Source organism: Centroberyx gerrardi, chromosome 1, assembly GCF_048128805.1.
Source record: "Centroberyx gerrardi isolate f3 chromosome 1, fCenGer3.hap1.cur.20231027, whole genome shotgun sequence".
NCBI classification, from domain to species: Eukaryota; Metazoa; Chordata; class Actinopteri; order Beryciformes; family Berycidae; genus Centroberyx; species Centroberyx gerrardi.
The window spans coordinates 28,426,201-28,498,289 of NC_135997.1; the positions used below are offsets into that span (position 1 = coordinate 28,426,201).

The 72,089-nt window shown below is 43.4% G+C and overlaps 1 protein-coding gene across 6 annotated transcripts; it reads left to right on the top strand.

Annotated features, from left to right (window-relative positions):
• The first annotated feature begins 5,001 nt into the window (after window positions 1-5,001).
• Window positions 5,002-53,914, top strand: akap13a (A-kinase anchoring protein 13a). 6 transcript variants are annotated; one of them, XM_078282595.1, is made up of 29 exons: window positions 5,002-5,127; window positions 8,922-9,295; window positions 10,855-10,902; window positions 14,303-14,480; window positions 14,937-15,039; window positions 17,208-17,250; window positions 17,537-17,648; window positions 21,166-21,325; window positions 23,403-23,470; window positions 23,574-23,640; window positions 24,728-24,878; window positions 26,004-26,116; window positions 26,872-27,018; window positions 28,340-28,596; window positions 29,514-29,639; window positions 30,412-30,529; window positions 33,186-33,434; window positions 33,688-33,764; window positions 35,412-35,593; window positions 37,739-37,821; window positions 38,079-38,267; window positions 40,665-40,811; window positions 42,987-43,060; window positions 43,963-44,007; window positions 46,605-46,655; window positions 47,423-47,710; window positions 48,629-48,808; window positions 49,749-50,034; window positions 50,990-53,914. In XM_078282595.1, the coding sequence occupies exons 2-29, from the start codon at window positions 9,282-9,284 to the stop codon at window positions 51,040-51,042; spliced, it is 3,609 nt and encodes a 1,202-aa protein (XP_078138721.1). In that variant the 5' UTR covers window positions 5,002-5,127; window positions 8,922-9,281; the 3' UTR covers window positions 51,043-53,914. The 6 variants fall into 6 exon arrangements, with proteins under 6 accessions (XP_078138721.1, XP_078138725.1, XP_078138726.1 ...); XM_078282599.1 differs by having other exon boundaries at window positions 46,608-46,655; XM_078282600.1 differs by having other exon boundaries at window positions 23,403-23,458.
• The last annotated feature ends 18,175 nt before the right edge of the window (window positions 53,915-72,089 follow it).

Here is a 72,089-nt window from a genome sequence, read left to right on the forward strand (position 1 = left end):
CTCAGCCTTCAGCCTCTCTCCTCTCATGTTATATGGTAGCAACAGCAGCCATAGCAGGAAACTGGTCGCACTTCCGTTATTTTACAAGCCAGCTAGATGTTTAGAATATGACAGGACTCCAAATGATGGCTGGTTACCTGCTAAAGTGGCTGGTAACCAGCCATCATTGGTGATGTGGTGGTAAAGCAGAATAGTGAGTGGTGAAATCGGAGGGGTTGTCCGTCTTTGTGAGAGGGTCAAAGGTCAGAGTGAAAGGACTGACCCAGGTAAGTTGACCTGCAAAACCACCCGGGTCAATGTCACGGTTGAGACCTGGGTCAGACTCTGCTCCGCTGGGGGTCAACGGTCAGTGTTTAACCCGTGTTTTGGGGTTGCGCCTCCTTGGTTTTGGTGATGACAAATGCAAACGATATACTATACAGTATTAAGCGCTATATATATATATATATATATATATATATACACCGTAGAAGTTTGGTTTTTACAATAAAATGAACTTGGTAAGTTCACAGAGCAGTTTCTGGAATGGAAACACTTCTGCTTTTGATGATGTCAGGAGGTGACGGCCAGTAGAGAAGTGAGGATTAAGGGTTTGTCCTGGGGCGCGTTCAATCGCCCCAAAACGTAGCAAACAGGAAGTTTAAAAGGAAACGTGCATAGTGCATTGAACATCTTGTTGCAAAGCGTTTGTTACGGGTTGTTTTTGGCTGAGACTGTGATTCTGTGCGTCCTCCTCAAAGAATTCTCCGAGCCAATTGCGCCTCCGCGTGACAGGTGTTTGTACGTAGCCAGTGAAAATGCAGAATCACCCCAAACAGGATCTAACGTACCTCAAAAGCCGTTGCAAAACGTTCCACGCCGTCGGGAGCAAATGTTTTGCCCCGTAGCAAAACGGTGCAAGGTTTGAACATGGCCCTGGTCTAGTGATAGGAGATATTCACATGTCCAAGCCTCGGTGTAAATGGCTTCCGACATGGGATGGACCTGGTTTGGCATCCTATAATATTCCTGGCTAATGTGTCAGTGGAAGGGTTTTAAGTTAGCAGCCACAGCCACAGTTTGGCAGCGCTTGTCTGGCTGGTGGTGGTTTCCCAGTCTAACCTCTGCGCTGGCTCATGGACAAAGAAGCTGTTGTCTGGCATTCGGAGTCACATTGCTGCTTTACATTGTTATTTAACGTAGCATGATAACAGAGTTATCATGGGTCAAGCTAGTCTGCATCCCATTCAGCTCAGTTCAGTTCAGTAAGTTTTATTTATACAGGAGGAGACACGCCCGGTGCGCCCTGGGTTCAAGGCAAAAATAATAGAGTAAATGTATATGAATTAAGGAGTGAAGGTTTCAATTACAGGTGTAGTGTATTCTCTTTGAAAGGTGTGTAATTGGTTTCTCAACTTTGTAGTGTGACTGTCTGGCCCTGGGTTGTACTGTCCCGGTGGGTTGAAAACACTCTTTCTACATTTTCTATGATCGTTCTAGGGTCACAGGAATATTTTGCTGCTGTTGGGTAAAAAACTCTTCAGGAACAAAGAAAATAGCCTTCTTTTCAGCTTGACCACCATGCATTTTAGAGTAATTTGTTCCATCTGTCTGCTCCATCAGGGTGCTGTGACCTCTGGCCCTTGTATCACAAATGTATAGTAAATGTAATGTCTACCAGTGTGTGAGAGCAGTGAGACAGACTGTTCGCCATGTGAGCTGTCTAGCACTATAGGAGCTGGTTTACATTCACACAACAACCTCCACCACCCACTGATTCAGCAGGGCTTTACACCTGTGCTCTGTGCTTCTGTGTGTATGTGTGTGTGTATCTGTGTGTGTGTGTGTTTGTGAGAGAGAGAGACAGCTGTCAAAGCTCACAGTCCCATGCTAGTTTTGGTGGACAGGTGTGAGGGGGTGGAGCCTGAGCAAACACCCAGCATTCAATTCTGCTGGTGTGACAACCCCCCAACGCTCACACACACACACACAGTCGCATTTCACATTTACATTTTAGTTATTTAGCTGATGCCCTTATCCAGAGCGACTTACAATGATTCCCTGTTCCCAGTGGTCTAGTTAACCTGGGAAATCTGAGGGTCAAAGGTCAGTGTTTTAGGGTCGACTCCCAAAACCCGCCAGGTCAAGGTCAAACGCTGCTTCACTTGGGGTCAAAGGTCAGTGTTTAACCCGTGTCACTACGCGTCTGGGATGTCGTGTTGTCTGCCATGTTGAACACAGAATGGAAACTCGTCTGCCTTGGATGATGGCTTGGTGTCAATCTCCTCCTGGATCCGCATCCCATAATATTCCTGGTCATGTGTGTGAAAGGGCTATGGGTGAGCAGGACGGGGTTCAGTGCCTGGCTCAAGGACTATTTGACAGGACGCATTGCAGTCGGAGCAATCGAACCTGTGACCTCTCTGTTACAGGACACTATTTCCAGCAGGCCAGCCTTCTGCCCCATTTTAAGTGCAACAGGAATTTGACCTTGTGGTTGGTACAAATGGACAAATAGAGACTAAAACAATAATCCTGCACCAATGATATTCTGGTCACTACACCTCCCTCTGCAGCTGAATGCACACAGCTCTACAATGCTGAATGCAAATATAAACGCTTTTATTTCCAAAATGAGATCTCTGCCTTTTTAAAAAATGTGACACATACTCCGACAAAATGACTGCTGGCATGAAAGTTAAACTCTCTATTGAATATTACTGAAGTTGTTAGCTATTTCAAGCTCTTTAATTAAAAAAAATAGTAATATTTTATAGCAGTGGTTCTCAGCTGTGTGCCATCAAGGTCCAACAGTCTGCAGGTTTTCATTTCTACCAAACACTACAGTTGAAGGGGTGTTACTGTGAAATAGCTAATAACTTCAGTAATATTCAATCGTTAGTTTTACTTTCATGACAGCAGTCGTTTTGTCAGAGTAGGTGTCACATTTTTAAAATGGAGAGTGGAAGTATTCATATTTTCATTCAGCATTGTAGAGCTGTGTGTGTTCAGCTGCAGACGGAGATGTAGTGACCAGAATATCATTGGTACAGGATTATTTTGTTTGAGTCTCTATTTGTCCATAACCACTGATACAGAGGATCTTATCATCTGTGCTTTTGAAGTATTAAGCAAAAAACATCAGGAAACACTTCTTTTGCCATTTTGGAATGAAACCCCTGATATATATACTGTGTATTGTTTGTCCTGCATTGTCCCTGTACTGTGTGTGTCAGCATGTACTGTACTACTATGTTAGTTGTCAGTATGTCTCTTGTATGTCACTTATTGAACTTGAATGAACTGATTGAAGTGATTCTGACATAACGAAGCTGCAGTGCGAGGCCTATTGATCCTGCAGTCTCTCAGTCAGGCAGTCAGGACTAAATGAGTAGGACTGAGCACGCTCTGCTGGTTTGACCGCCACATGAAACAGTCTATATGTATACACAATCACATGCGTGTGTGTGAGCGGTCGGTAGTTTGCTGTCAGTTGTGTAGTTGCAGGAAGGCTGTCATTTTTGTTTTTTTCCCCCCTGGTGGTTTACTCGCTTGTTACTATTGTGGTGTGACGGCACGCTGTAATGACTGGCTCTGTCATTGGCCACTCCCACTGCAACCCCCCCCCTCCCCACCTTCTCCTCATCCCCCAACCCCCTCCTCAAACCAATCCTTGTCACACTTTTATTCAACAACACCTTAATGTACCATGACTGCAGACAATTTTAGTGATTATTATTATTATTATGGGTGACTCCAGTACGAATGGAACCCCTAACCCTAGCAATGTTAGTGCCTTGCTCTATCTATTGAGCTACACAGGATTCAGGCCCTTTATGGATGCACACACACACACATGCACACACACATACACACATCATTTCCCCTCAGTCATATGAGCGCAGGGAATGAAAAATGTTCCCCTGGGATAAAGATTAACTTCCGTTATTCCAGCAGAAATAGACATCAGAAATGATGCAAAATAACAAACTCGGTGAATGATCTCATCCAGTTGTTCTTGGCTGCTGACTAAAATAAACCCTACTGTAATGTGCCTGTGGTTGGGTACAATCTTCCTCTTTTAGTTTGGCCTGGGATAGTATCTGTACATGTCCTTACATGTACAATAGACTGCAGCACCACAGTATGCGGTGTTATATAAGAATTCATGTTTTGTGTGCAGACTGTTGGGTGGATTACATCCCATTCAATGACGGGGCTTAAACGACGCTTCTTAAACCATGGGTGCAGACCCAAAAATGGGTGCTGGTGGGTTGCTATTGTTTCCACACGAGTACCTAGTATGGTTTTATGGCTTTATGAGACTATATGTACTCAACTGTCCTTTTGCTGGACTGTACATCATTTAATAGCATTTACTGGTGTAATTTTCTTTGATATGAGATCTGAACTTCAGCTCTGACCTTAGAGCTTTTAAACACACAAAAAGTTCTTACTGCTGTTTGCCTTTGCAGGACAGGGTAGAAGGCTTTAGTCAGGACAGTTGGCCATTGATCCGCCAGGTCCTTAACCACTTTTCACACCATCTCAAATTCCCAGATAGCGTTTCACTGATGCCTAACAGGCCTGTTTCTGTTGTAGAGGAGGGATTGGAAACAGAGGAGACAGTGGTTTGTGCTGTCCACTTGTTCTGCTTGTTTAAAGAAGTAGATATAAAGGATGTGAAGCCAATGATGTGATATTTTTTCCATTTAACAGCTGAATGTTGAAAAATATGATGTAATCAGGAATTCAAATTTTTATTCAAAGTTTTCTAGTAAACATCACTCCTGCTCTCTCTGCGTTTTAGACCTGCTACGTTTCAGTATTAAAGTTATTTATTTATTTATTTTTTAAGATTTTTTTTTTTTTTGGCACTTTGCCTTTATTGGATAATTCAAAGTAGAGAGAGACAGGAAAGACTGGGAGAGAGAGGGGGATGACAAAGATCCTGACGTCCCTTTCAGTGTTAAAGTTAACATCTTCTTGTTGTGTGTTTCAGGTTCTTCTCAGTCTTCAACGTTGCCCAGTTTGACCAGCAGCACCAGTAGTCCCACCAGTCGTCCCTCCACGGCTCACAGAGACTCGGGCAGCGACACGGAGAGCTTCCTCGGTGCCGAGCCGGGAGATGACAGCGTCTTCAGAAAGGTGTGGTCAACTGCTGGTTGATTTGCTGTAGGGCTGGACGATATGGTGGAAATCAATATCATGATAATCATAAGGATTTTTCTCGATATCAATATATATCACGATATGCTTCATGTATGCAAAATCACATTAAATAATCAAATTAATGTTCATCTCATTGAACCGAATGGTAATGTTAGGTGTGATGTCAAACAAAACTGAAATTTTCAAATAATATTCCTACCATACCTCATTTTATCAGAGTTTTTAAGTAAAATTTGCTTGTCATCATCAATTTAGACAGCAGAAATGTGTGTCACGATATTAAAATATCTTCATATCATCACAATATGATTCCACTGAAAGACGATAAACAATAATATTGAATTATCGTCCAGCCCTAATTTGCCGTTTGTAGTTTGGGTTTGGCGGGGAAGCCGTCACCTACAGGTCAGAGAAAGTGGGCTTGTGACTGGAAGGTTGCCGGTTTGATTCCCAGTACCAGCTGGGAAAATCTGTGAAAAAGAAATGCACAGTAAATGAGAAATGCACTCCACTTCCACACAAACAACTTGAACAAGGCACTAAACTCATAACAGTATCAGTAGGAGACCAAGGAGTTGCTGGTTCAAATTCCTGTGTTGCCATACAAAACAATGGATAAATAAATGTAAAAAAAAATGGAAAAATGTATTCCCTTAGTTTCAGCAGGTAATCCCATATATAACAGCTCAGTTACAAATCATCTACATGGTCCAAGCACATGCTCATGCTGAACAGCGTGTTGTGTATATTTTGTGTTTGCCACTGCAACTTCTCCTATAAGGATTATATGGTATAGTATATGAAGTAGCTATTTTGTTAGTCTGTGTTTGGCTTTTTATTTATCAGTACCCTGAGGCTGAGATACCAAGCATCCACCAAGCATCTTTTTAAGCCAGTAGCTCTGCACCGCTGCTTGGGGAAGTGCAAGCCGTGGCCCCTGCTGTCACTCTGCTGCTGTTGAAAGTCTGTTTGAAGCAAGGCGCCCTTTGGTGAAAGTTGAAATACTTGTATCTCTCAGTATCTGCTGTGTTGAGCACTTGAAACATGCTCTCGGAGATGTGAACTGTCTGTCCTTTTCGTTGTCAACAACGGGAAGAAGTCAGTGTGGAGAATATCAGCTGCCTAGGAGTATATGATGCCAAGGTTTAGATCCCAGCAGTAGCACAGTATAGACCAGGGAGGGGCAACCGTGTGCCATGGAGGGCCGAGAGTCTGCAGGTTTTCATTCCAACCAAAGACTACACATTTCACTGATTGGTGAACTAGCTAATTAGATATATAATATAAAGCTGTTGGCTAGTGTAGCGGAGAAACTGCCCTGTAACTGTAAGGTCATAGGTCACATCCCAGAAACAGCCCATATGTCCATGTCAGTAGTCCATGTGTCCTGTCCATGTGCCCTTCAGCAAGACACAGACTCTTTACCTGCTCACTCATTGTAGTTAGGTTAGCTTAGGAGAAGAGCATCGGCTAAATGCTCAAAATGTAAAATGTAGTTTAGAACCCAACTGTTTCCTCTCCCTGGTGAGTCCAGTGCTGAAGTCATGGGACTGTTCCATTTGACCTCAACACACCCACACACACACACCCACACACACACACACACACACACACACACACACACAGCGTGCTCACATGCACTCTCTCCTCTGAATGTATACACACATAAACATATGCATTCTCTCTCTCTCTCCCTCTCTCTCCCTCTCTCTTTCTCTCAGAGGAAGTCATGTCTGCAATATAAAGCAGATCTTTCATTCCCAGCTCTCCAACAGAAGCGGCTCTATGCTCTGCTGTTGCACTGCAGCTGGCAGCACAATGGGCCCAGTTAAACCTCACACCTACGAATTAGCTGTAAACTGACGACTCAAGACCTCTGTATATATGTGTGTGCATGCATGAGTTGTTTTCCCACCAGACCCGGGCCAAATAGTATTTGCAAATACTATTTATTGTTTTTATAGTTTGATTCACCGGGCGGTGTTGGTCACATAGGACAATACAAGGAGAGCCAGCTAATTTTGACAGTCATAGGAATGTATGTGAAAGACAATTTAGTATAGTTCTCGGATTGACAGTTTACCTGACACCATCTAATTAATCCTATCCGTAATGCCCCACTCATCTGGTACTACACATGCAAAGAAGAAAAGGAGAATCCTTTATAAATGTTGATTCTGCCGTTTCTGACCAGGAAAATGAAAAATACCTTCTATTTCCGTTTTCAGTTGTGGATTTTTAAATGAAAATCAAATCACCATTCGTTTTTCATTTTTTAATTTCTGTTTGTGAAAAGAAAATAGAATGACCAAAAATACACGGACAGTGCTTGTGCCGTTAATGTTCTGGCATCTTTCACACATACAGTCGATATGGAACATTACTGAGCTGGGAAATATACTGGCATTTCCACACTGGCGCCTGTTCACACATGACGGCATGCCGTCACATTGATGGAACAGGCTGCGTGTGTGAAAGGGGCTAGTGTTTTGTATAGTGAAAAGTAGCAGCGTGCACAGCTCCAAATCTTGAACACTGTATCAGGTGCACGGTTGCGGCAAGGATCAAAACAAACAGAACACCGGCACTCACAGAACAATAGTCTTCTTATTTATTATGGGCAAAAACGAACACGTTTCAGCTAGAAAGGCTGATGATGGCTGAAACGCGTTCATTTTTGCCCATAATAAATAAGAAGACTATTGTTCTGTGAGTGCTAGTGTTTTATATTCAACACACAAACAGGAAGTATACAGTGTGTGTTGATACCACCATGCCATAACCATTTGCTTAACTAGATCTGCCATTTGGCTTTTAAATGGCATGAGGGCATACATTTTTAACATGGGTGGCCCCAGTGGGAATGGAACCCCTAACTCTGGCAGTGTTATTGCCTTGCACACACACACTGATTTAGCAGACACTTGAGAATCAGACTCAAATTATTTGCCAAGCACAATAAATGTAAACAATGCAAGTGGACATGGGCAACAATGCAAGTGGACAGTGCAACACATGTAATAGGCTATACACTATGCATATTACTAGACAAGAATATGTTCAGCATTGAATCACTACAAGACAGTCCAGCCCCAAAAGGCCTGAGGCCTTAAAGTCAATTTAAATGATGATTAAAACTTTAATACATTTTCCTGGGAAATGTTCATTTTCACGAGGCCGTCGTCATTTATTGGTGTGTGTTTTAATGTCAGAGTTGCTATAAAGTGGCTCTGGCTCATTATCCCTGAGCCATGCCATTTGGTCTTTATTATATCCCGTTCCTGTGGGTTAGGTAGCTCTCGCAGCGTTCTGTTCATTCATCTCCTGCTACAATGAAGGAATGCTGAATGGCTGAGTGTACAGGGTGTTCAGGGTGGGAAACTATCACCAGGCAAATGCTGGTAAAATAAGTTAAGTTACTTTACAGGTAACCAAAAACCAACCATCATTTGTCCTATTCTAAACATCTAGTTTGCTGGTAAAATGGTGAAAGTGGCTGGTGGACTTTTAGGATTTACCAGCCACTGTGGCTAATTGACAAAAAGTTAGTTTCCCTAAGATAATTAATATCCCATCATGCTTAGGGTGTGGCGTCCCTCCAGTTGAGTTCAGTCACTTGTAGAATCAATATTAAGGCACATTGGTGGCTTGTGTGTTAAGACACTTCATGTTGGTATTTCCTTTATTTTGTCAATGCCCTGTAGGAACATGGAGCCGGGCAGTCAGGCCTTTAGATAACCAGGCTATTGCTTTTCTCTGGGCGTTTGCAGGGTGATGAGCCAGTGACGGGCGGAGACAGCACCAGCGAGGTTTCCGTCTCCTGCTCCTCCACAGACGACACCGCCAGCGTCGGTCCGCCCAGCTCCAGCCCCGACGGCAGCCAGGGCCTGGGCCGCAGCTGGAGCCTGGAGGAGGGAAGCCAGACAGGGGCTACCATCCCTGCTGGACTGAGCGGTGGTGGAAGGGGAGGAGCAGCAGCAGGAGCAGGAGGAGAAGCCGAGGAGGAGGCCAAAGACAGAGTGACGGAAGTGCCGCGGCGCTCCTGTCTCCTCCGGCCCAGCGTCCGCTCCCTGTCGCCCCTCCGCCGCCACAGCTGGGGTCCTGGCAAGAACAACGGTGGAGACGCAGAGATGAACCAGAGGAGGTGAGACTGGGATGGAGGCTGAGCGGAGTAGATTAGATTAGTTTATATTAAATGTTTTTGATCCCTGTGCGGAAATTGGGTGGTTGCAGCAAACTGACCACTGACTCCTCTGGTAAAATGTGTTCATGTCTCAGAGGGATATGCAAAGAAGCAAATTCCTAATTACACTGTGCACAATATGGTAATTGAGGGGCTGTGAAATTCCTAAAAACATTATACTCATAATGGGCATACCATTCCTGCAGTCAAAACACTTGGTACTAGATGCTAGATTTGATGAAGTATAAAGATGATGATAAGATATGGAATGCAGAGGCTGTTGGTGGAAAAGCCACAGTGAGGTTCTGCAGCACACTAAGCTGTGCCTACACAATGCTCTGTCTCATCGCCCATAGGCCTTTGCAGCAACACTCAGCAGAATATCATTTATTTATTCCTTGGAGTTGATGAGTCATTTTGAGATGGGATGTTTGGGACCGTCTTGCTTTCCAGGCCTAGACATTAGCTGCTGGTGTTACTCAGTCTGGCATTAGTCAGTCAGTTTCGGTAGACATCAGTAGATATGAGTAGATTAGAGTTTGTTGACATGATATTTGGGGCGATTTTGCTTCCCAGCCCTAGACATTAGCCGCTTATGTTAGTCAGTCGGTAGATGTCAGTAGATGTCTATAGATGTCTATAGATGTCAGTAGATGTCAGCAGATGTCCATAGATGTCAGTAGATGCCAGTAGATTATAGCTTGTTGACGTTCCGTCCCTCTGGGCCTTGCTGAGTGTTTCCTTCTCCTGCTGCGAGCAGCTGTGTTGCCATTTGTCTGGCATGGGCAGGGGGCTTCGTGCATGTACACACACACACACACACACACACACACAGAGACTCATACACATAGACTCATACCCATGTACACACACTTACACACTTCTAGACACACACACTCATTCACATTCACACACACACACACACACACACACACACACACACAGTCGTCAATAGACACACACAAACACATCAACTGTATTTCTTTTTCTCTTTTCTGTATTTCAATTCCTATCGTCTCTGTTGGTTTGACTCAAACCAACATGAACTGCCTGGAGTGTGGTTGCTAGGGGTTACAAGGCATATGGAAACAGAAAAAAACTGCTTTAGACATTTATCTGATGCTCTTATCCAGAGATACTTCCAGTGAGTGCACCAGTAGAATAAGTTTCAGTTCCTAGATTACTAAGATTACAAGCAACCAAAAATACAGATGTCAAAGATCAGGGCCTTAGTGTCCTTACATCATGTGACCATGGAATCATCATGTAAGAGTGAAGTGCTAGGAAAAGAAATATAATTGAGGGCCCTCATAACCACTGGCAACCACTCACTATACCCAGATAGAAACTGCATTCTAGTGCCCATATATATCCAAACCACCAGCTGGATTAGGCTGCCATCATCAAATAGATTATCCTACCATGCATGATGCTCTTTTTGACCTGCCAATTTCCTCATATCCCACTCATCTCTCCCATCATGCACCACTTCCTGTCTCTGGTTCATCCATCACCTCCAGTTCCATCCGTAGTCCTGGTGAGGGGAAGCCGACCTTTCACAGGAGAAGGTACTAATACATTACGCCCATCATTTAATGTATTTTCAGTATTGATTAATTTGTTGCTCGGTGCAGTATAATTGGAAATTCATACAGGTGTAGCCATTGTAGGAGTCCCGCTTTTTACTGTGCGCTTGTTAATTTACTGCTACTTTGTGGCTCTGTCCCCAAGAGGAATTGTATTGAAATATTCAAGTTTTGCTGTCTTTCACCGATCGGAATGTGCAAAAAATAGTCTGGTAACTAGTTGGTTGAGAGACATGAGAGTTTTGTGTTGTAATGGTAACAATAAGCAGCTACAAAGAAAGCCCAGTCCCCCCATAGAGGGGAGCAGGATATGTTGACCTGAGGGTGAGAATGGAGATTTGTGGGCTAACAAGTTCCTTTAGTCAGAAGAGGGATTTTGAATGAATCCTGGAGGAGACAGGGAGGCAGAGCAGTGAAGCCAGGGTGGGAGTGATGTGATCCTTGAGGAGATGAAGGCCCGTGAAGAGTGTGTTACTGAAATCCAGTCTAGAGGAGATCAAGGTGTGGATCAGCTTCTGTGAGTCTGCCAGGGTTAGACTGGGACAAAGCTTTGAAATGTTCTGATATACAAGGAGGCTTTTTATGTTAATATGTGGTCATCAAAGGTTGGGTGAGGGTGAAAATCCAATGCCCAGGTGAAGGAGGACCTTTGTCTATCAAAGGCAAGATGGTTTATAGGTGAATGTTGCACCTGGTGGGCTTGCCAACTAGGATGGCATTGGATTTGTTGCAGTTGAGCTGGAGAAACATATGTGGAGACATGGCCGAGTGGGTGCATGTACAAAAAGATGGGACAGAGGACTGACCCTTGGCTCTGTAGGTGACAAGGCATGCTCTGGATCTGAAATCTCCTAGTGAAACATACTCAGTTCTACCAGAAAGGTAGGCATTGAACCAGTTCAGGGTAGAGCCAGAGGGACAGTAGTGGTGTAGAAGCACTGGAGAAGAATGACATGGTTGACAAAAACTGTACTTGGGTCAAGGGAGGGGGAACAAGCATCAGCTGCCATCAGGATGTCTTTTATGACCCTGAGTGGAGCTGTTTCAATACCAAACCCTGACCCTGACCATCTCATGAAGGTTGTTGAATTTGAGATGGTCTTGCAGCTAGGTGACTTCTGGCAGGAAGCGGATGTTGGAGATAAGCCTAGAATTGGCCGGAACTTCCGGGTCCAGGGTGGGCTTCATTAGCTGTTTCTGATAATGGCAGTCTTGAATGTAGGTGGAACACTTCCAGCTTGACTGGAATGACTGAATGAGGCTGGATGGGACTTGGCAATGTGAAGGATTTAATTTTGCATGATTTCCTCAACTTCTCAATGGGTGACTTTGGTGAAGTAATGGAGAGATCAGAGGATCCCAGGCAGATGGAGGAGCTGGAGATTACAGAGTAGATGCTATTGACCTTCTCTCTGAAAAAGTCTCAGTTGTTTCCGGTGATGAGAGAGATTGAGGCTTCAGGAGATGATTAATGGTAGAAAACAGATGTCTAGTGTTCCCAGGGTTTTTGTTGATGAGGTTGGAGTAAAACTTTTCACTTTTCCTTTGCGAGGGACTTTAAGTAGGACCTTTGATGTTCCTGGTAGATAAACTAACTGGTGGACAGTGAGGACAGAGTTTTCTCAACTCTGGAGTGAACCTATGGGAGGGAGAAGGTTACATCATGGTTCTTGATGGGCATGGAGGTCATCTCACAACATACTTATTTGGTTCTTTTGTAGTAATTTGATATAGTACTGCTCCTTGTAGGGGAATTTCCTGTTTACTAGCACTCCCCTGGGGAGGTCAGAGGTCAGGGTCAGCTCCAGAGCATGTTTTAATTCTAAACAAACAGCAGCTGATTTCATTGATTTGTTCCTTCTCTCTGGTTGAAGGTGTGCTAATTAGGGTAATCAGCGGATGTAGTGATTTGTTGGAATGGAAACTTGCTGGCTCTCGATGGCATAAGGTTGGAGACCACTGCTCCAACCGCCAGGCCACATCATACAACATTCAACAAGGGATGACTGCAGTATTAATGGGTACTACAATGGCTACTGCTGTAGTGGTTTCTAACAGTAGTAAGTGGCATAACACAGAGCAGTAGACCTGTCAGTCCGTAACATTGTCACTGTCCTCAGCCATCCCAGTAACTCCATCCTCTCCATATCCTTTCCCATCTACTCCACCATCACTCCTCCATACCTCCTTTTACATTTCCATCATCACTCCATACCTCCCTCTCCACCTCCACCATCACTCCTCCATCCCTCCCTCTCAACCTCCACAATCACTCCTCCATACCTCCCTCTCTACCTCCAACATCACTCCTCCATACCTAACTCTCCACCACCCTCCCTGTTAGTATCAGCTGGTGCCCCCCTGACGCTCCCCTCAGCCATGGCCTGGATAGTTGCCTCAGGTACTGTGTGTGTGTGTGTGTGTGTGAGAGAGAGATCTTTTTCTGCTTGCTAAAACACAATCACCCACTTTGAATAAGGCACAATGATTTACATGCTCCTTGATTTGCATTTGGTGTGTGTGTGTGTGTGTATGCCATGCCCACTCAATCAGTAGCTGTCCACAGCAGAGAGCTACAGCAGCTACCATTGTTATCCAGCCTTGAGTACAGAAGACCTTCTAGCTATACAGCACAATACTTACAATAATACTGGCAGGAGGCTTTGTCCAGGCCTTACTATGACAGATATAGTCATCTACATTCACCGCCCTGAGGATAGGTGAGTGCTGCTTTATGCTGGTCAGCGATGATCACCAAGTCATTATTCAGCTTGGTTCAGTTTAGTTTAGTGATGTTTGAATGTGCTGGACTGATGATTTGGTGGACATGCCATACAAACCCCAGGGCTGGAGAGGAGAGAGATTTACTGCTGGAGCTTTAACTATCACTGAGTGTGTCCTGAAGCCATACAGCTGCAGCCATATACCATACCTCATACTGAAATGTAGCTGTAGTTTTCCTCTTCATAATCATTGTATTGGATTTTTCAAGGCCTCTTATTTCCAGTAGTAGATCGATGTAATTGGGTTTGTAAATCACAGCAGCACAGCTCTCTATGCTGATGCTGATGTTGGAAGTCATTTACCGCTGCGTTAGCTGTAAATCTGCTCCAGAACCCAGTGATAACTCAGCTAGCTAAACACTGTGGAGGACCAGCTGTGTGTGTGTCTGTAAGCGGGTACGTGCATGCATGCATGTGTGTGTGTTTGCTGTTGTAGTAGCAGTGGGTGTGCGTGTTTCTGTATGTGTGTGTTTGCATGCATGTCGACAAGGCCAGGTGTATATGTGTGCGTGTGCGTGTGCGTGTGCGTGTGCGTGTGCGTGTTCAGTACACTCAGACTTTCACCCAGAATGACCTCTGCCACCTGTCTGTCCATACAGCTACAGCCTGGAGGGCCTGAGTGGAGGCCGGGAGGAGCTGAAAGGCCCCCGCACCCAGGGGCCCCGCATCCTGGAGCCCCCAAGGCTGCCCCGGCAGGAGAGCGAGGAGAGGGGCTCCCTGGTCTCCCTGACGGAGGAGCAGGAGGAGGTGGGGGAGCGCAGCGGATTGGACGAGCAGGTCGGTCTTGACTCTCACCATCAAGTTCGGCCATTTGATCTCTTATGTTCATTTTGTTTTTTGCAGCAGGCCTCTAGGTCTTCTCATACAAATCCTCAGTCTGATGCACGTGAGAGGAAAAAACAGATTTGTAAAGGTCGTAAAAAGACTTAGAAACGCTCAGGGGAAATTTGAGACTTGCCAGATTAGGGATTAGTAAGAATTAATAAACATAATTTTCCTCTGGCAACTCACATTGAATTTTAAGCAAACATCCTTCAAACTGTGAGCTCAAGCCAAATCATTTGTTTATTTTTCCTTTTCAACTTGTCAGTTTATTATTCGTGTGTTGGTTGATAATGTTTTGTTCTCCCTTATTTCTATCTGGGTTCATATCCTTTGTTGCATTGTCAAGCATTTTGTGACCAGCCTGTTTTTTAAAATAAATCTGACTCGGTCCGATGTCTCCTGCTCCAGAAGTCGAGGAGGTATCGGCCTCTGCGACACAGCTGTCCTCCCATGACCCTGCCCCTCACCAAGTCTGTGTCCATGCTCACCATCAGCCAGAGAGACATCGATGGTGAGTGACAAGTCCTGAAGTTGGCTGGATGAATAGATACATGGATGGATAGATAGGTAGATAGACAGGTATCTAGGTAGGTAAGTAGTACAAAAGGTAGCCAAGTTGGTAAATGGGTAAATAGGTAGGTAGGTAGGTAGGTAAAAAGGTAGGTAGATAGACAGATATACTATGTCTTGATCACTTTACTAGTTAATTCTCTTCAGCTACCAGACCTGACTGCCCCCCTGCTGTCCATGGAAAGGCGTACTTAGTCATTTCTTTAGTTTAGTGTTGACAGCATCCACTGCTTTGTTGCTGCTGTCATCACCATACAGTAGGTCTGTGTTATCAGTGGATTGTGCAGTCAGTTCGTTATGAGTGATCAGTGCCTGCTCTGGTTCTTTCTCTCCCCTCCACTCCCCCCCAGCGGTGGGACGTCTGCGACGTAAGAGGCGAATTTCCTTCTCTTTTAACCTCTCCCCCATCCTCACCAAATCTAAGTCTCAGTTTGCTTATGGCGACTCTTCGTCTAGCGATGATGATGATGATGATGATGATAACTTGAGTAAGTATGCTAGCCTTAGCGGCAGTAGAAAATAGCAGCGATGCCAGAACCAGAACAGTAGCTGTTCCCTAGTAGAGACCTCTGCTGTTAGAGCCCTGGATCTGCCTTCCCTCTGCAAGGTACTGTAACCAAAGGCCTCCAGGCCGGGTTCACACTGTGTGAATATGAAAGTTAAATACGCGTTGGCTTATCCACCTGAAAAGGATGCAGTTCACATTGTGAAGTGGGTTTGGCTAACTAAGCAATAAGCGCACCATAAGGGCAATGGTGCCCAAAAGTTCAGCTGCAGCCAACTTTTTCACAAGCAAACAACTTCTGGTGACTGTTTTTTCAAGTTGCTTGCGGTCTGAATGCATGATTAGAACGGGCTTGTAGAGGAGTTGAGATTGTAGAAAAGCATACCTCCATCCTTTACCTAGGTAGTAGGCTTTGTGCTGGTGATCCCTACTGAATCAAATGACATTGAATAAGACGTTGGCTCCTCCAGTCCCCCACTGAGTCTCAGTTAAGTTCATATACACAAATGCAAAAATAATGGAAAAAATACATACACACTGTGCAGGTGAGACAAAGAAACCCTGTCTTCCCTAAAGAGAATTGTGAGCCTGTCACCTTTAGTCAAAGACACTGAGCCATTCCTCCCTATTCTCATTCTTTTCTGTCTCCCTGACTGTGTTGCTATCAACACAGGCAGGCCAAAACTTTGTCCTCTTTATCCTGTTTTGGGTTTGTCTTTCTGATACAGAGCAGGTGAGCCATGCTTTGCATATTTGTGTGTAAGTCAGAATATTTGGTAGAAATGGTTCTTTAGAAAGAAGTGAGGTTCACTGGAATCTACGCATGACTACACTTAACTGATACCAAATAAGTACAGACTCTGTGGTGATTATTTGGAAAAGTCTGTAATGTATGTTTTGATTTGCATATATTCGCTTTTAATTCATATTCTGTGTGTTCAGACTGAAACCACAACTAGGCCAGAGTCAGGGAGAGAGCTCCAAAATGCCATCTGGAACAACAATTCATCAATAATTTTTTTTTTTAACTTTTCTCCAGGGAAGCTCTGTGCTGTTTTTCTCAGCACAACCCTGCTTTACATTCACACTGGAAGCTTCCCAGTAAAACCACAGTCTTCTACTGTTGGCCACTAAGCAGCTCCACTGGAGCACCTAAAGGTTAAACGCCTTGCTTATTGGCATCAAAGGTAGTTGTGGAGGGAGAGGAGGGCATGTCTCGTTCTCTTGCCCTGTCCAGAGTTTTGCAGCTGAGATTTGAACTGGCAGCACTCTGTTCACAAGCTTGATTCTCTAACCATTAGGCCAGTGAGGTCATTAACTTGCATTTAATGGTGGCAGGACGGCGTAGCGGTTAGTGAGCTCATCCCCCAACCAGAGGTCCCCAGGTTCAATCCCCAGTGTGGCCAAATCTGTTGTACCCTTTACCATGATACCTGGCTGACCCCGCTCCCCAACCAGAGGGAGGAAAGAAAATTTCCCCCTGCTGTGATGAATAGAGTATTAAAAAAAATCATCTGCACTAATAGACATTATGATCTTCTGGTTTTCTCCTGGTTGTCTGAATGTCTGTCCTAGTGCTCATCTCCTCTCCTGTTTCATTCCAGGTATGAGGTCATTTTCCAGCGCCTCTGGATCCCTGGCGTACAGGTCAGTCCCTCTGGATCTGCTGCTGTTCTCCAAGACATCTGAGATCTGTACACTCTAAACAAACAGGGTTCCATATAGTACCAAAAAAGCCAGTTCTTTATTCTGATTTACCAGTTTTTTTATTTTAACAAGTCAGAGGTTTCTTTGAGTTATTATGGTTCTCTGTAGAACCACTACCGTAACCAAAGACCCTCCTTTTTCTGGGTGTGTGACTGTAGGCATTGTGAATGCACGCTGTCTGACAATGTTAAAAGTGTGTGTGTGTGTGTGTGTGTGTGTCTTCCAGTATATCAGAGGAGGAGCCTGGTCCTCTGCGAAGCGACACTGAGGGAAAGAGTGTGACGAAGGTCAGCCGGACCTTCAGCTACCTCAAGAACAAGATGTATAAGAAAACCAGGGTGAGGAAACATGGAGTTGTGTGAGTTACATAAAAAGGTTCAATAAGGGATTCGAAAGGATTCGGATTCGGTTGATAAGCATTGCTATAGAAGATGAGACGCTGGATGTTGTTGATCTGTCTGTCCTTAAGCAGCTTGGTGATTTTCTATCTGTAGTGACTAAGTCAACCCACAAATTAAATATTTTGTTCAGTGATTCTTAGTTACAGCAACACTGCTACCACAGATGGAGCTTTTAAAGTCAACCTTGTTTCAGTCACTCCAGTCATGCATACACCCTGAGGACCTAAAAAGCACAAGCACACTTGTTCCTCCAGGGAAGGCTAACTGAGCCCCAGGCTGCTCTTCAGCCCCATCCTGCTTCACATTCATACACTTCCACACATTCACACTGCAGCTGCCCAATACAAGCCCAGTAATCTGTTGTCATGTCTATAACTCTGTATTTTGTGCCTTGTTGTTGCTTATTGTTGTCGTTGGTATGTTTCTCCTTGTGTTTTATTTTTACTTTGTATTTTAATGTTCTTTTGTACAGCACTTTGGTCAGCTCAAGCTGTTTTTAAATGTGCTCTAGAAATAAACTTTACTTACTTACTTACTTACAACCACAGTCTTCCACTGTTGGCCATTGAGCAGCTCCACTGGAGCAGTTAGAGGTTAAGTGCCTTGCTCAATTGGATATTTATTGAAGGAGGAGAGAGTATTTCTCATGACTTTCCATCCATATTTTCCCAAGAGATCCGGGTTGTGAACCAGCAACATTCTGGTCACAACCCTGCATCTCTAACCTCTGGTCTACTGCTGCGCTATAAACTGTTTAAAGATGCAATAGAAGTCACTTTTCTTTTTCAAACAGAGGTCAAACAGATGAGAGGTCATTTACCTTGCACCTGTCTTTTCTTGTGGGAATAGAGTAGGCCTTTCTTGCATTGTAAGTGAGTGAGTCGGATTAGAAAAGAGAACTCACAGTAGTCACAGTATGACTCTCCTAAGAAAACGTATTCAACAAAGCTGGTTATTGTTTTGTTTCCTCTGTTCCAAATTGTTTATTTTTTGACTGTTGCAGCTGCAGACATAGATATGATCACAATCCTGATTATTTTATGAGCTATAATCATAATTATTAGTTTTGATGAAAAATAATTTGCTGCACATTTTTTCATCTTATATCAACACGTTCAAGCCTCTTGTGATTTAGAAACTGCAGTAGTCAATATTGCAATTTGGAAATTGCAGTACTCAATATTTCAATTTGGATATTGCAGTAGTAAAACATTGCGATTTAGATTTCTTTGTGATTAATTGTGCAGCCCTAGCAGAAACAGACAAGGCACTGAGAGGTGGACAGGAAGTAAAGCAGGAAGACGGAGTTGACTGTGTTTTTTTAAAAAAAAAATTATCTCCTCTGTGACTTCAGTCAGCGCTTTTCTTTAAAGTGACAGGACTCTGAAGCTTAGCTCAGCACGGCCTCTGTCTGGTTCCTCCCTCCCAACAGTAGCTGAACTGACAAAACTTTAATATTAAAAACCAACCTGTTTTGGCTGCAATAGGCTTCCTGAGCGTTACAGATTGCATGCATAGCAGACAGTAAATATATTTAATGACATCCAACATGGCCACCTCAGGGCCCATAACCAATCAGACACCAGCATTAACAAAATTGCCTGGTGTCGGAGGCACCATAGGATTCCAACCCCTTAAGGACCTAAAAGCCCATCTCACAGTCAGGAGAATTATAGCATATTAACACATCAGGAAATCTTGAAAATTAAATGTTTCATTCATTCCATCTGGGTAAAGACTTTTCAAATGAAAGATCCAAAAGGCCTCTCTTAGTTCATCCTCTCTTCGTTGTTTTATTCCTTTGGTTCCTCCCTGTCAGACAACCCTGAATGTATATAGATAGAGACACATACAGTTTCTACACAGTATGTAAAGTCTGAAAGGGGGATCTAGTTTGGTCGTTTCATCATAGCGTCTGTACCAAACTTCAGGGTCATTGCAGAAATAGCACTTCTTGCAGAGAGCCAGTCACTTCCTCATTGCAGCTTCCCTGGTGGAGCTTCGGTGCCGGTAGCTTCGTCCACTCAGCCGCTCAGCCACGGCCCGGGATGTTATACAGGAGATTCTTAGAGAGCCATGGCTTCTCGCTGAAGCGGAAATGTTGGCTGGAGGTAGGCTGATTAAGTGTTTGGTTTCTTAGTCAAATTTGAGTGAACGATATCGTGTTGAAAGAGAGAAATGTCCCCATGGCTTTAGTGCACTGTGGTGAGGTCATTGCCTGTTATGTCTCATTGCATTGCCTGTTTGTTTTAATCTCTGGTTTCGATTGTCAAAGGTGATTACTTCCCCTGTGCTTCTGCTATACAATGACTTGTGATATTTGCATAAAAAAAGAGACTTTTGCTGAGAATCTTCTTGGTTTCTCATGCTTTTCCACTTCCTCTCCACTAAGTTGAACTGGTTGTTCAGAATATCGTTGAGAAAGAGGAATGCTGTTGAGTTGTGGTGAGGCAAACGTTATTCGGCTTCCAGTCTGTAGACATTTGACATTGTGTTTTACCATTGGTTAGACGGCTATTGTTGCAGGAAGTGCGAATGAATGCTAAGTGTTGTAATGGCTGTAAATGTAAATGGCTCGCTGTGGTTGAGTCAACCTCGTGGTATCTTGAAGCTGTTGAATTAAATGAGCACTAATACAGTAACGTCTGAGCTTTGCGGTCCTCTCAAACCAAGAGGCCCTGGGCTGCCCATTAAAACAAGCTGGAAACTCCATTTTGCCATTTCCTCTGGGTTTGGGTGGAGTCTCTGTGATGTAAATCCAAAAGAATAAGAGCTCTGTTCTTCTCTGCATCACTTTACTGGATTGTGATTCAGCGTAGAGAGATGACCAACAGCTAAACAGGACTTCCTCCGCTGGTGCCTTTTTAGAGAGACCGCCCTGCAAAGGAAAGGTCAAAGATTGGATTCCCAGCCAATGTGTGTCCATCAGTAGTCAAGTGTGCTGTCAAAGTGTCCTTGCACAAGACACTGAAGCCCTTTCTTCCCTTTCTCTGAATAAGAGCTTCAGCTAAATGACTCAAATGTACAAAAGAAATACCATTGTCCGTTATTTAGTGGAAAAATCCCACTGTCTTTTGGCTCAGACAAACCAGCAAAGACCGTCTGAAACGAGAATACATCCGATGTTAAAAAAGATCAATTTGTCTCTTAATGAGACAATTTGTTGCCAACATAAATGAGATCGCTTAATAAGCTAAGCTCCCCTGCTGTGTAGTGCAGCATCAGAGTTTTAGTGTTGCTCTGCTGGATTCAGAGTGGAAATTAACACCAGCAGCCGGCCAAATGCTGAGATATGTTGTCAGTGGCTGTTAAGTTAGTCTACTCTACAGGTAACTAAGCAACATTTGGAGTCCTATTCTGTTCTTAACATCTAGCTGGCTGGTAAAATAGTAAAGTTTCCTGTCCTGGCATGGTCGGGTTGTGTTCTTAAGATGTGTTACTTCCACCTGTGCAGGAAAAGGACCGAGAGAAAAGGGAGAAAGACAGGGAGAGCAAGGAGAAGGACAAGAGGACGGTGAACGGTCATCTCTTCACGTCGGTCGGCTCGGCCCAGGCAGCCCGCTGCTCCCAGTGCAACAAGGCTTTCAACACCAAGGAAGCCTTCCACTGCACACGTAAGTCCACACATCCTCTTTCTGTCTTTCTTTCTCTCTTTCTCTCTGATGCTTGTGGAAAGCGCTTATCAGGGCTCCTGTTGCTGTAAGATTGCCGTAATTTAAAAACCCGCAAGCAAGCAGCACCGTGAAAAAAGGAGAAAAAGAAGCCAGAGCTGTGAAGAAAGGTATCGGGCATTAGAGATGCTGTATCGAACAATCTCATATCAACTTAATCATTTGTTATAGGTCACAATCACACAGATAACTGCCAGAATGGAGGAAATAAAGTGTTTAGCAGGGTATTGGTCCACCCGGAGCCAGCAGAACAGCTTCAGTGTGCTTTGGCATTGATTCTACAAGTGTCTGAACTCTATTGGAGGGACGCCACACTCTAAGCATGATGGGATGTTAACTGATTAATTATCTTAGGGACCAGACCTGTGTAGAAACACCTGCTTTCAATACTTTATATCCCTCATTTGCTTAAGTGTTTTCTTTACTTTGGCAGGTAGTTGTAAATGCCTGCAGTGCAAATTTGAATGTAAACCACACATACTTTGTTGAACCAGCTTCATGTTCTGTATGAAGTGAAACTGAGTAAAAATTGCTGCTCAGTAATGTAACCCAGTCAGGCGTCCCACTACAGACAACAGCAAAACAGTTCTGTGTTGTTTTCCACTGAACCAGCAGCAGCCCTAAAGAGGATGTAGTTTATTGCACAAGCCTTGGCGCCACCCCAAAAAAAATTTAAAAAAGCAGAAACCAGCTCTGCGATGGATCACAGCGCTCCTCGCTGCCTCCTCTCAATGGTCACAATCTGCCGCGGCCTCAGACTGGCAAAACAGCTCTTGTTGTGCGCACAGTCAATCTGGTTTGGATTGTCGGAGCCACAGACAGTTCTGAGGGTGTATTCAGGGGGTTTGTGCTAGCAGATGTTTGGCTGATGTCCATTCAACAGACAAATACAGTGATCCTTTGTCTGAGATTAGCTGGAGTTAGTGGGACGTTGACATCAAGCAGTAAAAATCCCAATAAAACCAATTAAGAGCGGAAAACCATTGTAGGAATTTAAGATGGTTACGCTGTGGAACTCATTCTCAAGCCATGTATCACATAACATAGAGTGCCATACCATACACTAGGATGGATGCTTTTATCCAAAGCTCCTTACAGTAACATGAGTACATACACTTTTAACATGGGTGGCCCCAGTTGGAATTGAACCCCTAACCCTGACAGTGCCTTGCTCTACCTGCTGACATGACATGTAAATATAATCCCAAGAGCAGAATGTCAACAACATGTTTGAATGTCTGATAGTTGTAGATTTTCAGTTTTGCATCATGTCTGTGTATTACATTTCTGTTCTTTGGGAAACATGCATACTGTACCTGACACATAGATAGTGGTAATCTAGCTTTTGTCTTTTAACTCTGAAACATGAACATGTCATAAGGTTTATGGAGCATTGCTGTCAAGCTACAATTTCACATGACCAGAGAGGGCTGTTCCTCTCACTGGTGCTTCCTGGTCGACTGCTGATAGCACCGGTTTCTCATTGCTTTAGTTTTTTACATGGTGCAGTATATGTACGGTACACAAGAAGAGTATCTTTTCAAAGTCAGAAATCCACCAAAAATTGTGACACTGCTCTTACAAAGTGACAGATAGCACAAAATGAAAACAAAGTATGGTCATTTTTGAAGGATAGAAGGGAACTTGAGTCCTTGGTTGACTACATGAGATCAGATTACTGAGTAGACCTTCCGTATTTTAGAAATATTGAATGATGTCCTTTGTTCCAAAATAGTGTTTTGGAAATGAAGTTCAGGAAATTGAAATTTTCCCATGCAATTTAATGTTTGTGTGTGTGTGTATGCATGTGTGTGTCTCGCTCTCAATCTTTTTTTTCATTAGCAGTATTACCCCTCGGTTGCATCACATGCTCTGCTCCAGTCTGGCTTTCATTAGTGGGCTGGTGGAGTTTCCTGGCCAGCTCTGGAAACCAGTCAGTATTTCTAGCCCCCCCACCACCCACACCCCCACACCCCCACAGTTTTCACTGAGCTTTCTTGTTGCTTGTTTTTTTTTCCAGACTGTAATGCTTTCGTCCATAAGGGCTGCAGGGACAGCCTGCCTGTTTGTGCCAAGGTGAAGATGAAGGTAAGAGCTTCCTCAAAGTGCTCCAGTACTGATACTGTGGCCCTGTTGCTGATATTGACTTGTACTGTTCGTTCATGCTTTTATTCTGTCTTTCTCTGTCTAGTTCCCCAAACAGCAGTTTGCAGTACCAGACTCAAGCTCTGTTCCCGCGGTCACAATGAGGAATAAATGTGAGTGTGAAACTAAAACTACATTTCTTACATAATCTTCATGACCACCAGTTTCCATCCCAGCCTAGGTACTCTAGTTTATTACACTAATGTGTTTTACTGGGACATTATTCAGTTAATCCTCCTTTGTGTATAAATGTACGGCTAACTGCCAAAATAAAGGAAATGCTTAGATATAAAATATATTTAAAGTGGGGGCTTCCATGCAGGTTTGATCCCTAAAATGATCAATCAATTACCATAATTAGCATCCCATCATGCTTAGGGTGTGGCATCCCTCCAATAGAGTACAGTCACTTGAAGAAGCAGTGCCAAGGTACAGTGAAAATGTGGCAGACCAACACCCTATTAAGACACTTTATGTTAGTGTTTTCTTTATTTTGGCAGTTAACTGCCCCAAAATTAGGTAAAAGGCTAGTTTCCGCTCCTGCACTCCAAAAACAAGGGGTTTCTCAGGGGTTGTTCTGCGATCCAAAGGGAGCCAATAAACCTTTGGGTTCCTCACTTGAAAAAATATCACAGTCCCATCAGGTCCCATCAAGGTTCATAAACCCTTAGAGGAGATTAGATTATAGGAAACTTTATTGATCCCTATGGGGAAATTTGGTCATTGCAGCAGCAAATAGTAGTAGGATACAGCAAAGAAAACCAGAATAGAAATAAGAATAGGGCAAATGGGGGTTATATAAACATGTGTAACTGGCAATTCCAACACTCAGACAATGAAAATGTGCAAAAACATATGGATTCCAGCATTTATGTACAGGTTGTGAAATATAGCTGTAGTAGTATTGGTAGCAGAACGTACTGAGACAAAAAGGAAATGTAAGATTTATGAATTATGCAAAAGTTGAAGAATTAAATAATAAAAATAAAAAAAATATTTAAAAATTCCAAAATATCTATATGCACTATATTACAATGAGAGGAATTTGACATTATGAGAAAAGATAATATGTGAACGATTACAGCACATACACAGGGTCTGCATGAAGGGGAAATCCTCAAGGGGAGATCCCTCAAAGGCCTTCTCCTTGTCAGAGTGCAGGCTGCTGCTAACTATCTGTCTGTCTGTCTCCTGGTCCAGCCTCCGGGACGAGGGAGCGCCCCTGGTCGGCCATCTTGTCCCCCGACGACCACTCCTCCCTGGTGATGCCGTCATCACGGAGACACACCAGCATCATGACCTTCCACGGCAATAACCTGTCCAAGAGCCTCTCCATCAGCAACATCGCTGGGTGAGCTGGTGTGGGTGTGTGTGTGTGTGTGTGTGTGTGTGTGTGTCTATGTGGTGGTATGGTGAGTCTTGGGAAACCATATTCATTTTTGAATTAAATAAAATATTTATGTTGGTATTTGCATGTTTTATTGCGGCTGTTTTTTTAATTCATATGTGACTATTTTTTGTCTTACTGGTTTTGCTAACACTTTATATGACTATAACATCATCTAAAATAAAGTTTCCATTGTCTTCTTTAAGTAAAATGATTGTTGGTGAGAGCTTAAAACATGAAAACAAGAAATGAAAATACCACCAAATACATTTCGTCAGGTTTTATTTGTAAGAACCAATGCATTTTGAATAGCTTATTAATGCTGTGTTTGTGGATGTGACTTTGGAAACAACTGAGGCTGAATATAATGGGGGTATTATAATACATTATAACTCTTGTCAGACAACATCTGATAAATAACTAGTCATAAATATTCATAAGATGCTCGTACTTACAGTATAATTCATACAAGTGCGCTAGCGCTTTTTAGGCACTGGGGAGGGTGGGGGGTGGTATGCATGATTGAAGTGAATTAAACTAGGTTGCACAGTGTTGTTGTAACTAAGAGAATCATTGAACAAAATATTTAATTCATGGGTTGACTTGGCCACTACATTTAGAAAAACACCAAGCCTCTTCCTGGTGTCTGGATGTACAGCACATGGGCCTTGAGCTGGTTGATGCTTGTTTGACTTCTACTGTACTTCCTAGTGTACAAGCACACACTGGATTCCCCTTATGCAAGGCTCTACCTAAACAGTGCATACTGTAATTCCCCTAAGCACTATGTGCTGCAAAAAGCGCAAACAAACGAGCACTGCTCTTACAGAGGTGCTCCTCCTGAGCAGCTAATGAATATCTACATATAATGACATTATGCATCAGTAAGCATTATACACGGTTATAGGGCATTATGGGCGAATTATAATTCCTCATAATGTGTGACTGAGTGTAATTATAATGCACTATAGATATGGTAGTCCTTTTTAGTGTCTTTTGAGTTTGTTTGAAAATGCTAGACAATGCTAGATACTATCAGGACAAAGCTATTATTATTATTGTTATTATTGTTTTTATCTCTCCATCCAGTCCGGTGTTCGACGACATGCCCATTAAAGGCCTGCGGTACCTCTCCCAGTCCACTGACTCCCTCAACAGAACCAACCAGGTCACCGAGTCCATGGAGTCTCTCACTGATGAAGGTCAGCACAGACACACACACATACCTACCAGTGTCATCACTGCCTCGGACAGCTGCAGAACAGCTGTGATCTGAGACTCCATTTCCTAGACTGGAAAATAGAGAGGTGACTGGTGTTTTAATGGGATCAGCCCTCCACCGTCACGCCAACTCAGACACACAGGGTCAAATCTAGTGTGTTCAACCAGGATTAAAGGCTGAAACTCAGAGCCGTTATTTTGCAACGGCTTTAATGTCAGTGGAGTGGGCATGTACAGCTAACTGACAAAATGAGATGGAAACGCCAACATAAAGTGTGTTAATAGAGCGTTTGTTCACCAGGAGCCACCAGCACAGCTTCAGTGTGCCTTGGCATTGATCCTTCAAGTGTCTGAACTGTATTGGAGGGATGCCATACCCTATGCATGATAGATTGTTAACTGATTATTCATCATAGGGACCAGATTTGTATGGAAGCATCTGCTTTCAATCTACCTTGTATTTATTAAAGTGTTGCCTTTTTTGGCAGTTAACTTCAGTGTTGGGCTCGTTACCCAAAAAAGTAATATCTTCCTCATCACTATTTACTAAAGATATTCATTATTTGACACAAAATATTCATTTAATGATTTTATTACAAGCTACCATAACTTACAAGCTGTCGTCAAAAATAGTTCAGCAAAACTGCAACCACAGCAACCTAAACAAATCTGATGAGACTGTTAAAATGTAACTGTGAGCTGCAAAGTGTGAGTGCAGGCTGTGTTGTCGGTGCAGGGACAGAGATGATGGACGGCCAGCTGATGGGGGAGTTTGAGGCGGAGGTGAAGGAGCTGGAGGCGGACTCCTGGAGCTTCAGCGTGGACCAGCAGTACCTGCAGCACCTGGAAAAAGAGCTGGTGAAGAGGCAAGATGTCATCTACGGTACGTCTGACCGCCACACTCTACACTCTCTATAATGATTACCTGGGGCCGGATTCACAAAAGACCTCTGAAGTTAGATCTTATGAAGTTACCGAAGGAGGTTCTTAATAATACTCAATAGTTAAGTGCAGTTCCCAATATTTTCTTGAGATTGGTCTCATCTCTTGCAAAATTCTCTTGGTTTCTTACTTACTAACATCTCAAATGGGGCCTACTTAGCAACCACGATAGAAACAATCATAATCCATTCTGTGCATTGATTTTCCTCCCTAGCTGCAACCCATAGTACTTCCATCTAGAAACCAATTTTGAACAATTATTAAGAGTGGGTACATTTATGGTTTACTTAAATACGTAACTTAAAGTATAGGAAAACGCCCAGGCATTGGTTATTGCCTTTTGGCTAAAGTCCTATTAAAGGGAAATTCCTCCTTCAGATACTCTTACCCTGTTATATATTATCAGTCTGTGATGTTCAATGCGTTCCAGGAGTTATTTTGTGATGAAGTGTTGTAATTTATTTTTTTGCGGCACCCACTTTCCCTCAAACTGCCTCGTCTCCTTCTACTTCGTTAGTGATTTCCTACATTTCTCAGAATGCACGCACATTTCGACAACTGCCAGACAGCAGGCCTGAATTTGTTCCGTTCAGCTGTGGGTTATACATGTAGGTGGAAAGAGCGATAGTGGCTGTAAGAGCAAGCTTTTCCACTCGAGAAAAAGTCGCACCTCTTACTCAAAATGCAACATGTTTTGTGGCTGCATTGCATTTTTCTACTGAATGTTTTTCTGCTAAATAGATGCAAAAAAATGCACTTCAGAAAGTTAAGTTTTGTTAATCTGGCCTCAGCTCAGTAAAACACTGGCGCTAACCCCGCTGGCCTCACTGTGGTCCTGTAGCTGTGAGCTGAGCGAGGCACTATGTATGTGTCAAAACGTATGTCCACATGGCACTGTAAAGCTCTTTGGATAAAAGCCTCCACCAAATGTCATATGTTATGCAATGTTCCCTCTAAGCCAGTGGAGTGCTGTTTCATGGAAGAGTATGCAGGTTTTCATTCCAACCTAATAGTACACCAGCAGATTTCACTGAATAGTTCCTCCCTATCTGTTTGAAAGTGTGAAATTGTAGAATTGGGTTGGAATGCAAGCCTGGCTTAAATAGAACATTATATTTAGGGGTTGACTCCCACTATGGCCACCTATGCTCACAATGTATAGCCACATGGCACTGTGAAGCACTTTGGATAAAAGCCTCCACCAAATATCATATATGTGAGTCATTCTCTGACTAAGTGTCACTCCCCGGTCTGTCCTGCAGAGCTGATGCAGACGGAGATGCATCACATCCGGACGTTGCGCATCATGTCGGAGGTATACAGCAAAGGCCTGCAGAAGGAGGTGCAGCTGGAGGTGCAGACGGTGGACAAGCTGTTCCCTGCTCTGGATGAGCTCCTGGAGCTCCACACCCAGCACCTCCTGCGCCTCCTGGAGAGGAAGAAGGAGAGCCAGCAGGAGGGAGGAGGCATGGAGGGAGCCTTCATCATCAACAGGATAGGAGACATCCTGGTCAGCCAGGTCAGCGCAAGGGAGGGCTGCTGGGATGAAGCTAGGGGTTCTCAATCCCAAAAATTAGTCAGTGCTGCCTCGTGGCCACCTGTTCTAGGCTTAAATACACTAAGTGGTGAACTAAAGTGATGAATTTAATTTTCCCTTTTCAGGCTATTTTACTTGATTGATTACTGTAGGAAGCACAGAGGCTGCAAATATTCACTATATCACAAGAAAAAGGCATTTGTCAAAAAGATGAAAAACACAAGTTTATGTTTTCATCCTAAATGTGTGCATTAGAAATATATTCCATAAATCATCTTGTGAACCACCCAAAACCATTTCCCAGTTTGACAAGCACTGGAACAGGGAACAGGCTCCTCGGCTGTGGGGAAAATAATGTCAGCGCTTTGAATCCTAACAGCTTTAGAAAGTACACTTAATGGAGCTGCTACATACAAGCTCCTGTAACTTATAGACACGTTGTTTAGGGAGGCAGCCTAGCTGTTGAAAGGTTTCCGGTTTGAACCCAGGTGCTAACAGCACCCAGCAGCCTGCTACCAAATTGCCCCAGAGTACAAGCACCTATCCTTCATGTCAGTGTGTTCCTGCTCCAAGGACAGGTGGTGGAGACTAGCTAACAGAAGCTAAAAATACAGGGATACAACATGATGGAGCATCTCAAAGAGTTTCTGCTGGATAAAAAGAATTATCAGATGATGGCTATTGACAGACTTACAGATTTACAGATATCCGCAGTTTACAGATCTACTGGAAAGAGCTTACAATACATGCACAGTGTGAAGAAGTGCATCATTGGCTATTCACGTTATCAGACTTCCAGATGGCTACTATTATTATTGCTGTGTTTGTTTTGTTTTCTTTTTGGCTATGCTGTACTGGCGCCTGGTTTGTTTATTCATGCCTGTCAAATCCCGGTCCAGTTCTCAGGGTCCAATGCTGAGAGCATGAAGAGGGTGTACGGCAGGTTCTGCAGCCGCCACAACGAAGCCGTCAACTTCTACAAGGAGCTCCTGGCCAAAGACAAACGCTTCAAGGCTTTCATCAAGGTGAGACCTTCATCCCAGCTCAGGATCATATAGCGGTGTCCTTTTGTAGAAGTCCTCCTTCATGCATTGATCTTGTATCTATACTGCATTAGTACTGTATACAGCGGTAAACATATAACCATAAACCCGCTGGTGCTGAAGATACAGTTATTCTTTCTTCAAGATTTAGTAGTAGAACCATATATAGCGATTATAACACCGAGTAGTTACTAGAGAATTATTGTACCCTCTGATGGCTCAAAAGAGCAAAACATGATTTTCTTTCTTTTCTCCAAAACAGTTCTTGAGGCTAAAGTACAATACTGCTTCAGCAAGCGTGCAGTAAAAAATGGGACTTCTACAATGGCTACATGTGTAGATGCATGGAGCAGTAATGAATCATAATACATCATGCAGAAAGTCGTATCATTTTGATTTTCCAGACAACAATGTTTTATATTATATAGAATTTTATGGAAATGCCATTCTCTAATGGTTACTCTGCCAACTCTTGTGTTAACAAGGGAGCTGGTTAGCGATGTTTCTTGTTTTTCCTCCTCTTTTATATTCTTTTGTATGTACACTACTTGAGAGAAGACTTTTCAGTCAGTACATGTGTTGGAACATGTATAAAAGCCATAATACCCAAGAGGAGGTTCTTTACTCTGATTATGGAGGTTTCAGTGCTGCCAGCATTGCATCACTGTCATAACCATAATCACGATAAATAACACTCTGGAGCATTATCCCTAGATTGTTGTACAGCAAATGACTCTTGGGTTTCATCTTCCAGAAAAAGATGAGCAGCAGCATCGTGCGGCGGCTCGGTATCCCAGAATGCATCTTGCTGGTGACCCAGAGGATAACGAAGTACCCGGTGCTGATTCAGAGAATGCTGCAGCACACTAAAGGTTAGCTGCATGTTGGCTTCCTCTCAGCAGTCATTCATGCTTTTACTGTGTGTACACAGTGCCATGAACTGAAGAAACTAGAGACTGGAATTCTATTTCAAAGTTCCCACTGGGACAATCTTAACCACCTGAAAAATTCCAGAGCAGGGCAACAAGGCAACTAAGTTTATTGCGGTTTGTATGGACAGTCTGTGTATGTGAAATAGTTGATGCTTTAACTAAATGCCATTACAACATTGAACATGTAGCATCATAGTACAGCGTCTCTAATTGAACCTGCTGGGGAATGGAGGCGGTTCGGAATAAGGGTTAGATAACTAAAATACATTAGAATACTATGCAGTCATTCAAAACCTGTATTTAGATGCATCACATGAAGTCCGTTTCCCATCTCTTTTATTCTATTAATTCGTTTTTTTACTTTGTGGTTTCTGCTGGTGAAGTTTGAATCGATCTGTATCTGTGCTTTTCCCGCTGCCATCACCCAAGCATACAAATACACAACAAGCCACTTTCCTCATTTATTCATTACAGAACACAATAATTTGTCCTTCATTACAGGACGATGTAAGAGACAGTTGTTAACTCCAGTCAAAAGGACAGTACAAAGGAACTGTCAACGTTCATTTTCAGTCATTTAGTCTCATATTCACTCATACATTTTATTTTTTTATTATTTTTTTTTACTTAAAATATCTGCTAAAAAAAGTCCAATAATTGCACTTTGTCCAATATCTCATGAAGTTATAACGTCTTACTTTTCTTTACAATCTAACTTCCTTAGCGGGCGATACTTAGAAGTAATGCAGATCATTCCACTTGTCTTACGAAAATGTCACTTGTTTTGGGAAATTTCCTGAGAAAGTTGAGTTACTCAGATCTTTTCACATGTTCTGAGAAAAATGAGATTTCATAAGACATGAAATTAATTACAGGCCCATATGTCAAGATGGGTGTTTTTAGTGCATGGGATAATAGATCAAGCACACCTTGATTAGCTGAAATATTTCACACCATATTTGTATCTGATTTAAAGCAGCTTTCGTCAGCTGGCCTCCCACTGTGTACATTCACTCTAATCCTTCCCCAAAGCCTGTTTATAGTTCTATGTGGGATGGGGGAGCTGTGAGTTAATCCCCAAGGTGCTTTAAGAACACTCTCTCCTGCCAACTGTGATATATACCGAGTGGAAAAAACACACTGTACTCGCACAGTTAGAGAGACTATTTTGATGCTGGAGCACAACAACCACAGGACAAAAATATTCCACACTGGGGAAAAATGTTCCACACTGAGTTAAAAACTGGGTGTACAATATACAAGACATGCATATCACAGTCGCTTTGACTCTCAGGCTTTCCTCAGTGAGCAGGCCAGCAGACCTGTAGACCACTGGCGGTATTAGTCTTTCACTACTTCTCTAAATTCTAATTCCTATCATAAAGAATCCCACTTCAATTCCCTGTGTTGGCAAGCATCTGCCCTGCTGAAGTGTCCTTGAGCAAGACACTGGCTCATTATCAAATCCAAGAACTTCAAGTCGGTACTTGTGACCTTGTAGAGAAAGTTCTTCCCAAGTTGTCTTGGAGAGAACGATCTTCTCATGAAAGCAACCACAGAGAAGCTTCCTTACAGTTTGAGATGGGCTGTGTGCTTCTCGTCGTGCGTGCGATCAACTGGCTCTGTTTAGACTGTAGCGCTGCTCAGACGTGATGTGTCATTCTCACAATGAATCTTGGGACATCCCATTTGTTCCTGTTGGTCAAATCACCATCAGCTGGGAAGTAAACCTCATTGGTTTGGAATCGTGCTTCGGTGATTTAGATATTACATAAAATGCATCATGGAGGACACAAGAATGCACAAGAGTTTTAGAGCCACCGTAATCTTGCCGAGTACATGATAAACTCTCTCCCCTTCCTCATCAACTACTGTCGATATGCTCTTGAGCAAGTCACTGAACCCCCAACTGCTCCAGCAGAGCTCCCAGTGTGAGTATTGGAACTGTATGAATGTGAAGCAGGGTAAGGCTGAAAAAGAACATGGCTTGCATTCAACCTTCCCTGGATAAATGGATACATAAAGGTTAAAAAATCATTGCATTGAGCCTTAAAATCATATTTTATTTTCTTAAAACAAGTGAAACAATCTGACAATGGACTGAGATAATTTTCCCACTGGCCGTTCTGTTTTCAACATACAAAATCTTGAGAAACAAGTTGAGCTGCATTGGAAACAAGTGAAATGATCTCAGACCGCTGGCAGAATTGTTTCTTTCACTTTTCATAAGAGAAAATAAAATCTTGTGACTCAACACTTGATTAAATGATTTGGTGAGGTGTGCTTCAGTTCAACTGTGACTGGCTTTTGCACATATAAATACTCTTTCGCCCTGCTTCACATTCACACACTCCCGCCTGCTACACTATGTGTTTGTGTAGCTTGCATCTGTCAGACTTTTATTTTAGTCACGAATCTGCCGTTTTTCTATCCAGACAGACTTAACAATGCATAATCAGACATGGAGTTCAGTTTTTTGCTCAAGGAAACTTTGCTGTTGCTGCGATGGAACCTTGCGGTTACAGGACAGTTTCTCTAAATGTTGGACTGCTACGCTGCTGCCTTCCTAACCTCTGTCCTCCCACGATGCGCGCAGAGGGCGAGGAGGACTACGAGGACCTGACGGACGCCGTGCGGCTCGTCAAGGAGGTGATCGCGGCGGTGGACGGCAAGGTGAACGAGCACGAGAAGAAGCGTCGCCTGAAGGAATTCCACGTCCGCACGGACAGCAAGTCCATCATGATGATGAAGAGCGGCCAGATGTTCGCCAGGGAGGATCTGCTGAGGAGGAGGCTGATCCACGACGGAGCGCTGCAGCTGAAGAACAGCCAGGGAAGACTGAAGGGTGAGGAGACGCTTACTGACTGGTTTACTGACTGACTGACTGACTGACTGACTGACTGTAGAATGAAGACTGAATGAAAGATACTGCCATGACACAAACTGACCAACTGACTGACTGACTGACTGGCGGACTGACAGACACACTTCTCTCTCTGTAAAAATGTAGACTGCAGAAATGTGGACATGTGTTCATGTGTTTAAACTTCTCCTCTTTCCATCCCCAACTTCTTCTTCTCTCTCTTTTGGTCCTCCAGACGTCCACGCTCTGCTCCTATCAGACGTCTTCGTCTTCCTCCAAGAGAAAGACCAGAAATATGTCTTCGCCTTGCTGGTATGACGCTGCTTTCATCTCTCTCTCTTTCTTTCTCCCTCTCTCTTTCCCCTATCTCTCTCTCTCTCTCCTTCCCTCTACTGGTTAAATATTGGCATTGCCATCGCTGCCCTTTCAAGAGGCCTTCCTTACCCCTCCTTCCTTACCTCCTCCTGTCCTTCCTTCCTTCCTCCCCTCGTTCCTTCCCTCCATCCCTCCCTCCCTCCATTCCCAGTAATAAAGGTCCTATTGAGCGCTGCCAGAGAGGTTGTTATCGCATTTTCCTATCCCACTGTTGTTGTTGCTGTTAGCATTAGCTGGCCTGCTAGCTCTCCCATTGTGTAACATTGTCCGCTGCTAGTTAGCAGCACCTAATAAAGCCCAACTAGGCCTCAGGCATCCGGCCCAGCCGTTGCACGTTATATAGCTTTTGAGCTGGTTTTTCCATGTTTACAACAATTACGGTTTCATGGCACATTGTCCACACACACACACACACGCACAGTATGGGGAATGGAAACAGTGGCGTAATAATCACGTCCATCATGGAAAAAGGCTTGGCATGTCTCAGTTGAGGCTGTTGACACCGAACAGAGGAATAGCGTGCGGTTTTGAATGGATGACAGCCATGTGAACTGCTTCGGGTTTCGGGTTTACGTGTTTATTTTACATTTTAGGCACTGATGATTTCCTCTGACGCAAGACTGTCTCATCCAATGGAGAGTTATATTGAGTGTAACCGTAGAATAAGCTTCGCTTTCTACGTAGATCACCAACATTACAAGCAACCGGTAGTAAGGAGGTGAAGGGTCAAAGGTCACAGCACCCAGATGGAACACATTTTCCTGTGACCCTAGAATGATCATGGATGATAGAGGACTGCTAAGGGAAAGAAGTAAGCGGTAAGGAGAGAGGTAGAATGTTTTATTTTAAACCTCAGACAAGGGAAGATGTGAGAGCAGATGTGATTATATTTTCAGCGTTTAGCTGCTAAGTGGATAGAGCAGAAATGAAGCTGCGGTTTTCTGATGTTACACTACTGAAATGTGATTTATCTGTAGAGCAGCTTGCAGCCTTGAGGACGCCAGGGCTGCCGAGGCTTTAACAGTCAGCTGACTCCCATGTGGATGATAACATTAACCAGAACCTAATGGTCATTTCTCTCTTTCCGTCTGTCTGCCTTTCCTCACCATCCACGCTCCCTTTTTATCCTCCTCCTCTCCCTTTCTCTCTTCTCTCCTCCATCCCTCCATCCCATCCTCCCTCCCTCACGCCCCTCCCCTTCCACACCATCTTTCCCTCCTTCCCCTAACTTCTTGCTCCTCCCATATTTTTCTTTTCTATTTTGACCTCCCTTCTATCCTCCTCTACTCTTTTTTTCTCTCCTCCCTTCATTCCCCTCCCTTCCTCTTCCCTTCCTCCCCCATCCATCCATTCTCCTCCACTCCTCGCTCCTCCCGTAATTTTCCTTTTTGCCCTCCCTTGTCCTCCCTTTCTGTTCTCCTTTTTGCCCTCCCTCCTCCTCCCTTTCTCTTCTCCCTCATCCCCCTTCCTCACCATCTATCTCTCCCCTCTCCTCCTTGACCCTCCCATAATCATCCTTTTCCCTCGTCTCCTCCATCAATCCCCCTCCTTCCTTCCTTCCCTCCCTCCCTCGTCTCCCTGCAGGACCAGCGCTCCACGGTCATCTCCCTGCAGAAGCTGATCGTCAGGGAGGTGGCCAACGAGGAGCGCGGCCTCTTCCTCATCACGGCGGGCATCGAGAAGCCGGAGATGATGGAGGTGCTGGCCAGCTCCAAGGACGAGCGCAACACCTGGATGCAGCTCATCCAGGACGCCATGCAATCCATGTAAGTCGGGCTGCAGAAACAAAACTCCTTATTGCGATTTTATTTTATTTTGTTTTATTTATTTTTTTTTATTATTCATGTAGTTGTGTCATGTATTTATTTGTGTGTTTATATATCTGTCTGTTTATTTATTTTTGTTGCCATGGTGATATAGATTTTGTTAGATGGGGATGCAGCTTTTTCTGAATTTCTTTTTCAGATCTTAAAAAAAAAAACACAGTTTGTGGGAGGGGGCGGGGATACTTATCAGAGGTTTTAAAAAAAGATACTAATGCTTAGAGTTTTCTCACTTTAAATAAAATCAAATAGTTTCTCTGACATGGAGCTTATATTGTTGTCAGAGGAATTCTCTACAGCACCGGAAAACAGCATTTAGGAAGTAGTCTAAAAACTCTCGCTTTCAAAAAAAAACAAAAACTTGCAGCACCTGTAATAGTCAGGATTGCAATTTTGTTAATGAGCAGCTCTGCATGTAAGTCCATCTCCCTCCCCTGAACTGGAACCCTTCACCTCCATGGCGAAGCATGCTTCCCCTTCAGAGTGCTTTACATCCAGGGCTGGCATCTGAGGGTTCACCTCCATTTCCCCCATAACCCAGGAGTTAGACCCAGCCCAGTTCTTTACATGGTAATGTACGGTAAGCTGTGATGGAGGACTGTGCTGTCAGGAGGATTAGCACTACTCTACCTGGGGATGGGATGTACTCAGGGACGGTCTAATGCTGGATTGGCTTCAAGGGCAGCTCACTATAAGCGGAGGATTATTCTACTGCAGCCCAGCAGGGAGGACAGTGATTTGGTACTCTCTTCTCTCTCTCTCTCTCTCTCTCTCTCTCTCTCTCTCTCTCTCTCTCTCTCTCTCTCTCTCTCTCTCTCTCTCTGACTTCTGTCAAAATACACGATGGAGCTCAAGCTGTTCGCAGGCGTGGAAAACATAGACAAACTGTTTCTCTACCGCTGCTTTGGCTGTCTACTTCATCAAAGCCAAACTCTCACCACTTACATTAGATATATATACCTGTGTAACTATGGGTAGAGCAAGGCACTAACACTGCCAGGGTTAGGGGTTCACTTCCCACTGGGGCCACCCATGTTAAAAATGTACGCTCTGATGCTGCTGCACCACTCATACTTCAAGAAATGAAGTATGTAACCAAGACTCACATTCAGTGCGTTACCATGCAATTCCAAGGCAATTCCCTGATTATTCAAGTGGTCATGTAAACAACATAGTGCGATTTGCTTAATTGGATAAAGGCTGTAATCGCATTATGAGAAACCCGACTAACACAGCTAGGTTTTTGCCCAATCTTTCCAATTATTCGGCGCATGTATACCCTTAGTATACCCTTAGTCTGCTTTCTTTTGGTTTTTTACATCTGCGGATAAAGAACAACGTCCCCGGAAGCAGTAAACATGACAACCGGCAAGACTCACTTTTGGACTGATGAGGAATATGATAATGATAAGGAGAGTGTTCATTTAAGTGTTTTGCAGCCATAAGTAGTGCAAAGTAATGAGACACAGAAACCTGACCATATGGAAATAAGCTACGTGCGTGTGAGCTACAGTATGTTCAAAATCCAAAACAAGCGGCAGGAAGTTTTTTACGTCACTTCCTTAAGGAGAGAAATCCAAGTATGACTGAATCATGTTAAACCGGGGTTTTCCCTGTTATCGCATTACAAGAGTGCATGTTAACACGTCAATTCAATTATTGCCATAACCTGATTATTCCCTGTTACCGGGTTATTAGTGTGCATGTAAACGCGCTCTTTGCCTGTCTGGCTTTGCATGTTAAAATGTGTGACTTGGTCATTTCTCTCTTGTTTTAAATTGAATAGTTTGTGCTCTTTTGTTGCTCTGTAAAGTACTTTGTAATAGGTGCTTCATCAATAAAGTCCTGATGTGGCTTTATCTTCTTAGCATCATGCCATACACACTATTCTATCAGCCACAATTTCCTCTTCATAGAGCTTTACAATACCATGATGGCCTCCATTGTAGTATGGGTGGACTGAGTGGGAATTGAACCCCTAACCCAACAGTGTTGGTGCCTTGCTCTGCCCATTGAGCTACACAAGGCCACACTAGGCTGCTGGTTGGTTGTAGATGTGGTAAATGATGATTTTTGTTTGTTGGACAGAGAGAAGGATGAGGATGAAGGGATTCCCAGCGAGACGGAGGATGACAAGAGACAACTGGAGACTAAAGCCAAGGAGATGAGAGGTAAGAGGGACATGTTGAATCTGTGTGTGTGTGTGTGTGTGTGTGTGTGTGTGTGTGTGTGGGAGAGCAAGAGAGAGAAGGGATACGTTTGCTGCAAATATCACACAATGTTTTCTGTTTATGCCTTCAGTATTCATATACAGTGTTTGGGATTTCTCTTCCTTCCTTCCTTATTTCCTTCCTTCTCTCCTGTCTTCCTGCCCTCCTGTCTGCTTTCCTTCTTGTCTCTCTTTCTTCCTGTTTGTCTCTCTGCTCAGACCTGTTGAGGCAGAAGGATGCAGAGATCATGTCCCTGCTGGAGGAGAAGGTCAGGCTGTTCAGGGGGATGTGGGAGGGTCTGAGCCCAGCCGAGGAGGCCTGTCGGCCAGTCGAGCCGTTCTTCAGGTCAGCCTGCAGCCTGGAGCCACCCAGGGGGGCGGCCATCATGAAGGATGCCCTGCAGGAAGGTGAGAGAGAGAGCTCATGATTTAATTCCACTGTATGTAGATGCTTTGTTAATCTGATATTCATAACAATAAAGCAGAATGAATTGAGTGAGAGAGAAAGAGAGACAGAGAGAAAGAAAGACGTACCTTAGCTTGGTTTCCATCCAAGTATTTTATTGCTAGTTATTATGTATGGAACTACTATGTAGAAAAGCTGAATAGAAACTGAAATTTCCCGAATATCACACTTTTTTACGCTTGCGAATGAAAGCATGAAATATGACCAGCATTAGCTGATGCTGAAGAACAATAACAGTTCACCCAATACTAATCGATACTAATCAATTCTTGAAAGACTCTCCATTGTGTTTTTTTGATGTTCAGGAAGCCTGTTTATTCACTTCAACCCATCTGATGGAAACGCACCTATTCGCATTTTATTTTTGAGACATTTTAAAAGTTTGCATGGCATTTGCTTGACAGTTGGTTGGAGACAGAGCATCAGAGAGACAGATTGAGGGAGAGAGTGTGTGTGATAGGGATTAAAGAAAGAGAGAAAGAATAGGAGAGAGATTGAGAGACACTGAGGGAGACAGAGAGAGAGAGAGAGTGTGTTTTAGGATTTATTCAACTGTTATTTAGATGCTTTGGCAGCACTAACATTCAGAAAAATAGAGACTGAACTGGGACTTGAATAGAGAGAGAGAGAGGGAGAGAGACGGAGGGAGAGAGAGAGCACCGCAGCACTCAGTTGGCTTTGAATCCAGACAGAGTTCCCACACAGGTCTGGAAATTTCTGGAAAATTCTGGGAAATGAATTTGAGCTGTAGAAATGTCTGTGTAACAAGTTATTTAAGCTATTCAGTGACTTGAAAAACTCACACATTCAATCACACTGCAAAAACAAAACATGCACACACACACGCACGCACACACACACACACACACACACACACACACACACACACACACACATATCCATCTTAACAAGTCATTTAATTGAATATTTCGTTGCAAAACCTTATGTTACTTAAAAAACTAGTGTAAAAAAAGATAATTTCACTTCCAGTGCAACTCAACTTGTTTTAAGAATTTTCTTTGGTGATCTCATCGTGAAAGATGTGGAGTGATCTGCCTCACTCAAATAGAAGAAGAAGAGTCAATTCATAGTTAAATGACTTTTTAAGATGATTCTTTGCAGTGTGATCATTTCCTGGTCTGCAAATATATGTGGAGAAAAAAAAATGTTCAGACCTAATACACGTGACGCATTTTATATAGTTGTAGACCCAATGCCATTTCATCTTATGAAATAAGTTATGTCATGTCATGTAGAATAATGTTCAGCTATAGAGTAAGTAAATAAAGGTCTGGAGAAACATTAAATTTATAATGGAGAATCTGTTGGAACCCTGATTAACTGTGAATAGTAACTGCCATTCATTCTGTAATGAAGGGACATGAATTCTTAATGATTTCTCGATGGTCCAGATGTACGAAGAACTATTTTGTGTTCGGGGTTATTTTGGTATTTGCATTTTGAATAAAACATATTCACTGAATTTATTTAAACTGAAATTAATTGACCTCGACGTTGGCCCACATGCCTGGATGAACTGGGTTGGTGGAAGCTAACATAATTACTGAAGAGGTCGTAGCTGTGAGGGGGTGAGTGAGCAGCACGGGTCAGGAAGACTGAGAAACTACCACACAGATACAGCTATTGCACGCTAAGTCTTATTCTTTACTGCAGGCTTTCTGATCTGCTGCTGCACTTTAGCTCCATCCCTAAGAGGAATAGTTTGGCAAAATCCAGTTTCACAGTACAATAAAATTACAGTTTGGTTACACTGTGTAAAATTCAAGAAATGATTGTCTGCAGGATAAATGCACTAAGGAGAACTTGGCCTCAGCTGTAGAAACTAGCAGGAAACAGATGTGTGAGGTGCTTCAGCTACATTATTGTGTATTTTTCACCTCTTCCTTCCAGTGCCCGGAGCAGTAAAGGTCCTTATTTGATATGTGATGTGGCTGCGGTAATGTCATTTCTCCTGCTGAGGTTATTGTGTTGTACTGTGAGTTGACGTGTCCACCAGCGCTGGCTTCTTTATCTCCTTCCTTTCATTGGAAAGGTCACTACTGCATGTTCCATCTATCTATCTATTTGTCTATCTAGAGTTTAGGGTGTTTTTAGAGATTGCAAATATTTCAACTTTTAGTAAAAGAACTCTGTGGTTGAAATAGGCTTTTAATAGTCGCTTAGCAACAAGAGCCAGGATCAGGTTGTAAGCAGAGGTGCCTGGTAGGACCCATGGGTGCAGGGCTGAACTGTAACACAGTTAGCCTGGATAATTCACTTATTGACCTGCACGCTGCTGTTTGCCTTTGTGTGTGTGTGTGTGTGTGTGTGTGTGACAGTGGAGACGTTACAGACGCTGGTGAACGGCAGCCTGGGCGGGGCGATGGCCAGCGTCCAGGAGGGAGGAGGCGCGGGGCCGGTGTGTTTGCCCCGTCGGGCCGAGACCTTCGGAGGCTTCGACAGCCACCAGATGAGCAGCAGTAAGAGTAAGTCCGCTGCTGCGGCTGCTTATTATTATTTTTCCATGGAAAGAATGTGCAGGCCGGCCTAGTGGCTAGGCCAGGTCACAGCTCTGAACCCCGCACCGGCTACTGTGTGCCCATCAACAGCCAAACTCACTCATCTTCCCTGTTGAAGTGTCCTTAAGCAAGACACTGAACCCCTGCCTGCTCACTCACTGTAAGTGTGGATAAGAGCATCAGCTAAATGACTAAAGTGTAAGTGTTAAGTGCGCTGTGGTAGTTTCCTGACAGCGCTGTGAGCTTAGCACGGCTTGAGAAGTACAACTATTTCAACTTCTACTAAAACAGTGCTGCGCCTCAAACAAATCTTCAATCATCTCATACCAACCGCAGGAGCCACGCCTAGCGCTTCCCACAATGCCTCTGTTTAGCGCCGCTAGATAAAACAGAGGAGACTGGTGGAGACCGGGGCTTAGACAGTCGAGCTGAAGCCTCCTGTGGGAAATGTGGCCTGGGGCAACACTTCTGAACCGGTGGCTTACGAGCTGAGAGTGGGACTGTACTGACGCCGCCTCAGATGCACCAGAGGGCCATGAGAGGTCCAGACTTCTACATCAGTAGCAGCACTGAAGAAGTGCCTGGCTAACTGATATGAAAAATGGCACTATGCTAGAGAGTTTTTCCCAGTACAGTTTAGTGCCGTTCATGTGCCATCGTACACCAAATGTCTGCAGGTTTTCATTCCAAACAATCACTACAGCAGCTCATTTCACTGATTAGTCCCTCCTCTCTGGTTGAAGTTGTGCCGATCAGTGAAATGAGCTGCTGAAGTGTTTGGTTGGATTGAAAACCTGCAGACTTTAGCCTCCAAGGACCATGGTTGAGAACACTGATTTAGCTGAAGCGCTTATCCAGGCTCTGCTCACAGACACATGGCTCTTGATAGACACAAAATTGGCTCCTGTGGGGATCAAACCTGCAACCTTCTGGTTATGAGATGGACTCCTGAGCCGCTAGGCTGCCCTGCCGCCCCAAACAACATCACCTTGAATCTGTCTACTGATCTATCCACCTTTGAATTGCTTTCCCAACACTCCTAGTTCTCCTAGAGTTTACCACCATCAGCTTGCCTAAAATTCACACTCACAGACATAAATCTTTGTAAAAACATGATTATTTACACACAAATTAAGTTTTTTCTTACATTCTACCAGAAAGTCATGCTCCTGATGATTTTAGGTTTTCATGTATTCTGTTCACATGACTGTACTGTTTGCTGTTGGCCTGCCAGAACAAGGGGATTCAGTGTGTTATTATTCCATCTTCAGTGATTTGACTGATATGTTCACTGCACATAATGCACTTTGGAATGAAATGGTCCTAAACCTGTCAAAAGAAACTTCCCATCCTTAATTTGTGATTGTGTGCAGGCTTCCTACCACTTACTATACTGCCATCAATTTAGCCCCAGTCACCTAAATAAGACTGAGCCTGGAAATAAAATCTAATAAAATACCCAAGAAGTAACTGCTGCAGCATTTCATTAATCTGAACAACCTCAATGCCCAAGGGGATTGGATTAGGTTCTACTGTACTGTGAATTGGTAATTATGAAAAATATATCTGGAGTAAATACAGTATGTTCACAATGTGAAGTCTGTGTTGTTGTGATGTTTGCTATATAGGTAGGAATAGTTCATTGGTTTAGCCAGTTCCCTGCTCCATGGTTTACCCCTATTATCACTATATAATTTGTCTTGTACAACTATTCTGGTTGGTTGTAGTTGGTTGTATTTCCAGTATAATTCAAACTGTAACCATCTATTTCTCTGTCAGCCATATTCCTCTGTTTGTCAAAATTTCACTGTCTCCATCTTGGCCAGCATTGGTCTTCACTCTTACACTGATAATAGGGATGTTTTGGAGGGTAAACACATCTAAACCCCATTTGCTAGATAGAGTTTACCACCTTTTTTTTTTAAATTTGTGGTCTTTTATTACTTTGCAAGAGATTATAGATTGCACATTTTTATCTTAATTTAAAGGCAAGGTTTTCAGCACACGTGAATGCATGATATGAGCAGAAACATCTATATTTTGTAGCCCTATTCTCATATCTGTGGTAAGCCCCTTCTTGTAGGAGCGTGGATTCTCTGCCGTCTTGCTCATCTATTCTCCTGCGTTCTTCCTTCATGTCAGATGGAGACAAAGACGAGAGCGAGGACACGGCGGGAGATCTGCGCAGGACGGAGTCTGACAGCGTTTTAAAGAAGGTCAGCATCTCAACAGCCAATTATTCTCAACTGTGAAGCCGCTACGCCCCCACGCCTCCTCGAGGACCCGGGGCCATGTGTGGGGGTGCATTCGTCCTCCAACATAAACAATACCATTAAGATGAATTTAGCCGCTTCTCTCCCTCCAGCGAATTAGCCCCTTGATTCTTCCTGCCAGGTCCCGTTGCTAATGGCGACCATCGGTTGTGTAAGAATCCAATAGCGGATGAAAATAAATGGGCCGCCGTTAGGTGCTGCTACTGTGGCTCTGCACTGGGCGGTAGCCATTGTAGTCTTCCTTCATGCATTTATCCTGCATTAGTGCAGCAGACGGTCCTTTATTGAATGTTTCAGTAGAACCAAACTAGCATATTGCGAACCATAACCATCTAGGCCATTCTGTGTATCTTCTAACAGCTGAAACAAAAGCAGCACTTGGTTTTTCTTAACAATTCCTCTTAGGGATATGGAGCCAAAATGCAGCAGTAGTTGAGCAGTAAAAAGAGGGAGCGTGTGACAGTGTGTAGAAGCCAGTGTAGAAACTCACAGTACACATATCCTGTATGTGAGTGCACGTGTACCTTGTGTGTGCACGGAAACACATTTGTACAGTATATCTGATTTGCGAACGTGTGCACATTCACACACACTCATACAGTACATGCATATCCACATGCATGCAATCATACCCAGACACAGTTAGAATTGCACATCACACACACACATATATATAGTTCTAATCACACACACACAGATATGCACGCACACACATGCACAGTAATGAACACATGCACATGCTGTACACAGTATGTCATGTACACACACACAGAGACACAATGATGCACACACGCTGTTCTCGGCTGTGGTCACAATTAGAGCGTGTGTGTTTCTGTTCTGTGCAGGGAGGAAACGCCAACCTGCTGCTGCTGCTGAAGAGGAACAGTGAGGTAAGACTTCCTCAGCCAATCAGAGCCACTGTTTACCAGGATACTGTCAAAACTCTGTGTCAAAATGTGTCTGTAACTCTGGAGTCAACCAGCCTGCCTGGCAGATTCACTAAGCTGAACTTGGACATATGATAATAATAATTTCTATAGCACTATTCAAATCACAGCACAAAGTGCTTTACAAAGGAGTAAAAACAAAATGGATGAAAATGACAGCCTACGCAAGGTAAGAAATGTGAAGTAAACCTTAGAAGGAAGTCACAAACAATCAATTAAAGGCCATACTTGAAAGCAAGTCTATATAAATGAGTTTTAAGAAATGATTTGAAAAGATGATACACATTTGAGATTAGATGTGATTAGCTTCAACTTTAACGATCCGTCTGGGGAAATTAGGTCATTGCAGCAAGTGGAATAGGATATAGCAAACAAATCCAACAAAAAACATTGATATTTTTATATATTTCTATATAACATTGACATTTACTATAAACATGCGGCTGACAGTTTCAGCACTAGAAAATGTTCAGTAGAAATATATGAAATGAAAGTACAGGTAAGGTCTAGGTAACGTATGGAGTAGAGTATTAAGAGGGCATGCAACATAGCAGCAGTAAACTTACTGAGATGGAAAATTCTGTATTAATTATTCTGGAATGTAGTCACAAAATCACACAATTAATAGCCAACAAAATCCACTTAGAGCTAAAAAAACATACATAAACAACTACCAGCTTCAGAAACATTTTAACCTAATGACTAGTCCACATGACCAGAGATCAGTCAATCAATTTGATTGTAATCAATCAATGAATTTGAAATTGTAATCATAATGGTACAGTATTTCAACTTTTGTCTGTGGAAATTCAAATTATTTGACATTACACGTCTGTGTTTAAAGGTGCAACATGGAGCATTTCTGAACATCAGTTGGTCGCCTTTATCACACCCCGGAGGTTTTGTTGGGGTTAGTGTTTCTCAAAATGAAGACCACATTTCTCATGAAGCCCTGTTGCTTCCTGCCACAGAGAGGATGTGACTACTTTCACTTACTGACGAGGATAATTGTGTTGGAAGTGATTTTTCTATCAGCCTTTTACTTCTTCCACCATCTGCCATTGCCAGAAATTATTTAACTCTGTTGGTGCTGAAAGAACAGCGCCCTCTTCCTGTTTTGTGCCATAAAGCGATCTCCATTGTGCTGGAAAGCAGTGTAGATGATTTGTCGATGTTAAAATGCTACATGGTACACTTTTAAACTTGCTAAACACATTTAAACAAAAGTGAATTCAACAAACTGGACTGTAAATGGTTGACCAGAAAGATTTCAGCCGTCTTTCTGTCAGCCAGGCAAAAGTAGTAGACAGGAGCGCCTGAAGGTTAAGCGGCAAAATTCAGTGAGTCGAGTCGAAGACCAAATTATGTTAGCCAAACTTCATCACTGAGCTGAGTACAAAACAGTACTACTGTAGGCCTACATGAGGATCATTTCAGTTTTATACACCACAACTATTGGTTACAACAGTGATTTAAGCTTGAAAAGACCAAATACTGTTTTAATACTCTTTATAAGCTTGCTGTTACCTCTATGTATCAGGTATACATGCAATTATTTACATATAACATTTTCCCATTCCAAATGCCTCCTTGCTCTAAGTAATATATTACAAATGTCACTCCACTATTGACATGGTCAGAGAGACAAGAGAAGATTGGGTAACATGTTCCTTTACTGTGGACTTTTTCAACATGTCAAGTAACTTGACGCAATACTTTCCAAGTCAAACAAACACTTGATAACTCCAGCTCCATAGCTGCTGTCACCACTGCCCTTCCCTAAGCTCCAAGCCAGGTCTCTATCTCAGCATTCCACTTATAGCACAGGGATAGTTACAGCAGATGCTGTAGAGTAGAAAATACAAGCTGTGGCTTTCAGTACATAATGATTTTTCATTGGTAATAATACCAAAAGATCACCTGCCAGAGAGGCTGGTAGAATCCGGGTGTTCATTTCCCCCAATCCGTCATACTGACTATTATGGATTCTCTAATTTATACTTGATGCTACAATACTATCTGCAGCCATTACATAAATGCCATTTTGTGCCCTTCCCACTAAGTATTATGTAGACCATTTTGTGTCTTAGTAAACATTTGGTGACAGCTGAAAGCACCCTGGCCTCTAAACATGCTGTTGTCTTTGTGTTTCTCATAGTCTTTGTATGGAGACGTCGTGTCACTGCAAGCTGCAATCTGGCAGTTTATTGTTGCCTTGCTTATTGGCAGACGTGCATATGGAGAACATGACTTAAGCCTTCTAAATTGTTTGGGTCCGCTGGTAAATTAGGGTTACATCAAATCCACCATGTAGCACTTAATTATACAAAAATGTCAGCTTTTAAAATTAATCACTACTGCCTCCCACTGCCTATTTTAACAGAGGAAGATGAAGGGATGTCAAGCGAACCAATAAGCAAGGCGACATCAAACTGCCAGGTTTCGACATGCAGTTTGACAGGATATTCTCTCCCATATAAAAATAGGAGCAGCACGTTAGAGGTTTTAAAAGATGCTCAGCGGTGTGTCTTGTTCTACAGCAGGTCCTCCACAGCGTCTCCAATCTCCACCTCCTGCTCAGCACTCTGCAGGTAAGGAGGCTTCGCCCTGAGGAGATACGCTACAGCATATCCTATTAGGCTACGTTCACACTACAGGCCTTCATGCTCAATTCTGAGTTGCTGCTCATATCTGATGTTATTTGGATGATTGTTCATATCTATTCTGGGCTGCAACCCATATTGGATACCTATATAAACTGACAGCGATGTCGAAAAGAGTTACAATAACAAAAGACGTCAGATCTCTTTTTGTACCGATGCTTCTCCCCCTTGTTTCAAACACTTTTTGGTTTCGGCGTCTTCCCGTTTTGACTCAATGTAGGAATCTTCCCAAATACCAATCAAGTACTTCACTTTCTTTCCATTGTTGGGTTTTGTTGGCCTTCATGCTCATGCTGACTCAGCCATGACAGTTGTCTCAAGTAAATTACATAAGATTTATTTATTGTCATGACAACGCTGGCAAATTCTGATTTGAGCTTTCAAATGTGGGTTGCATGCCTTTAGATCCGATTGTGTACCACATATCCACGTGGTCCAGATCAGAATTGGAAAAAATGCGACTGTGAAGCTTTTTGCTGTTCACACTGATGAGAAAACCTCAGATCTGTGTCACATGTGAGGGGAGAAAAAATCTGAATTGGGACCCTTTCAGCTGCAGTGTGAACGTAGCCATAAAGACATAGAAAAAAGAAGAATGTCTGGAACAGCTGACACAATACCATATAATACCAGCATGCAATCTGTCTGCCTGATCTAATCTATGTGCTCTGTGGCTCTGGTTCCGTCTGTCCCAGGCGGTGGTGGTTCAGCAGGACAGCTTCATCGAGGACCAGCGGCAGGCCCTGACCGAGCGCCCCCCCTCCTCCTCCTCCTCCTCCTGCACCTCTCTGTCGCGGCCGTCCTCGCGGCCCAGCTCTCTGATCGAGCAGGAGAAGCAGCGCAGCCTGGAGAAGCAGCGGCAGGAGCTGGCCTCCCTGCAGAGGCAGCAGTCGGCCCACGCAGAGGAGAGGAGGCGCAGGGAGAGGGACTGGGAGCAGAGGGAGCAGCAGCTGACCGACAGGGAGGTGCTGCTGCATGTGCAGGTAACCGTGCGTCCGCTTCCGCCGGTTCACTTTATCACTGATACGGTTTTATGCAGCAGTAATGCCTCGTGCCTGTGTTGGGGTCGGGCAAATGGACAAATACATGGGCGGTAGGCGGTGGGAATTCCCTTGCCAATTCTTTACCTTGACATTTGGTCATTTAAAATGAAGACACCCAGGGTTTCCCACAGTGCTTTATAGTGAGGGCAGGTCACCTTGACAAAAGAACTGACTGTAAAACCCAAACTGCAAAAATGTGCTAGGCTGCTGAGACATTTCAATGGTGTTAGATAGGGTTAGGGTTTGTTTAAAGCTAGCATGCTAAGCTGGCTGACAGCAGGGCTTCAAAATAATGAACACATCTCGCACATCTCAGGTTTCAGCACTAACTAGCGAACTGACAAACTAAATAACTAGATGTCCAGGGTTAGAGTTAGCACTCCTAAACCCTGGCCAGTGGAGACAAGGCAGCATCAGTTAATTATTGGTATTTATGTATATGGTATGGTGCAGTTTGATGATGATGGAGGATGATGCAGTGAGAGTTTACAAAGTGCTTTACAGAAAGGCGTGAAAACATGAATAGTAGAATGTGTAAGGAGGGGAAAAAAATGGGAAACATATTCAAAAGAAAATTTAAGAATAAAATTATAATTATTATAATTAGAATAAAAAGCATAAATAAGTAAATAAATAAATAAACAAAAAAGAAACAATACAGGTCATAAGTGGGCAAAATCATGCATGCTTTTCAGTTATTGCATCTAGAATGAGATATCATGTATCCCCCCCCCCCCCCCCAACTAATGTACCTGATGGAAATACTCTGCAAGAGCTGATTGTTGGATCAAGCATTTTTTTTTTAGTTAAATTTAAACTGTCAAATCAATCAACTAATCAACCGGCCAATCACTGCAGGAGGAGGAGATGTCGAGCAGGCGCAAAGACCTGGATGAGGAGAAGCAGGAGCTGCAGAGTAAGAAGGAGGAGTACCAGAGAGACCTGGAGAGACTGAGAGACGCCCAGAGGAAGATGGAGAGAGACAGGGTGGCGGTGCAGCGGCAGCTGGACAAGATGGAGGACCTCTGTCTGGCTGAGGTGAGGAGGGACGCCTTCATCATCATCGTAATAACGATAATATGATTTCCTCTATTGCTCCCTGTGGGGGAATTCTCTTTTCTCTTGGCCTCCTCCACAGTGAGGTCAGAGGTCAAGCTCAGCAGGAGCTGGAGCTGGTAGGGATTCAGTGTCTGGCTCAGGAACACTTCAGCAGGGTGGCTGCTTGCTGACGTGGGCTTTAAACCCGGAATCAAAAAAACTCTCTGTCATGTATCGACTAACAAACAGGAGCAGTGTTATATAGCGATTCAAGCTGTAGAGTGACTGTATGTTTGCGGAATGAATATCAAGGCTTTCGTGCCAGTTCAACTACATGCAACATCTCTTTTTGGTAATATGTTTTGTGACATTTTAGAAATTGTAAGGATATTTTTGTATATTGTTTTCTGTAAATGTGTGAATTTTGGATTTATTTTTTTATTTTTATTTTTTTGCTTTTTCCAATATATAAGCATAGAGGAAATGCAATAAAAAAAATGTAAAAACACCAAAAACAGAACACATAGACACCCCCCACCCACTTTCATCTCCCCACCCCAAATGCACTAACAAACAAAATGCCAGATTACAAATGAAGTATGTAGCATGGATGACTGTTAATTGTCTGTAGTTGTGGCATATTTTTTACACGGCTTTTCTTGGGGAGCGGGCTTTATTCACGCATACACACAACACTCCCCAGCTATTGTCAGAGATCTGGCCTCCATTTGAGATCCAGTCTTTACTGGTATTGGTCGTATTGGTATTGGTAGTTTAACGGTATGTACACATATGTATGTACAGTATGTCTAGGTGAATAGACGTGCATTGTAAGATAACTAAGGACCTTTGAAATATATTCACTTTACACATGTAGATAACAGATGCCCTATTACATCTGTCTAACCCTTCTCTCCCACCCACCCCTCCTCCCTCCCAGAGGACGCCCTCCAGTACGTCGGACGATTCCCAGTTCCCCGGGAGCTCCCGGTCTCTGGAGCTGGACGCGCCGGAGCTCTCCTCCTCGCTGGCCAGGCTGCAGACCCAGCAGGCCAAGCCCAAGAAGAGCCTGAACCCCTTCACCTCGTCCTCCGTCAACCCCGGCCTGAAGGCCGGCGACGCTCCCAACCAGATCCCCAACTCTCTGCTGCAGCTGGCCAAGAACAAGGGCAAAGACAGGAAGGAGAAGAAGAAGAAGGGCAAAGGGGGGAGCACAAAGACAGCAGGTACAGAACGGCTAAATGGATGGAGTGAAGGAGGGAGGAAGTGATTGGTAGAGGATGAAGAGATGGATGGGTAGAAGGATGAATAGGCCAAGTGATCTCAAATTGTCCTCAGAAAGAACATTTAAACCCATGTTTGAGCCCAAAATTTCAACCCGTGTTGAATATTATGAAGCCCTACTGCGTTTCCAGTTGCAGTGCATGCTGGGTAGACTAACCCACTGTAGGTAAAGGATCATATATGACCTGACCTGGACAGAGTTTATGATGAGGAATATGAAATAGTATTGTATAATAATATATACTGTGTATATACATATATATAGTGTTTCTGGTTTAGTCCTGTTTTTGGAAAGGGAGCAGTAACTCTCTCTGCATTTACAAATCCACTCTTTCAGCAACATGTCAGACACATAAATATGATACATACGAATATGCAATACATGCATGAATATGAAAGCATGAATACATACTTAAATATCAAAGCATGGCTATGATATTAGCAGCCTGACCAAGGAGGTTACATGCACATTTAGGTGCCCAATGTTTAATCTCTGGGTTAAATGTCTTTTTCCTGTGATACAGTGAATATTAACAGTCTATAACGTTTTTAGAATAATTAATCAAACCTCTCTCCTCTCCTCTCCTCTCCTCCCCCCTCCTCTCCTCTCCTCTCCTCTCCTCTCCTCTCCTCTCCCCTCCTCTCCTCTCCCCTCCTCTCCTCTCCTCCTCTCCTCCCCCCTCCTCTCCTCTCCTCCCCCCTCCTCTCCTCTCCTCTCCTCTCCTCTCCTCCTCTCCTCCCCCCTCCTCTCCTCTCCTCTCCTCTCCTCTCCTCTCCCCTCCTCTCCTCTCCTCCTCTCCTCCCCCCTCCTCTCCTCTCCTCCCCCCTCCTCTCCTCTCCTCTCCTCTCCTCTCCTCCTCTCCTCCCCCCTCCTCTCCTCTCCTCTCCTCTCCTCAGACCCCCAGCACCTCCCGGAGCCTCCTCTAGATGGGGAGATCTTCTTCTGCTGAGAGGAGCGGCGTCTCCTCTTCCTCATCATTGCACCACACCGTCCTGACAACCAGACTATTACATTACTTTTACTTTCTGGAAAGCAACACGGTATGGCGGTGCATTTTTGGGCGTTGTGTCATGTTTCAACCGGAAATACGTTGAATTATGAGCAAGATGCCATCGAAATGCCGTTTCCATGTGACTTTTACGCTGCGGTTCACATATCACACACACAACACACACACACACACACACACATCCAAATGCCACTAGGAAACGGACATGAATGCCAACAGGCTCCATATGTGATGATCAGTCTGGAAACTCCTGACTGAGCTACAACATTGACACTTGATAGAAGACTGAAGACACACAGAGGAATATTTGACTCGACAGAGGTGAAACCAGACTCAACCATCTCTCCTAGCAACAGTCTTTGATTCAATAAGTAGGTGTTTCATTCCAAAATGCTACTGTGTGTATCCACTTTGAGAAAAAATTGTTGCCTGATGTTCATGTCTCAATATTTGCACAGCACATGTGATTACACCCACTAAATTTGCCTCCTGTTTTGTAAGCAAGATGGAATTGTTACATGATAACTTCAGTAATCTTCTATAATCACTTTTACTTTTCATGCCAGCAGTCATGTTGCTTGGCTGGGTTTTTAATTTATTCAAATTATGGATATCTCATTTTGGAGTGAAACTCTTCAGATGTGTATGTGTGTTTTCCAGACCCAACAGTAATGAAGGGATTGAGACATCTCTTCCTGTGTCTAATGGTTCCATTCAGACTCCGCTCGGTGTGTTTTAGAGCTGTGGATGGATATTAGTTTGATCCTGGCTTTATCTGCCTCTCAATAGGCTTTTATGCGCTCCTCATCTTTCATCTGAGGGGTGACGAGCGGGGCTTCCTTCGTGTTTTTAATTGCATCTCACCCTGCAGGTAGCATACTAATGGCTTGTGTCTGTTAAGAGGAGTTCAACTTCCTCATTCAACCTCCCTCTTTCATTTGTGATAATGGACTCGGTAGATGCACGCCGCCGATGGTTTTAACGAACAGAGGCCGTTCATTTAGAGGCAAAGCAGCTGGTTAGAGCGAACGGGAAAGGAAATTAAGAAATTAACTAAAACTACAATGGAAGAGACGATCTGTTTTCTGTTCAGGCATTTAAAGAACAGCTTGCTCTGCGGCGATTACCCGATCATTTCAAACCAATCAACAACGTTCATTAATCAACGTTGTTAAGCGCTTCGGTCATTATATTCGGGTGCTTTTTAGTTATCAATATCAAATATCAATCAGGTGGCTCTTTATATTCTGTGGAGTGACTTTTCAAATGAGAACCTTGACGCTCATGAAAAGCAACAACGACCCAAAGCGAGATTGTTCCTAATGTGTTGATTCACATAAAAAGATACTGTGGTTTCTTTTCCTAACGATTATTAGTCTTTAAAAAAGGAGGCCGGTAGCTTGTACGTAATCAATGTAGGGTGATATATCCAGATTTTTGGGTTTATATTTTAGCCTAAAAATTTTAGTCCATTGTTTTTTTGGCCAGATTTACTACCTGCTGGACAGGTAGGGATTCAAATCAGAGCAAGTTTAAAATAAAAAAGCCTCTTTTTTGCTCGGTTACACAAAGCCAACAGTGAATTGCAGAGCGGCGTCACTGAACCGCTCCCTCTCACTGCCTCTTTTATCCTCCCTTGTGTTTGTCTGACCCCCTCTAAGTGCTGTTTGTTAACTCGTCGTCTATGTTGAGAATTTCACTTCATGTCTTGGCTGGTTTGTTATAGTGTGTCTTCTAAGAGGCTTACAGGGCCAGCCAATTAGTTGCTTCATGTCTTTTGTTTATGGCTTTGGTGTAATCCTGTCAAAGACACAGAGGGGAGAGGGGCTTTTTTCTTTTTCTCTTTTGTGGTGTGTTCTGACCACTAGGGGGCACTGCACCTATGACTAAATCACTTCCCTCACACAACAACAACAACCTGAAACTCTAGAAACTATTTTGTTTTTTTTCCCTTTTTTTCCTCAGTTCCTGCTGTGAGGAATTGACATATTTTCCTCAGCAGGTCATTGCCATAGAGAGATAATGTGATGAGCGTGGGCTCTCGCGCTGACATTTTCCCTATGGCATTTGTAATTGGCTGCAGAAACAAATAAGTTGTCAAGAGATTGTAATTGGTTATTCAGTGACACCAGTCGGCAACAGCTTTAATATGAGAAAGGCCTAAGATTTGAGGGGAGCGACCGGGCAGACGCACACACAAACCTCTCTCTGCAAGGGACAATCAGCAGGTGCAAGTCAAGAAAATGACCCCCCACCCCCCTTCTCCCCAATGATGATAGCCTGTACATGAGATAAGCGTATCCACCAGGTAAAATAAAACCTTGCGTAGCCTTAAATCTATCGAAAAGATGTGCTAGAGTAGAACCCGGCGTCTTCTCAGGAGAGAGAGAATAGCTTTTATACCTCTGCTTTGAAACGAAGGAATTGTTTGTACTATTAAAAAAAATGGTACAGAATTGTTTTCCATACTGAGCAATGTAAAAAAAAAAAGGGCAAAAACAAATATGTAAATATGATTTATGTATAAAAACAAAATCAAATGTAAAAACTTTAATTATTTGTTTGATTTGTGATTTATCGCAACATTTTGTAAGAATGCTTTATTTATGTTTTATTCTCACCCTCTCGGTGATATACAACGTAAAGACATATTTCTCTCATAATAAAAAAAATGATTATGGACATTTTGGGAGTCGTTGGCTTGGTCCCTGCTGTTACAGTTCGTGTCATGTTTCCTGTGTGATCCCTGCACTGTGATTGGTGCAATTTTGCCTTTGGTTCCTCACCTTTTTCTCTTCTTCTTTGAATGCTTTAGCACAATAAAAACATTCATTCTTAACATCAAAACCACTTTTTTTTGTCATTTTCGAGGGAAATATCACTAAATGATGCTGTTGGTTTAGTTTCCCGTTTCCTCTGGCGGTGGCGGTGATGGAAGTGTTGTTGCTGTGTCGGTGCACCACTGCTGAAAGAAGCCAGTGGAAACACTGTCAATTATGTTGCAGGAATGACAGCGGTGCAGGCGTACAGCAGCATTCATACTTCATGATAAATAAAGAACCTGCTGCTTTAATCCCCCCATGCTCTCTACACTGCAGACAGTCAGCCAGGCAGTTGTTCTGCCTCTGGAAACATTTCCTCTTTCTTTGTCTTTAACATGTTTAGGAGTACTGTATGATCTAGTCTAGTCGTCATCATCATCATCATCATCATCATCATCACCATCATCATCATCTGTCTAACCCTAACTCATTGTCTGAGCCATAGGATCAGTCTCCAGCAACGTATTTCCCACGTCAGCTCAATGCAATTCAGGTCAATTAAAAGCTTTATGGTCCTATAAGAAATATTTGGTTTGCAAAAAAAAAGCATTATAATAAAAACGTAATAAAAAGCGCAATTAAAAACACATAACAAATCAACAAGCCATACAGTCAGACATCAGTTGATCAGAGCAGGTGGGGAGGCAGCAACTCGATGTAGTGCAGTAAAAAAATCCCCTCATCAAAAACTGTAAACGTTTTATCTCCTTCCAGATCATTCCTGCCGAACCGCGGTTGTGTCGTTTTAAATTGGCGGCCGGTTTTGTCGTGGGGGTGAGGTGGGGGTGGGGGTGGGGGGGGGTGCAACGGCAGAAAGCCGGGCGCCCTCATCCTCATCCGCTTCTGGTTGTCATGGCGACGGGGAATGCTGAGGCACATGGGACAGTCGGCTGTTTCAAAGCAGCGTTATGAGAGGAGAGAAGAGCAAGAGACGGAGAGAAACGGAAAGGAGAGGGCGGATCATGACTATGTAGTTTTTCCAAATGCAAAACTACAGTATAGTCCAGGAGGGAAAACAAAGGCACTCAACTTAAAGCATCAACACTTTCCAATAGATGGATCTTCCATAGTCTGAACAACTGCTTCAAACTCACTAAGAGGCAGAAGTCTCTCTGCAGATAATTCCATCCAGAGAGGTCAGAGGTCACAGTGGGTTTCTTATCTTTTTCTGTCTGAACCGCACAGACACTCGGCAGAAATGACTCTAACTGGCAGAGCTGGAGCAGCTATTTTGAAAGTCTAGTTTCACAAGCTACCGGTTATTTCACATCGGAAGAAGTTGAACCACAGCAAGGCTACCCTTGAGAGAAATAGAGTTTTGTTAAGTTACTTAGAAAAGTTCATAATATAATACAAAATCAGTGCAAAAATACCACTGATTGGGATATTTATTCGTATCTGTTTCCAATGGCCACACTCCGACAGCTGCTGAGTCCGCACCAAATAACCCTATCTGTTTTCATTACAGGAAGAAGTGCAAGCAATGTTTACTTTCTGATGGATTTAATGTCCATCACTGATCTAGGATGCCACCGAGCAGACTGTCGTACTGGGATCCATATTTCTGAGGCATAATAATGGTCAACTAGTAGGGAAGCTTTCCCAGTCTGGCCACGCTGCTGTCCAAACAACAGCAGAGGGGGGAGGCCGACTCTGACACTGGTTCCCAGTAGGAGAGAGAGAGGAGAATGGGAGGAGAGAAGGGAAGAGAGAGAGACAGTTGACAGTGAATGAACTCCACAAGGCGGCAAGCGGTTTGTAAGGTTGTAAATCAGTGCCAGTCGACAGCAGGAACAAGCTTTTTTCACCTTCCTCATCAAATCATCTGTTTAAAACATTTTATTGCTTCCATAATCCATATCCAGATGTTACATACAGTAGCCATTGTAGAAGTTCCCCTTGATGCATCTATCCTGTATTAGTGCAGGATACAATTCTTTCTGTAAAGTTATATAGAACCATATTAGTATATTAGTATATTTATAGAACAACATTTCAGGGCTCTTACCCAGCTTAGTTACCAGACCTTTGCTAGTACAGAGCATCCAACGGCTGAAAAAAGAGCTCAGCTGGGTTTTTACAAAGCACTCCTCTTGGGGATGGAGCCATGAATGCAGTAAAAAGGGACTGGAAGGGCCCCTATCATAGGATCCCCCCCCCCCCCCCCTCTATTTGTATACAAATATGATCAATAGTGTTTAATGAAAATAGTTACAATTTGATTTTGTTTGAGTGGTTACATATTAAATTGTTGCATTTTCAAAAATTCACCCTATTTTTCGTTCCAGTTTCAGACTGACTGACATCACAGCTGGACATCACAGCTGGATAATCAGGGGACCAGTATTGTGACTGTTGTGAGGAGTGAGTCTTCAATTCATTCAATTTAACTCAAATTCAATTCAACTTTTACCTAAAGTACATGTATTTGCCAAACATCATGATGAACATTATTATTATCCTGAGCCATAGTATATGTCTGATTGACATAAAAAAAAAATCAATTTTCAAGGGAGACCTGGAGAAAGCAGCATCATGACCAACATAAAAGTTGCAGACAAACAACATACAACACAGTCACATAAGAAGCAAGTGCAAAGTCAACATTTGCTACATAAGCTCCCAAAAGACAGTAGCCCAACAGCGCAGTGGGTTACAGGATAATTTATGGACATAAAAAAAAAATTGTTCTTAATCTCTGTGGTAGATGCCATTTTCACATAATATAACGAAGACACCAGTAATTAATCAGTAAAATAGCCAGAAAGGGGTCAAAGGTCACTACTCTGCACGTTTCTACCTGCTGAGAACCAGAAAGTCTTTGGTTTGAATCCCTGGATCCGCTGTGAAAAATCTGAATGGGGAAAGTAAGTGAAATTACTCATTCATTCCAGAGACAGGTGGACTGGCGACTGCCCACAGGTGTGAGTGTGAGTGATCGTCTGTCTCTCCGTGTTCGCCCTGTGATGGATTGGCGACCTGCCCATGGGTGTCTCCCTGCCTCCCCCCCAATGCATGCTGGGATACACTCCAGCCTCCCGTGACCCTGAATAGGAATAAGAGGGTAAAGACAATGACTGAATAGATGAATACATGAATGAATAAAAGTCGCTGAGTAGCGCTCTCGCTTTGCATTTTCAGGAGTCGCGAGACGGAAAGTTCAAGAACCGAGAACAGAAGTTCAGGATCGGCAGCCAAGCCCTTCCAACTGTTCTACACAGCTGCAACGAGCCGGAGTGCACATTCTCCCGGCGCATATTTACAGAATGCTGAGCAGATATTATTCCAGTCGTGCTGGAGGTGTGGAGGAAAGCGTGGCTGTGTACAGTGGCTCTACTGCGGCTGCGGCTGCGGCGGGGACGGAGGGCGGGGCCGGACGCTGCCAGGTCCTCCATCTTGCTCAGAGACGTGAGGATGATTTAGGAGGCCTGTCTTCGCCCGGGGTGTCGAGAGAGGGAGCGGGGCCGAGCAATCCTATTACTCCTCAATGACCCTGCCTTAATACACACACGCAACATGCACGCACACACACATACTCCCCGCTGCTAGAAGGCTCACGCAGTCTTCGGTAAGCCATAACTCCACCCTTAAAAAAACACTCTGCGCTTTATTCAAAAGCCACGTGGGACTGCTAGAATGTGGGGACCCCATGTAATTAAAGAATAACCTTGTGAAACTCATTCACACGGGATGATGACATGCGCTGAAATCGCTGGTGCCCCAGACACATCAGGTCAAGACTTTAGCCTCAAAGAACACGCACGCCGCTTGATACCAGGCGTTTGGCTTAAACATGATGTGAAAAAGTATATTTTCATGAGGTCAAAACTTTTAAATTTGTCACGTCCTGAATTAGCAAGGCATAATTTGAATTTTGCACAGAAATTGCATTCAGAAGTTTCCTTTATAGATTCCACTACTGCTTCCATTTCTCAGGACAGGAGGAAATTGTGTCTAGAAGAAGAAGACGAAGAAATTGCACACCAAAAATAAATTCAGGCTGAAATGACCTAAAGTTTGATTAATATTATCAGTGGAGCTCTGTCTTCACCAAAATACGGAAGGTAATTTGCGCTGGAGTTTTTACTTTACAAATTACAGTCATGGCAGAAAAAAATAGTTTTTCCGCAGTTATTACAAATCCCTTCACATCTCCAGGTAATATTAGTCTTGTGCAAACAGGGCCTCAGTCTCTCTTCACCAGCTCCTGGTAAATGCACGTATTGATTATGAAGTCCTTCTAACTTACAAGTCATTACATGGCCTTGTGCCCCAACAAATCACAGATTCACTTAAGCACACTGTGTAATGGAGAAGTACTTGCCCAGTAATGTTGGGTACTTTGGTTTGTATACTTTGTCATAGCGTAACACACTGGTTAATACACTCCATTCACCTCCATTCACTCTGAGGCACCAGCTGCTCCAGTGGCCAATAGTGGAAGACTGTGGTCGTACTGGGCAGATCCCAGTGTGAACGTGAAGCAGGATGGAGCTCAGTTACATTTCTCTGGATTAATAACAATTAAAGTTCAGTTCAGTTGATATCACAAACTCATATGACACAGTCTACCCATAATGCAACAGTTAGAGGTGGTAAACTGGAGCACTCATGAGGCTCGCCCCCGCCCCCCACCCAGACATTTAGCATATAAACACACACACACACACACACACACACTCTCTCTCTCTCACATTGACGCACATATAAACATAAAAACGCATGCACACACACACGCACTTTGTCTAGAGATCTCTCGTTTGCCGGTTGCCAGGGTAACGGTCAGTCTGTCTCATTTAAAGCAGCTCTTGACAACCTCAGCGCTGCTTATTGAGCTGTGATCAACATGTGCGCCGCCGTCACCTCAGCTCCCCCAGGGCTTCATCAGACAGAGGAGCCAGGGATGAACTCAGGCAGCGAAGCCTCCATCGCTCTTTCACCGTCTTTTTCAGTTTACCGAGACACAGGTAATAATATAGGCTATATGTGCTTTTACCTTTATTTATCTAGGGAAAACCGACTCAGCACCATGCCCTGTCCCCTCCCTGCTGTACATTCACACCTATGAGCCCAGTACAGCCGCAGTCTTCTACTGTTGGCCACTGAGCAGCTCCACTGGAGCAGTGGAAGGTTCTGGGCCTTGTTCAAGGGAAACTCGGCTGTAGTTGTCGGGGGAGGAGAAAGTGATTTGAATTCACTTTATCCACATTTTCCTAGCTGTTATGGGATTCAACTACTACTACTACAACTACTATTACTAGTAATAATAATGAGAAACAAGTGGCCATCAGTGGTGTGCTAGCCCATGGCCCAAACACACACAGATGCCTGAGATATGGCAATTTGCAAAATTGCCAATTTGTCCTCACAGCAACATTAGAGAGCACAACTTACAGTAATGTGCTCTGACACACTTTGGAACCCCATCGCAAATATGTCTGTTTGATTGCTCTCACATAAGCACATCTTCGCTATCAACTTAATTTGTGTCTTGGCCAAATGGTTCTGTGTATTAAAAGTCTAGAACAGCCAATATGCTGTGTGTAAAATTTTAGTCAAGATTGAGTGGAGATTGAGTCAACTTTGCAGGAGTAGCAAAAAGTGTTATGGCAAGGTTGGCCTGGTGGTGGCACTATGGACCTTATTCACACGGCGGCCATTTTGAACACTTGGGGTAGGAGACTTTTCCCGGAAGATTGGCATATAGTATATAAAAGTAGCATTACTTAAACACATAAGTGAGGACAAAATACAGATAAACAGTTTATCTGTATTTTGTCCTCCATATTAGCTAGCAATCTTGAGAATAACAACCACAACGACTTTTTGAATTTGGAAGGTAAGTTAGTTAGCTTTCTAGCTAGTTAGTAAGCTATCTAGCTACCTATAGGCTAGGCTCTGGTAGCTACTGGACTAATAGCCTACATTAAAATGTTACATATCCCTCCATATCCAAATATGCTTTTCAGTGGAGAATCTGTGAAATGATAAATGTTTGTATGATCTATCTTGGTTCACAACAGTAGCACAGAGCTGGACTTGCTCTTCCAGGTGTTTCCCACCCTGAGTGTTCAAAATGGCTGCCATGTGAATAAGGTCAATGGACTAAATGACCAAATGTGGTCTTACAGATAAATGTTTGGAGCCCAAGTTTGGTAGCTCAGTGGTTCTCAACCCGGTCCTCAAGGACCCCATGTCCTGAAAACTTCTGTTCCATCTTTACTCCTGCACACCTGATCCTATTAAGGTCCACACACCTTCATGCCTGCTCTGTTCAAGTAGATCTGTCTCTACTGCTCAACCAATCAGCATTAATCGATTTAGGTGTGCAAGATTCAAGATTGCAACAGCTTCATTTTTATGTCTATCTGAAGTCATCACTGTGTTGAAGTAACGCTCGTTTTAGATATTTGCCAATCTTCCAAGTAGTGTTTCCCACCATGAGTGTTCAAAATGGCCGATGCGAATAAGGTCAATGATAAGACACACATAAGCTGCGTTTCATTAGTCATTTAACAAGCCCTCCCTCACTTCCCCTCGGCACTTGGTAATACATAGTAGCACCATACGTAACGCGAGTGGCCACTTGCAGAGCAGGGGGGCAGGGTCCGAGGGGGAGCAGGATTTGAAACGGAACGCACTTGCCCTTAAGCAGGCCTAATAATTAATAATAAGAATAAATAATTAAAATGACACAGAACAATGAGTAATGAAATATTGCAGATGAGTTCATTTCATAAATATGTCTAAATCCTCTAAATATTGTTTGTTTACTTGCGTTTATATTTATCAGTGGGGGAGTAGTGGGGGAGATTTGAAACCTATCCACCAACTTTGGTTGCTCTAGGACTTAGGGTCTTTGAAGTAGCCTACAGTTCATTTTAAGGCAGTAAAAACAAGAAAAAATCCCAGCAAAAACAATAGGGTTCTGCGGTGAACCCCTAATAATAATCATTTCATAGAGCTTTACTTCAAAAAGTTACAATGCGCTGTAAAGTAAAAGGAACAAAACATATCAAAATATATCAACAGATGATTAGCTATGAGACCATATCTAATAATAATAAGTTACTATAAAGCTCATCAGTTAAGTGCATGTTATATGTTATATATTATGTTATATATGCAAGTTATACAAATGAGTGTCCCTCACTTGTGTCCCTGAGGACGATTTGCTAATTATATTTCCTCTGGCAGGTTGTTCTAAAGTTTTATGTCCGCTGAGCGCAAATTCTAGATGACCTTTTGTCTTGAATCTTGACTTTGGATAGGATGTGTAGGATAAATGGCCCCTTTTCTGTAATAGCCTCTATAGTGCAAACAAAAACTTTGTGTACACATACCATCCATTTAGTATTGTGTACACAAACAGCGTCTGGGTTGGTTCCTCATGCGTCTAACCGAGTCTGACCGAGCTGCAGAACCCTCCACCCCTTTGTGTTGATCTGATCCCGCCGACTGGCAAGATGAAGGAAATGTCAGCCAGCCTCTCAAAGGGCAGCGGTGAGCTCTCTTCCTTAGATCTTCATTATATACTCAACCATTTCCAATCTTTTTTTTTTTCCTTTTTAATATCAGGAGGAGATAATAGCTGTGTAGCTGTGGGGCGCTGAAAACATTTTCAACCTGAAATCCTGTTATGAGTTATAACGAGTCTCCTTCCGAAATGAGATAGTCAGTGTTGGAGGAAAAAATGACACCAAAGAATTATTAGTGTCACAAAATTAAAGCTAATCCTGGGACTTTTTAAAGGACGTTTTGATGGATAAATACAGCGGCTAACTAACGGTTCAATATAACAGCTGAGAGAAGACGAGAGAGAGACATTCACATTTATGTAGCAACATCCTTTTGTTCTGACACTAATGGGAGTATTTGGTGTGGAGAAAATGATCAAAATTGTCTCTATTTTTCCAAATCAATTTTTACAATTGAGAAATCGCAGGCATTTAAACACCAAATAGAAATTCTACTTTTAAATCTGGGCTTCTAGTGCTACATGCAAGACTGGATCCTCCAGTTTTTAGGAGACAAAGGAACCCAGACTTATTACAACATATTACTGCTCTTGTCATGCAGGGACCTATAACATATGGACCTATGACCCATTATGGTTCTGCACCTGTAGATTGAGGAGCAAGAGTGTACAAAACCATACAAGACAAAGTGTCCTATTAAGGCAACAATAAGCTTCTACAGTAAGTCATGAGACACCTTTTAACTGAACTAATGCTGCATTTTGGCTCCATCCAAAAGATTAATTGTTTGGAAAAACCAAGGCTTGCTGTCTTTTCACCCATTACAGGAATGGTCTAACTAGCTGGTTAAGAGGCACTAGAATTCATGTCACAGCATACTAATCTGACTCTTCTGTATATTCAATGAAGTATTGTCTGCAGTACCGATGCAGGATTGATGCCGTTTAAATGCAAGAAGGAGGACTGTTGCCATGGTTACCACTGTATTACAATGTATACAATATTAATGCAGGATTGATGCAGGATTAATGCATGAAGGAGGACTTCTTCAATGAATACCACTGCAGTTGCATTTGAGATATTTAGTAAATACACCTCTTCAGCGCTAGTAATGTACAATGAGTGCGTCAGGAGGATAAGCTTCCCAGATCACTAACAATATAAGCAACCAATAGTAAACGGTCAAGGGTCAGAGGTCACAGAATCTACACAATACATGTAAAAAAATATTATTCTAACGCTTCAATGATCATGGATGATGCTTGTTTTTGATTCCCTCAAATGATGTGAGACGCTCTCCATGCGCTCTCAGTGCGGCGGTTATGAAACAATGATGACGTCTATATGGAAGTCTCTTTCTTTGACTGCCAGGACAAACCGGTTCCATGTGCTAACAAATGCACGACTTAGCCTTCCCACAGCTATGTGTCCCTTCAATAATTAGTGTGATATCTTATACATTCGCCACCCAATCCAACAGTCCAGCCAGCACTCGCAGCTCCCAGTGCCAGAGCAGGACTTGGAAGTTGGCTCATTTTGCCATTAAATGGAGCTAACAAGGTCCGCTGGGATCAAGCCGGCACAGCAATTGATGTCAGTTTAGAATAGTTAAGGCGTGCTGATTATGTTCGCAGGAGCGTCCCAGCGGCCCCGGCGCTCTTGTTTTTCCACGCCGCAGCTGATAGGAGCAGAACTGGACTCCACGAACCCCTGAGCTTTCTTCCCGACTCTTAAAAGAAAATGGCTTTTAATGGACTTGTGTCCTCAAATCGTTACCACTTTACTCCATCTACTAATAGATTCTCTTTGAAGTGTGCTGCTTATTCTACAAGGAGATGTTCCACTAGCCCGAGTTATTGTCTTGGCAATCAGTATGCGTGCTGAGCGTTTGATTTGGCCAATTGATTTAAGGAGTCATTAGCCTCTAGTCGGGACCGATGTCACTGTAATATATGAATATGGAAACATCTCACAAAAAGGAATGTAAACACTCAAAGTTCCCTGTCTGTTTCTGTGTCTGTCTTGCTCTTTCTTCTTTTCCCTCCTCTCTCTCCCTGAGCTTGTTGCATGTGAGAAATTTGCATGAGATTACGCTTACCTCAGTTTGATCTAGGAGTGTTCCTTGAAGCCAGAGTCCTCTGGGCAAACGCAGGCATGAACTTGCATTTCTCAGAAACTTCCCTGAGCTCATTGCCAGGGAAATGGGTCAGCAGGGTTTAATTGAGTTCAGTAACTGTGGAGGGGAGTGGGGGAGGTACAGTTTAAAATAAAATAAAAGAAAAAAAAGAAAACACTTTGGAACTTCTTGCCTTCCTGTCCACCACGGTTAAATATTCGAGTGATCCTGGCCCGGAGTTAACATTCATCTCTGTAGGGAGAACAGAGTGGCACTGGTCTAGAGATTAGAGGAGTCAAGTTGTGACTGGAAGATCGCTGGTTTGAATCCTGGACAGACTGGGGAAAAAAAACAATTTTGAGCAGGGAGAGTGAATGAGTCACGCTCTCCCTTCCCTCAACAACTGTCACTGTGGGGCTCCTGAGCAAGGCACTCAACCCACCAGTTGTCCAGCAGAGCTTCTAGGTGGCCAACAGTAGAAGACTGTGGTTGTACTGGGCAGCTGCCAGTGTGAACGCGTGGAAGTGTGTGAATGTGAAGCGGGGCGAGGCTGAGTATCAGCGTGGAGCTCAGCCGACTCTCCCTGGGTAATATAGGTTGTAGAAAAGAACCTGACAACTGTACTGCTGGCAGTGGCTTATCTCTCTCTCTCTCTCTGTCGCCTCTCTTCCTATATGCACACCATCTGTCTTTGCACTGAGTCTGGCTGAACTGTGACACTCATTCTGAGTAAACTTGTGTGTGCTTCTGCTCCCACTCGGCAGGTCACACTGCTGCTGTAACAGATGCCTTTGTCAGGCTCCTATACATTATACTGTAGCAACTCTGTATATTTTAAACCCATACAACACGCTATTGTCTCGTGTAAAATATTAATATTCATTGCTGCTCGTTATTGCCACCGAGACCCATTAAACTTCAATTACATATCAGTCGAATCCCCACGGGGGCCTGCGAGGGTGTTTTTTTAACAAAAAGAAAATCACTTCCTATTTAGATTGCATTGAGAAAAATCTTTGTTTTGTCGCCGGGTGAAGTTAATTGCCGGGTTGTAAAGGAAATGGCGACAGATTACTGCGGAGACCTTCTGTTCCCCTGCAGACTGCTGGGAAGTTGGACGGCGTCCACGTGAACCTGCTGACTGGAACGAGCATACAGAGGGGAGGCAGCACTCCTCTTCCAGCCAAGGAGGAGGTGAAGGAGAACAAGAGTCATCTGTTAGCTCCTGGTAGTGTTGCTGGTTTCACAGGAACAAGTGGTTAGTGAACAACTCCAGCCATTAAACAACAGCAATAAAAATCACGACATCCACAGCAAGGAAACCCCCTCTATCTCCTGCTCCTTAGCTCTTATTCTATTCCTTTTACTGCACTTATTATTGTAAGCAAGTCATTCTGGATAAGAGCGTCAGATAAATGACTAAATTGATTATGACAATAACGATATAATGGTATAGTGGTATAGTGATTTAGTGATATAGTGATATAGTGGTTTAGTGATATTGGTTTAGTGATATAGTGAGATAGTGGTTTAGTAATATAGTGATATGGTGATATAGTGGTGTAGTGATATGATATACTGTAGCTATATAGCGATATACTGGCATAGTGACATACAGTAGTGTTATAGTTGTATAGTAGTATACTGAGTCTGTGGCATTTCCTCCACATTAATCAATAAAGAACATGCCAAGGAAAACCACACAGCTGTCAATCATCGCTCAATGTTAGCAGTGATGGGAGCTTTCTGAGACAGTGATCCCTACCACAGGAGCTGCCATACTGTCAACACACTTTCTTTCTTTCTTTCTTTTGCTCTGGACTAATATAGTATACTGTATATATATCAGCTTGCACAGTTTCTGATCTGCACATAGAATATTTCTGTTTATTTCTATGTAAAATCCTGGACTCATTTCCATCACGGACCTTGTTGTTCCCTCCGCTCTAGCAAGGTGAGAGACAGCGAGAAACATAAGACAACTTACCAGTAATTAAACCATCACATGGTTATTTATACTCACGCAGTATCTCCCCGCTAGAAACATCATTTACAAATAATGAAATAGCCATCAGCAGAGAACAGATGGTTGACACGAGCCAGCAAGTGGATGCTTTCCAGCAATCTCTCTTCAGCTCTACCTTTAATGATCAGTGGATTCTGTAGATTTTTAAAGGCAAGTCAACACTTATTCCCTCCAGGACGACCGTATATTTGGATCACAGGAGATGTAGCCTGCAGAAAAGACAGCACTGCGGTAACGCTGGAGCGTATGTTCATGTTGTCTGTTCTTCATTTTACGTCAGGCATTCAGCCGACGCTCTTAACCAGACCAACACACAATTAGTGAGCGGGTAGCGGCTCAGTGTCTTGCTCAAGGACAGAACACATGGCTTTTGAAGGTCACATGTTGTGGGAATCGAAACCGAGACCTTTGTGTTACGCATTAGTGTCTCAGACCATTAGGCCACCCTGCTGTCTAAGATAACACTGTTTGTTTGTTTGTTTGATAATCAAAAACAATGCACAGCCAGTCATGCATTGATTAGAATCATAAACACGTAAAGTTTCCAAAACTTATTTCCAATGTGGTCCTCTTTTAAAAGGCAAGAAGGCTAAGAAAACATGTCACTGGCTGGCCGAGAGTCGCAGTTCATACCATAAGAAAACACATCAGATAAATAATTATATAAAAAACAGACACAACATACCGATATAATTCGACTGTGTAAAATTAAGAAATCATTGTCTTATGTAGTAATAACAAATGCATGAAGGGGAACTTCTAGATTGGCTGCCTCTGTACACCGGCGCTCATCCTAGTTACAGTAGATCCTGTGCATTGGTGAAAAGCTAGAGAGGCAGTCATTGTGATGCAAAGCCTGAACACTTGGGAGTTGTTTGAAAGAGGAGCAGACTCCTCGCCTGGGGATGTTGGCCTGGGCCTGTTGTGTTTGTGGAGATAGACTCGAGCATGAATACAGGGGGACATATGCTTTACCCAGATCAACCATATGCCACATACTACTGCTGCCGCTCCCCGACAAACTGCACCGCTCGAGCACAACGAGGACAACAGGGTCTGTGGAGAAGCTGAAGCCGTGCCCTCTGAGATGAGTATTAGCCCGGACAGGAGCTATGAGCCCGGGAGGCAGCAGTTAACCGGTAATCACTAAAGCACAATATTCTGGAGCTTGTCAAGTCAGATCTAATGTTGCTGTTCTTTGATCCGGTTAAAAAATACAGGTAGACAGATAGATAGATAGATGGAGAGACGGATAAACAGATTAGAATAGATAGATGCAGTCTTTTGGAAAATTGGAAAACACTTTTATTATATGAAAGATGAAACTCCTGCATACAATTCAGCCTGTGTATTGTAAACGTCGGAACCTTTGAGGTGCAGACATGCGTGCACTCTCAGCCTATTTATAAGGCCGCTCCTGGCAGTCTACATTATGTTTTACATGGCAGGCTGAATATTTTCCATCTCACTGGTGGGCATTCACATCCCAGTATCATGTAAAGCTGTTTTCTATCAAATGCAACCCTGAAATTGAGTATGCATGAGCACTGCATGGACTGCCAAACACTTGGCAGAAAATCCTTTTCATATTCTGAAGTGATGCCATTCTCCGAGTTTCCCATGGCTGTGTGCACAAATGGCCTCCCCTTGGCTTTTTGCTGTTGGATGAAGTGCCAAGGGTACATGCTCTCTCACGGTGCCGTGGGCGTACCGGCCAGTAGGGGGCACTGTGACTATGTGGCTGCGCCGCGCCTGTTGATTTCCCCCTGCAGCGGCTGAGTGGAGAGGCCTCGGCAACATCATATCTGTCTTCTCTCAGGAGCTTTCACGGCTGGGAGAAAATCACTGTGTTTGCTGATGATAATACAATTAATTAAAGAGCCAATCATTTTAGCCCGGCACGTCTAAATTTGAATGGAACTTGTGACATATTGCCGCGTGTCGTACAGCCTGACGCCGGGCTGCGTCTCCACTCATCATCAACAGACTTATTTTGTTTTTCGGTGACTGACCACCGCAATGCAAATCATGTTTTCTTATTAATGTTGATATTCAAGGTGCTGCATAACAAGGCAGGAGGAGAAACAAACAAAGGCACAAACAAACCCGGCCCTCCCCTCTCTTCTCTCTCTGCGAGCTACTTTTTAAATTGAATTCTTTGGGTGTATTGGTGAGGCTTAATGTGTGTGTGTGTGTGTGCGTGCGCTGTAGCTGGGGGGCAGCTCCGTAGATGAGATCCTGTTCCTCTGCCTGATAAAGGCCTCCGCTGCGGTTAATGTTGCAGCGGAGTTAGGAAGTGGCCGCCCGGGGAGGAAGACAGGCAGACAGACGGGGAGGAAGACAGATAAGCAGGCAGACAGACAGGCAGAGTTAGTTAGAGGCCCACCAGGATTCTGACCAGCGTCCTGGGCTTCACCAGCAGGCTGAGGGGATGAAGGAAGACAGGTTGGTCCCACATCTCCAGTCATTCTCCCTCTACTGTACTCTATGTGTTCCTGTGCAAGATGGATAGCATGACAATGCTGGGGTAGAGGGAGGCTGGTTTAGGCATGTACAGGCATCACAGAGTGTGTGTGCGTGTGTGTGTGTGTGTGTGCGTGAGTGTTGGCTGGGTGTTTGCGAGTGATGAAGGCATCGGCGTGAGATCCAGTGAGTGAACATTAACACATGGGTTTCTTGTGGAGCAGCATCGCTTCTCTGATGTTAGGAGAGATAGAGAGAGAGACAGACAGAGAGAGAGAGAGAGAGAGAGAGAGAGAAGAGGAGGGGTAATGCCGACAGCAGGAGATGCTGCTTGGTGGTTTTATTTTTTTTTTGCCCTCCAGCTAGTGGAAAGGGGGGGAAAAAAATATGTAAAGCTACTCTTGTGCACCCTGCACACCTTGGTGTGTGTGTCTGTGTGTGTGTGTGTGTGTGTGTGTGTGTGTGTGTGTGCGCGTGAGTGTGTGTGTGTTTGCCTTTACTATATCCAGGGGGGATCCTATATACTCTCCACTGAAGCAAAGTGCAGGCTGTGCATAAACCACATCCTCAGTCAAATCTCCAGACGGAGGGCACTGCAGCGTAAAACTGTATAATGTATCTCTGTTTGTGAGCGATTATCTACAAGCTAAAAATACACGGCGTTGTTCTCTCTATTTACTCTGAAAAATTACCATTTGCTCCAAAAACACCATGCACAGATGAATTTGAACGCATCGAATACGTAGCAGCTGTAGACAGATTAGCGGAGGAGCGTGGCTTCTTTGCCGGTACATATACTGCTCCAGCTACTTCCTGATGTTTGGGTAGCGACTGCGGTTCGTCAATCAGGGATCACGGCGCTTGTTGCCCTAGCAACTCCGCCGACAGCTCATTTGTACCGAGTCTGGTGAGAGGCGTTTCTGAGAGGCACCTTCCATCAGCTGTGAATATTGACGGCTTGAACAAAAATAGGTTTTGAGAGAGAACATGCTGTTGCACAAATGCTGTCTGGTCTCGGACATCAACTGGAGTCGGGCTGATGATGCAGAAAGTCCACCTGTAACCTGGTTTGGACGGGCTGCGTGGTGCTGCACCATGCTCAGCCATGGATGCTTACACTTACACTGGAGTCATTTATCTGGCTCGCTTATCCAGAGAGGTCATCAGTAGAATAAGCTTCAATTCCTACATCACCAACATTAAAAGCAATCAATAATAAGGAGGTGAAGGGTCAGAGGTCACAGCACCCAGACAATATTTCTGTAGCCATAGAATGAATATGAAAATGAGAAGTGGTTGATTAAAGATTTTTCTGACCAGTGGCTGATTTGACAGTAGTGTTAGGGGATAATTTTAGCTCTGGTTCCACATCCGTCCCAGTTCTGATCCCAATTCTAGTTCTAGCACAGGCTGCGCTGCAATTTTATTTTTTATTTTTTTTAAATTGTTTTGATACTTTATCATAATAAAAACATTAGATTTTAGCATTGCAATTACATTTACTTTTGTTTTAGAGTGAAATTAGGCAACATTACACAGTTATTTTAATTTCCTATTTCCTCTGGCAGAGGTGGTAATTTGCTTGCTGTGTTGGCACACCACTGCTGAATGGATCCAGAGGAAACACTGTGAAATGTGCTGGTGATTAGTGTGGTAGAAGGGGCTAATGGGTAGATTTCAATTCCCAGGCCCAATGTGTGTATCACTGTGTCCAAACTAATAAATATATGCATAACCAAAGTATGCTAGTAATACAGAGTATGTAATCAGGAGTAAGTATTTGGTCATGTGTAAGGATCACATGTAGGTGTGAGTTTGCTGAACTTCTGCTACACTTTGGCTGCATCCTCAAAAGGAATTGTTCGGAAAAAAATGAGTTTTGCTCTGTTTTCAGCTATATAAATGTAGAGAGAATGGTCGGGTAACTAGATGGTTGCGCCACACTAGGGTATATTAATTAGATTCTACTGTGCAAGACTCAAGGAAGTTGTCTGCCATACTAATGCAGGATAGATGCAGAATGAAAGCACAGAAGGGGACTACAATGGCCACTGCTGTATAATGAGATAGACTGTGAGAGAAATATCCTGTGCTGTTCAGATATTGAGGAAAACATCCATGCTACAATTTTTACCATTGAAAAAAGCTAAGCCGTAAACACGACCTTGTACAGTGGCACAGCATGTTGGCGTGTAACATGTCTTTTCATTCAGCTTCAGAGAGAAGTGTCCTGCAACAGTGACAGATAGCTGAGCTAATTTCAACGGAGCCTAAAATACCTACAGCGCTCTGGTTTAGCCGTAGCCGTCGGCTCATAGGCCAGCAAGCAGGCAAACGCCCTCCACACCTCTCTTTCCACACAGCCAAGATACAAGTACAGCCAGAGAGGTTTTAAAATTGCACAGTACTATCCATTATAATGGCTACAACTTCATGCATTTATCCTGCATTAGTACTTCTTCCATTCTTCTTCTTATTGGTGTTTTACAGAGGCTGGCATTAGTACTGCGGACAAATTTTGTAAGTAAATCAGAACAGTACATTGCATGGTTTGCTTATATTTTGTAATTTATGCTATATGAAGTAGGAATGTCTATATCGGATGTGATGTTGACATTACCTCCCTATGATATGATTGGTTTTTTACTTACATTTACTTTACATTTACTTACATTCCTGAATCAGTTATATGTTGCTTTCCAACCAGTGCAACTAGGAGGATCAGCCTCAGACCCAAGCAGACTTGAGGTGACTAGATGATGTAGAATAGGGGTTTTCAACTCATTCTGACCCAGGGACCCCCACCCAAACTAAGAGGCAACCTGGGGACCGGGAAAAAAGTTGTTGTTTTTTTTACCTGGTAGTGTGATTTCTGGGTGTGGTGAGCTGCACACAGTCTGTCGACTCTTGATAATATAGTGGTGGAAAGGCAATATCATATAATATTCTTTTCTGGAACCTGCTGCAGCCCTGCCCTGTATTTATTCTTCAGGTATGCCAGTGTGGAGAATCCACTCTCACAGAGATACGTAGTTGTAAAAGGCAATAGACAGTTTATAGCCTTTGCTGTAAACCTTTGCTGTAAGCTCTGGAAACTGCTTGACAAGAACTTCACAAGGGGCCGAGTCTCACATCTGAGCCTCTGAACAGAGTCTGTGCACAGCTCAATCAGCTGATCCTCGTCTGTGACAGTTAGGCTTGACCCTCTGTTGCGTTATCGCTCAATGGAAGCAGGATCCATCTGTTGTCACGGCCACTGGTCAGACTCAGAAAAGTACTTTTGAAACTGATGCAGAAACCTCGTCAAAAGGCTGCTGCTGATGTCCTTGATGTCGGCACTGTCTGAATACTCCTCCATGATGGAAGCATAGCCAGGTTACCCCCTTCCACTTGCTCTGTCCACCTCTTTATTTTTTCATACAGCTGTAGGATGTTTGCATCTCTCCCTTGCATGGAGCTGTTCAACCCGTTTAGCTCAGCAAAAATATCTGTGAGGGAGGCCAGCTTAGTTAACCAGTCTTGCGATGGATCATACAGTGTGTCCAAATTATTCTCAGTGCAGCTTTCATCACATATGCAAGTAATCCAGTCTGGCTGCCACTCATGGCTCTGGCTCTGTCACTATATAATGCCACACACTTTTGCCACAGAATATTGTGGTCTTTGAAAAAGTCATCAAGGGCTTTAAAGATCTCTGCACCTGTCATGCGCCCTGACAGTGGTTTGCAAATAGAAATTCCTCACACATAACATCACTCTCCTCATAACGCACAAACGCCAGCAGTTGCGCATCTCTGGTAATATCTGTCAATCTTTGAGCGGATTTCAGTTCCTTCCTTTCCTTCCTTCAAATAACTGTGATGTGTCTCCATGTCTCATCAGTTTTGATGGCTTCATGGCTTCGTTGTCAAGACGTGCTGAGCATATCAAACACAACGGTACCTCGTCTCCTGCTTTGTCCGTAGCAAATGTAAATCCAGATTTCATATGATCCTCGCTATATTTTCTTGCTTTCTCCCTCTTTTGTTTCCCTGGAGTTGTTGTAGAATATTTCCCTGTACCTGATGTAGATGACGGCATAT

Excerpts from the sequence above, each read along its gene's own strand:
- akap13a (XM_078282595.1), top strand. Across the intron at positions 35,594-37,738 it reads CAGGACGCCATGCAATCCAT|AGAGAAGGATGAGGATGAAG; the intron begins GTAAGTCGGGCT and ends TTTGTTGGACAG. Across the intron at positions 43,061-43,962 it reads CTGACAGCGTTTTAAAGAAG|GGAGGAAACGCCAACCTGCT; the intron begins GTCAGCATCTCA and ends TGTTCTGTGCAG.